Source organism: Salvia hispanica, chromosome 6, assembly GCF_029641045.1.
Source record: "Salvia hispanica isolate PSC_SH4W2 chromosome 6, Shi_PSC_v1, whole genome shotgun sequence".
Lineage (NCBI taxonomy): Eukaryota > Viridiplantae > Streptophyta > Magnoliopsida > Lamiales > Lamiaceae > Salvia > Salvia hispanica.
This window is the reverse complement of record NC_142697.1, coordinates 17,203,088-17,272,815: the sequence shown is the minus strand read 5'-3', so window position 1 is coordinate 17,272,815 and position 69,728 is coordinate 17,203,088. Positions and strand designations below refer to the sequence as shown.

General features: G+C 36.3%; 7 protein-coding genes across 18 annotated transcripts; 6 read left to right on the top strand and 1 right to left on the bottom strand.

The window, feature by feature from the left end:
* Positions 1–3,178: 3,178 nt before the first annotated feature.
* LOC125203090 (putative indole-3-pyruvate monooxygenase YUCCA9) lies at positions 3,179–4,988 on the top strand. The gene is made up of 3 exons (XM_048101373.2): positions 3,179–3,948; positions 4,035–4,406; positions 4,498–4,988. The coding sequence occupies exons 1-3, from the start codon at positions 3,298–3,300 to the stop codon at positions 4,720–4,722; spliced, it is 1,248 nt and encodes a 415-aa protein (XP_047957330.1). The 5' UTR covers positions 3,179–3,297; the 3' UTR covers positions 4,723–4,988.
* A 3,280-nt stretch (positions 4,989–8,268) lies between these two features.
* Positions 8,269–10,648, top strand: LOC125203091 (Thioredoxin superfamily protein). Of its 2 annotated transcripts, none has more exons than XM_089061832.1 (5): positions 8,269–8,613; positions 8,713–8,786; positions 9,737–9,811; positions 10,031–10,057; positions 10,190–10,648. In XM_089061832.1, exons 1-5 carry the CDS (start codon positions 8,345–8,347, stop codon positions 10,264–10,266), a joined length of 522 nt encoding a protein of 173 aa, XP_088917958.1. In that variant the 5' UTR covers positions 8,269–8,344; the 3' UTR covers positions 10,267–10,648. The 2 variants fall into 2 exon arrangements, with proteins under 2 accessions (XP_088917958.1, XP_047957331.1); XM_048101374.2 differs by having other exon boundaries at positions 8,273–8,619.
* Positions 10,649–11,782: 1,134 nt separating this feature from the next.
* On the bottom strand, positions 11,783–12,799 carry LOC125206309 (F-box protein At2g35280-like). Its single transcript, XM_048105581.1, has 3 exons — positions 12,669–12,799; positions 12,250–12,418; positions 11,783–12,154 (listed from the first exon to the last, which is right to left on the bottom strand). The coding sequence occupies exons 1-3, from the start codon at positions 12,797–12,799 to the stop codon at positions 11,783–11,785; spliced, it is 672 nt and encodes a 223-aa protein (XP_047961538.1).
* Positions 12,800–13,925: 1,126 nt separating this feature from the next.
* On the top strand, positions 13,926–17,869 carry LOC125204517 (uncharacterized). The gene is made up of 8 exons (XM_048103195.2): positions 13,926–14,105; positions 14,296–14,382; positions 14,733–14,864; positions 15,046–15,195; positions 15,275–15,398; positions 16,090–16,215; positions 16,296–16,353; positions 16,447–17,869. The coding sequence occupies exons 1-8, from the start codon at positions 14,015–14,017 to the stop codon at positions 17,782–17,784; spliced, it is 2,106 nt and encodes a 701-aa protein (XP_047959152.2). The 5' UTR covers positions 13,926–14,014; the 3' UTR covers positions 17,785–17,869.
* A 9,314-nt stretch (positions 17,870–27,183) lies between these two features.
* Positions 27,184–32,536, top strand: LOC125205055 (uncharacterized). Of its 2 annotated transcripts, XM_089061007.1 has the most exons (8): positions 27,185–27,574; positions 28,187–28,267; positions 28,366–28,515; positions 28,826–28,896; positions 28,982–30,754; positions 31,368–31,518; positions 31,612–32,165; positions 32,229–32,536. In XM_089061007.1, the coding sequence occupies exons 3-8, from the start codon at positions 28,374–28,376 to the stop codon at positions 32,313–32,315; spliced, it is 2,778 nt and encodes a 925-aa protein (XP_088917133.1). In that variant the 5' UTR covers positions 27,185–27,574; positions 28,187–28,267; positions 28,366–28,373; the 3' UTR covers positions 32,316–32,536. The 2 variants fall into 2 exon arrangements, with proteins under 2 accessions (XP_047959811.1, XP_088917133.1); XM_048103854.2 differs by having other exon boundaries at positions 27,184–27,574; positions 31,612–32,536.
* A 4,654-nt stretch (positions 32,537–37,190) lies between these two features.
* Positions 37,191–51,791, top strand: LOC125205529 (polycomb group protein EMBRYONIC FLOWER 2-like). Of its 9 annotated transcripts, none has more exons than XM_048104535.2 (22): positions 37,191–37,349; positions 37,491–37,701; positions 38,329–38,476; positions 38,940–38,995; positions 39,655–39,769; positions 39,850–40,009; positions 40,089–40,130; positions 41,752–41,867; positions 43,021–43,080; positions 43,208–43,329; positions 44,222–44,286; positions 44,822–44,874; positions 44,961–45,029; positions 45,092–45,151; positions 46,650–46,696; positions 46,787–46,908; positions 47,511–47,688; positions 48,173–48,221; positions 48,779–48,862; positions 49,581–49,660; positions 50,947–51,036; positions 51,359–51,791. In XM_048104535.2, the coding sequence occupies exons 2-22, from the start codon at positions 37,667–37,669 to the stop codon at positions 51,483–51,485; spliced, it is 1,878 nt and encodes a 625-aa protein (XP_047960492.1). In that variant the 5' UTR covers positions 37,191–37,349; positions 37,491–37,666; the 3' UTR covers positions 51,486–51,791. The 9 variants fall into 9 exon arrangements, with proteins under 9 accessions (XP_047960492.1, XP_047960487.1, XP_088916919.1 ...); XM_048104530.2 differs by having other exon boundaries at positions 38,308–38,476; XM_089060793.1 differs by having other exon boundaries at positions 37,192–37,349; positions 44,961–45,014.
* A 4,015-nt stretch (positions 51,792–55,806) lies between these two features.
* On the top strand, positions 55,807–62,986 carry LOC125204047 (RNI-like superfamily protein). Of its 2 annotated transcripts, XM_048102585.2 has the most exons (16): positions 55,807–56,019; positions 56,084–56,195; positions 56,528–56,596; positions 56,701–56,859; positions 56,956–57,029; positions 57,375–57,477; positions 57,684–57,726; positions 57,840–57,902; positions 58,686–58,915; positions 59,871–59,991; positions 60,086–60,168; positions 61,494–61,604; positions 61,687–61,857; positions 61,951–62,094; positions 62,367–62,512; positions 62,591–62,986. In XM_048102585.2, the coding sequence occupies exons 1-16, from the start codon at positions 55,965–55,967 to the stop codon at positions 62,743–62,745; spliced, it is 1,839 nt and encodes a 612-aa protein (XP_047958542.2). In that variant the 5' UTR covers positions 55,807–55,964; the 3' UTR covers positions 62,746–62,986. The 2 variants fall into 2 exon arrangements, with proteins under 2 accessions (XP_047958542.2, XP_088916076.1); XM_089059950.1 differs by lacking the exon at positions 55,807–56,019 and having other exon boundaries at positions 56,528–56,609.
* The last annotated feature ends 6,742 nt before the right edge of the window (positions 62,987–69,728 follow it).

Genomic DNA, 69,728 nt, shown 5'->3' with positions numbered 1-69,728 from the left:
GAGCTAATTATCTATTATTAAGGGTTTGGAAAACAACTAAGCAAGTAGTATTACTTTAATATTGGTTACTTGGATGTAAATGGACTTCCTAGAGAGACCTCAACTAAATTAATTGAGTTTATGACCGCTGTGCTACTGTTAACATTCTCAAATTATTTCTCTGCCAAAACAGGCAACTATAAATCTATAAATTCATTTTTATATATATGGTATATAATTACATGTGTATAATAAGCCTTGTATTGACTACTACTGCACTTCAATTGTACTACTCCCTCTGTCCCATAGTAGATGTCACACTTGAAAATGACACAGGATTTTAGGAAATGTTTTTTTGTGTGTTAAATGGTGAGGGAAAATAATACTAGTTGTAATTGATGTGAGAGGAAACTTTTTTCAAGAGAAAAAAAGTGATATCTTTTGTGGAATTTGTGGAACAAACTAAAAAGGAAAGTGTGAAATTTGTTATGAGACGGAGGGAGTACTATATAAGGTAAAATAAGCAGTACTTAGGTGAATATATCTAATATTATGATATACAAGAAATAAATTTTGTTGAATAATAAATAACATGTCAATTTCATGTAACATCAGTTCCTTTTGAAAGAGTTCTGGAATGTATACCTATAGCAATATAAGTGTGAAAGTGATATCATATGCTATAAACATATTATATTCATATATAGACTGGAATAGTATCTCCAACTAATTTAAGCCTAGTTGACATTATATATTGAATATTAGTTCAGAAAAATGGAAAAAGCAAAGTGCAAACAATTTTTTATGCAATCTCTTCTTCTCGTTGTTTTTAATAATATAAGTCTAAAGCATCACAAGTGGAGTATATCTTTCCGCATACCAATTATTTTGATTATCTGATTCTTCGCATATTTTCGTTACTTATTTTTACGTGTTTGTACGTTTATGGCCTTTTCTTCAATTGTTTAAATTATGTGTTGTCTAGAACTATTTGGTTTGTATACTCCCTATGTCCGCAAATAGGAGTTTCATTTTTTTCATTTTGGTTCGTCTGCGAATAAGGGTCCCAGTTCATTTAAAGTTAGGAGTCCCATTTTTCCATTTTGGTCCGTTTACAAATAGGAGTCCCGGTTCATTTTTACTATAAATAGTAATAGGCCTCACATCCACTAACCCATTCTACTCACTTTTCTTTATATTTTTTAAAATCTGTTTCGCCAAGAAATGGGACTCAAATTAGCGGAGGTAGGGAGTATCAAATAGACGAGGTCAACCACTGGTGGCTAGCGCTAGATAAAGTTGAATCGACGACAATGCGATACCATAAATATAGTATCAAGAGTCTCATTTAGTCTCGTTGCCGCACCTCATATATGATAATGATTGATCTTAGGCATCATTGTATTGATTGATTGAACCTTATTCGCTTTTAAATTTTCTAGGAGCGGTTAATTAGGGTAGCGTATCGTACATTTAATTTTTAAAATTTTCGAATGGTGCAACATATATACGACGCATTTAAATTATCAAAAACAACTTATTGGCGTAATTTAAGGCTCGACTGTAGTTGTTGTTTACCTCTGTGAGTTTATGTTTCTTGCTTTTGTGGTTCTTTGATCCCCTAATATACTTTCAACTTATTCGGCTTGCAACCGCTACGAATTTAGCTGATAATGCTATAATAGTACGTGTTTTTTTATTGTTTCTTGTGTTTATCTATTGCTTTTTTCTGTTATGCATCTGCATATAATGTTTGCTTTTATTTATAAGTAAATTTTCTTAGCACTCTCATGTTCCAAGATAATCGAAACACTTCTTTTGGGTACGTGATTTAAGCTTGATATTTGAAGAGTTAAAAGTAGAGAGAGTAAAGTATGAGAGAGAAAAAAAGTAGAGAAATAAAAAAAGAATAAAGTAAATGAATAATAAAGTATGAGAGTGGATTTTTTGTTAAATGAATAATAAAGCTTGATATTCTAAAAAGAATTATGACTCGCTTATCTTGGGATCGAGGGGATATTATTTTTCAGTTACGTTTTTATGCTAGGACTATTTCATCAATTTAGAGTATGAACATTTCATATTGAAGGTATTAATCTGGAGAATAATTGCCTGTTTGCCACACGGAAGTGGGGGCCAGCCGGGTGCTAAAGAACACGATGTAATGAGTTGGCCAGGATGGGCTTTGTGGGCCGAAATAGCCACATCAGTCACACTCTCAAAGTTGGGGTCCAATAACCAGTGGGTAACGTTGTTCGACCCACCCGTACCCGGTCCTCCTCTCCACGTGGCTTGCCACCTCATCACTGAAACTTCTACTGTTTCTGTGGGCCACCTCACACGTCACTTTCATTTCTCCCAAATTTTTGGCAGATCTTTACTATCGCCTTGTTAGTTATTTTTTACCTTCCATGTAAAAAACTCCGTTTTATAATTTTAATTACCAAAAAAAGATTTTTACTAGTTTTTATTTCATTTTCTTTTCTTTTCTTTTCTTTTTCTTACATAGTACTGATTAATTAAAAAATATTAGTTGGTCGTTTCTTCTTTATAATTTAAGGTATTGAATGATTAATTTTTTTAAATTATTAGTGATGATAGATCATATGACCCGCGTAATCATATGGATATAAATTATAATCATCTTGCACTTTCACATTTCTTCTCTTTCCTTTTTGCTTCGTAAGAAAAAAGTTATTCCTCAAAAAAGGAAACAATTCAATATGTTAGTCAAGTTAATCAATACTATTATTCTTCAAAAAGTTATTTCATACATAAATATATATTCATTCACACCATTACTTTATGAACATAAACTATATTACTTGGAGGATGGAAAATTCCTTCGCTTATCTCTCACCTACATATACTTTGTAAGTATTAAACATACGTACGATTCCAAAAGCCATAATATGAAAAGGCAACCTCAAATATTTAAGACCCGAAAGGGCCAACCCCAATTTGATATTTTTTTTCAATACGCCATAATCAAGTAAGACCTTAAATTTAAGAACAATCAACCCGATGATTAGAATAATCGAAAAAGAAATTTTGGCTTAATTATGATTTGAAAAAGAAATGGGCCCCACTTCCCAATGTCATTAACTATCACATGCAACTCACTTGAGCCTTGGACACATCTCTCTATTTAAACCCTCCTCTCCCCCCCTATTTCTCATCATCCATTCCCAATCAACAAGATTTCCCATCAACAAAACATACACAAAAAACAGATACTCCTCATCCCTCACTCAAACAAAAACCTTCAACTTATAACCATCAAAAAATCCATCAACATTCCCGAACACAACACGAAAAATGTTTAACTTCTCAGATAGTAGCAACACACTCTCCCGGCGGTGCGTGTGGGTGAATGGCCCAGTGATAGTAGGGGCCGGCCCTTCAGGCCTGGCCGTGGCGGCCGGCCTCAAAAAGCAAGGCGTACCGTTCGTGATCGTGGAACGGTCCGACTGCATTGCCTCCCTATGGCAAAAGCACACCTACGATCGCCTCAAGCTCCACCTCCCCAAGCAATTCTGCCAGCTCCCGGACTTCCCCTTCCCCGACCACTACCCCCGCTACCCAAACAAGCGTCAATTCGTCGAATACATGGAGTCCTACGCCGCCCACTTCGACATCAAGCCGCACTTCAACGAGTCAGTCGAGACCGCCAAGTACGACGAAGCCTGCGGCCTCTGGCGCGTCAGAACCGCCGGAATCGGCGGCGAGGTCGAGTACATCTGCCAGTGGCTCGTCGTGGCCACCGGCGAGAACGCCGAGCGCATCATCCCCGACATCCCCGGGCTTGACGAGTTCGGCGGCGAGGTCATCCACGCCTGCGATTACAAATCCGGCGACAAATTCAAGGGCCAGAGAGTCCTCGTCGTCGGCTGCGGAAACTCCGGCATGGAAGTCTCCCTCGATCTCTGCGATCACCACGCCAAGCCAGCCATGGTCGTTCGTAGCGCGGTGAGAAAATTTCCAAATCCGATCAATTTTTTTTCAAATCTACTAATTTTTTTTCAATCACTAATTTTTTTTATATATATTTTCAGGTTCATGTTCTTCCGAGAGAAATAATGGGAAAATCAACGTTCGAGCTAGCGATGCTGCTGATGAGATGGCTGCCGTTGTGGATTGTGGATAAGCTAGTGCTGTTTTTGGCGTGGATGGTGCTCGGAAACATGGAGAAGTACGGGCTGAAACGGCCCTCGACAGGGCCGTTGGAGCTGAAAAACAAGTACGGGAAGACTCCGGTACTCGACGTGGGGGCATTAGAGAAGATCAGATCCCGGGAAATCGAAGTGGTCCCCGGGATCACGAGCTTCTCTAAGGCCGGAGTCGAGCTCGTAACCGGAGAGAAAAAGATGATCGACTCTGTAATCCTAGCCACTGGTTACCGCAGCAATGTCCCTTATTGGCTACAGGTGAGAAATCACTTATACTTGATTTTAATTCTTGTATTTTAAATGGAGTTTTGAGAATTAAATGCTAAATTGTTTATATTAATTTTTTCAGGAGAATGAGATGTTTGGGAAAAATGGATTTCCTAAGAATCCATTTCCAAATGGCTGGAAGGGTGAAGGTGGGATTTATGCAGTTGGATTCACAAGGAGAGGGCTGGCTGGGGCATCAGCTGATGCAGTCAGAGTTTCACAAGATATTGCCAAAATTTGGAAGGATGATTTGAAGCAGAAAAAGCTAAAGGTTCCTACTCACAGGAGATGCATTTCTACATTTTGAGTTAATTAAATTCTTTCTTTTTTTAAACCTGAAAAAAAATTGAATTCTTTGCTTCTTTTATACACAAATTTATTCATGTAAACAAAAGTGTATACCAATGTAGCATAGATAATCAGCCCTTCTCGAAACGCCCAAAGAGATTTTAGAAATTTGGGCACTTTGTATACCGAGATGACGTGGCTCTATTTTATCTTTCAATTTTATTGTTTCAAGAGTTGTACACATGGAATATTTTCCATTACTTTCAATTGAATAACTACATTTTTTTATTACCTCTAGTCTCGTTCAAATTCATATGTTTGATGTACTATTTGATAGGGTAAATTTTTGTCTAAAACCGAATCCTGCAATAGGAATGCAATCTTAATTATTATTATTTTTATCATGAAGAAAATGACAAAACAGAACTTGGAAATTCGGTTGTATTAAACCATGAATTTTTGTATGGGCCACAAAGCAAATTTTTATATTGGGGAATTGTAAATGGAAATAATTATTGAAGGAAGATAAGATGATAATTAATTGAGAACCAACGTAATTTTAGATGAAGATAGTATGAGTCATATCTTGTGCATATAATCTTAAATTCAAGCTACCTGATATTATTGAGACTTTTATATATACATATATATATATATATATATATATCTCACATTATTATGCATAACTTCTATTGGCGTTGACTATGTTACTATTACTATATAATATGAGTGTGTTTATTTATAATGTTACATTAATAGATCGAGTAGAGTTAGTTCCATGGGGTTGACTATAGATGCCATGCGTAGATAAATTATCGCTGACAAGCACATGGATAAGATGAGGACTCTACATTCATTCTTTTCATGCAAACCAATTTAATTACAAGAAAAAGCTACTTATAATTTTATTTGCTTAATATGAGGCGTTACAATTTTATTATGTTTAGCTAATTTTGATATACCCCACTGGCTAATTTGGCCTCAAAAACTTACCCTTCGATAAAAATCAAAGGCCACTCAAAATTGCATGTAAATACGGATTGATGGCTGCAAATTTGGCTTTGTTATCAAATAAATATCCAAAAGCTGTTATTATCAATGCAAAATGTAAAATTGCAGTGGAAACAAATTTGAAATGGAATTTGTGATTCTCATGTTTAGTATGTATGTTAGTGGTCCGCCAAAAAACTTTCTACACATTTCTTATAATTAGACAACATGAACTAATTAGATCTAGTTACTTCTAGAGTTTCATTTTGATTTTGACAGTAAACTTTCTGCATACTTCTTATAATTTTGATTTTGCTAAATACAGTAAATTTTTGCTCTCCGATTGTTTCATCTAGTGTGCTTAATTATGCAGGGTCATAGATACAAAAAATTTCAGTAGGGAAATTAGAATTTTAAATATTGAGTTTGAGATCATAAGGAGCCAAAAAATTTTTATTATTGGTGATGGCTTTGACACAATAATCCACATAAAATACAGATAATTGACTATTATTTACAACAGGTTGACAAAGAGAGGATATCAATAACACAAATATTTTAATAAATCGATTAATCATAAAAAAAAATATAAATTCAGTCTACAACAGGCCGGGATGCTCAATGGATGCATGCTAACACATGTTTGTTGGCAAATGAAACAAAATATATATAATAAATATTCATATTGATGTCAAAAAACATAATTTACTACTACATTAAGTTCCTATTATCTCTATGTATACATATAATGCAAACTTATATATTGTACAAATTCAAAACTCCTCAACACAACACAGTGTAAAATTTCAAGATTTTAATGTTAACATAGTATCAATACAATATCAACACAACATCATTCATTGACTACCGTTGAAATTCTGTTGACATTTTCCTGTTGATGCTTTTTTGGTATCTGTTGACATTTTTCAATGGTCCGGATCATAGTTTTGAGTTTGTACAATATTTAGAGTTTTCATTTTATCACATTCCTATCTATATATCACTAATTGATTTAAGGATGAAATACCATAAATTTCTTCTTGAGTATTTTTTTTCTTCATGTGAAATTTAATCACTAAGTTGCTAACTAGACAAAATAATTGCAATTTGCACTAAAATTTATTTCCTCCATTCATTGTTATCTAAGTGTATGCCCACTCAAATCAATTTTGGGGTATAGATATTAGGTGAGTGAATTTATTATTGCTAATAGAAACTGAGAAATCTCAATACTAAACTGATGATTTAATGATATGATTTGGGGAAGTGATTTTTATACATATCCACGGTTCATTGCATTTGCATACAACTTCATAACTTCACGCGAAACAGAAAATTAAATATGATTGCATGGCTTTATGCAATTAATCATCACTATAGATTTGTGGTGCTTCCTTGATTACTTATTAAAACAAATTTAAAATTAAAAAGTCATAGCTTTAATAATCAATTTAATACTTATGATATAGTCTCCAACTTACTACAAAAAAAAAGGAATTTGTAGTTCATCAGCAGCATGCATATGAGCTTAAAAACTGATAATGTGATGTGCCATTCATTGTATATCAACATAAAACCAATACAAACCAGCTAAGTTATGCTTTGATTTACATGTATTGAGGCAAAAATCAAATGAAAATAGATATAAATAATAATGTCATGAGCTGGAGATGCTAAAATTCGTTTTCTTGAATGTGATTTAACCTATATCTTGAACTAACAATTCCTGACATAAAACACATTAATTATAATATGAGATGATTAATCTTGTACAGAACCATTGAACACATATATAATGTACATGGAGTTCTAGATCCATATATATAGTTGGTGGAACAAAATTTAGGTGATTAATTTTGAACTTTTAAAATGTGTTTCCGAACTATATACTTAATCTTTTGTCATATGTACATGTATGAAATTTGTTATCCACAATGTTACTTCTCTCACTTTAATTCTTAAACAAATTATTAATCCTTTTAGGTGGCGTGCGAGTCTCAACTCGGATATCGTATATGCATAACTTTCGATCCAAGGTTTACCAAATTAATGGAAAATAATTAGCCTTATTTTCATTTCATTCAATAATACTACTCTTTCTTATGAATCATTAATTATTTCATTTGTAATCATATTCAATTTCTATCCCACCATTTTATTATTACCTTAATTTCATTCCCCTTTTCTTTTCCATTATATCATGTCTTGAAACATATAATAATGTAACCAATAAATATGCATAGCCGAAGCACCCCAACTCACCACATGTCGTTAATGCTCGTTTTAATGTCAATGCACTAACAATTCATTGTATATCAATTAAAAAATGATTTCATGCAATTAATCATTTATATTCTCCAAATTATTCAAGTAGCAGTATAATTTTGCGGGCTGGGCTGCACACGCAGTGTTGGGCTTAGACGCAGACACCAAATTGACTGTAAGTTGTAACTGAATTGGATTTTTAGGTTAAAAAAGAACAATTAGAAATTGAGTGTAGTAATTAAGATCTAATTATGATTGTAAAACTGTAGTTGACTTGACTTTATTGACTCCACAAAAAATGTGACACCTTTTTTCGCAATTGGAGTAATATTTTCTCCAGTAATCACTGCAAATTTCGCAATCAGAGCGCAAATTGATTCTTGAGAATGGCGTTAATGGCTGCTGCCCCATGGAACAGAGGAGCGTTGGAACAAATTTCGATTTCCCCTCCTTCAATTTGTTCTGGAATCGCTTCTAGCTTTACCAATCATGCATTTTGTGGTGCCCAAAGCGTCCCCTTATTTACCAGGAGCGGCCCGAGAAAGAAGGGCCTCGTCGTGGTTCGGGCCATGTCCGCTACATTTGGGGCCCGAATGGAGGAAAGCGTCAGGAAGACTGTTACTGAAAACCCTGTTGTTGTCTATTCCAAGACTTGGTGCTCGTCAGTTTCCAATCAATCATCCATTTCTTTTGTTTATACATCTATCTCTCGTCTTTGCTTTTTTTCATAATTTTGTGCTTTTTTATTGTGAAGGTACTCTTCTGAGGTGAAATCTCTGTTTAAGAGGCTTGGTGTGGAGCCGCTTGTGATCGAGTTGGATCAATTAGGTATGTTATGTTTTTATTGTGTTGGTTAATTATTGGAATGTTGTTCTAGTTTATAAATTATTACCAGTGTAATATTAGTATGGACTGCATTTGATTATGATTTATGAGGGTGATCTATGTTAGAAGCAATAAATGGCTATTATCACAAAAATATTCACTTTGATCCATGAGTTTTTTTGTTGTTTTAGTTTTGTTGTTAGACTTTGCATTTCAAAACATTGCAATTTGATGATGATAGGGGCATGGCGATCTTTCAATTTTAGGATTTTCCATTGCATTGTAGTGGAAGTGTTGATAAGTGTACTCATTATAATCACGTTTGATAACAAAGCAAAAGAAACTTACATACCATTATCCCAATACATTCCTTTTCTTCAAAAGAGCTAAGAATCATCTTGTTTGGTCTCTTTTCAATGCAACCTTCGCTGAGGAGGCGCTCTTGCTTACAAGACTCTTGTCGAAGGGTTTGCTTGTTATGTTTCTTGAAGTGCGTAAGAGATGATTCCCACTTTCTAGGGAAGAAGAGACACAGAAGTGATGCATGTTTCTTACAGCTTGCAATTCTACTGATGGCCACGTTAGATGTGTCAGGCACTTGTTTCAGTTTAACCCGTGCATATTATTCTATATGTCTCTGATTTGTTTCGCTTTTGCAGTTGTACTAATAGCTTATTCTAAAAGACATTTTCTAGAAATTTCAATTCAGCGAGACACTATTTGTCTGGTTCAATTGTATGTTACTGCAGGATGCGTGATCATTTAAACCCCAATATGAAAATTGAAGTGTTTGTTCGCCATTTAACCTCTTGAATTAGTATAACCTTAGACTACCGCAACTGCTCTTATTAATTTCTCTCAGGGTCTAGTAGTACTGAGATGTGATATTTGAATTACCAGCAGGCTTAGAACTTAATAGATACGCTTTCTCATGTTACTCGTATCGCTTACAGGTCCCCAGGGACCACAACTGCAGAAGACTCTGCTAAGGCTGACTGGACAACACACTGTTCCTAATATATTCATAGGTACCAATTCACAAGCTTACTTTTGTGATGTCACGAATTTGTAACTTCAATGTTAGAATTTACTATGTCTTTGAACAATGATTAAGTAATATTGGGATTAACAAAAAGTTGTGATGATTGAATGTGGTTAGTTTCAAGCTTCATTGTTTTGCTTGCTAGTCTCTTCTTTCGGAAATCTTCTTTTTTTTGTAACAAGTCTGATATTACTTTGAACGACAGGGGGCAAACATATCGGTGGTTGTACAGGTACACACCTACAAACACATGCCGTGATGATTGTCTAGCTTGTCTTTCTTAGAAAAATATGAGTTTCATTGATATAGACATTTGAGCATCGCATATCAAGTTGCCAACAAGATGAGATGTTTTGTGTTGCAGATACCATCAAGATTCACAGAAAAGGGGAGCTCCAGCCTTTGCTATTAGAAGCTGGTGCGATGAAGTTGAAGAGTTAGTTTGTTGGATTTATTCATCAGATGAAAATCGGGCTAATTTAACAGTCAGTCGGTATGTTTACTCATCCCATCTCTTACTAGAAAGCTTGGGATATATGGCTAATTGGTTATGGGCATAAATATATTAGCATTCAAATTCGTCTAGTCTTCTTTGTACATTGTTCCTATAATTTGTGCGTGTTCTTGTTTGCCTACCATCACTTCATTCAGATGGAACAGTTTCAAGAAACTAATTATGCTGTAGATGCATACAAATGTCATTGAACCTCTTCATCTCTCTGTTATATGTAGCACCTGTTTTGATCACATTGTAGTACAAATGCTATCCTTTCGAATAATTGCGTGGTGCATTATACAACTAATGAAAATACAATTATACTTATGATGTAGTAGATCTTGATGTAAATTGTAAAGTGGTTGATATATGAGCTAGTTGTGTTGAGTGCTTGTGTAGGGAATAAAATCAATCAAAGCCATATTTATATTTCTGATCATTGTAAAATACACACGAACAGTTTAGATAAGGTAAAGAGCATTATGTGATTGATCACTTTCACTTCATCCAAAGCGTATTTGCTGTTTGAACTCGATGCCCCAACATACACATGTAATTGTAATAGACAACACCCTTCATTCCAAATTCAATATGGTAGTACTTGAATTCTACATTGTACAAAAATTTGACCATCATGCTAATATTTTCACCCATACAAAATTGCAACTTAAGTGAGATTTCCCAAGTGTTACTAATAAAGTAGATATATGAGCCGACGAAAAAGTGTCTCAATCAAGAATGGATTAAGTATAGGCCATGGGTAGATTTTTCTCTCAAATAAGGAGTATCGTGGTAAATTATACTATGTCTTAATCGATCCCTAAATGCATTATTTTGCTGTTGAATTATAAGCATTACTTAATTGTAATCCCACATGATTTGTAGCCAGCCAAAATTATGTTTACTCAATTGTAATCCCACATGCTTATAAAAAGTCTTTTTTGAATAAAAAGTTTTTGCATAGAATTTTTTGTTAATTTTTATTTGATATGTATAGTTTGATTCGGTTGATTTCACACCCAAACTTGTATGTGCATATTCGATATGTTTGAACTGAATTGACTTAATTCATACCAAAATTACCATACATAATACCATAGTTTTAATGATAATAAAAAGAAATTAAATATATAAGACGACATTTAGTTAATTAAACAATGGATACTCAGAAGTATTGATGCCTCAAAATTAATTAATCATTGATCCCGATTTAAGTTCTATTGAAAATGCTTTGTACTGATTGGTTTGTATTTTTTATTATACCATACACGACCCATTAATCCCACATGATTTGAAGCCATCCAAAAATTGTATGTTTATTTTGTCATGGATCGGGTTAGCCATAATTAACTTTCCGGTTCAATAAATTTTTGAACAAACATGAATTGATCAAGTCGTGAAACAAATATTATACATATAAGATTTGAATTGAATTGTTGGAAGAAAATATGTTGATGACAATTAAATGTGAGAACAAGCACAAATAAGCTCAATATGTCTAGCAGCAACACAGGTTGCGCAATCATCTTCGTCGTCGTCTTCGCGTGACCAGTTATTTGTTCGCCGATGGTGTTTGCTACAAAGCAACCGTGACTGACTAAGCAATGGATTCAACACCCAAATTTGTCGCAGTTCCTCTATCAATTTTTTGCAACACAATCTCACTCTTATTCCATCTTTCTTAATCTTGGCAATCATTCCAATCCCCCTCTTGTTCCCACTTAAAAGCATCAAAATGCAGCATAGGTATAGGGCTTGTACGTGCCCTGCTTCAGACGCCATGGTGAATTTTCGGAGAGCTAGTGCATAGTTTTTCTTGGTGAAAAAATCCAACTGTCACGCCAATCAATTAAACATGTTAACTTATTTTTCCTATTTCAAATTTGATTAGTATATATTTTTTGTGTAGTTTAGAAATATATACGCACCAGTGCTTCCCTATACCAGATTTCAGGATTAGAGCTTTCTTTGCATTTGTTGAGAAACTTTTGTTTCTTCTCGCATAATGGACTCCATTCAACAATTGGAAAAAATTTGTCTAAACTTGCATGTCGATAAATGTATGAATCTTCAGCAATTTCACTTAATTCTTTACAACTGCGGCTCAAAAATAAATGCATCATTAATCAAGTAAAGTTAATTACGAGTAAATAAAAAATAAATGCATCATTAATCAAGTAAATGCATCATTAATCAAGTAAATGGATTATGATCCATTCTAACTTTAAATATTAAACCACGTTGCAATTTTCATAAAATTGTAGTTAGAGATATTCAAGATAGTAAAATAAAATTAGCCAACTTTGAGAAACAAGTAAGCAAATCAGCCGTGAAAACTAAGACATACCTTTGCTTAATGCTAGAGATGTCGGCTGCGGAAGATGCTGCAACTCGAGACAGAATATGCATCGTCAAGTCGCGAGGAATGGTTTGAAGGTATGAAACTTTTTTCTTCCTTGGATATCTCCTCATCCTCATGACTGATAATTCTCTGTGTTTTGGCGTCTGCAACTTGTATAGGGACTACGTTTTTATAGATGGTTTGTATTAGTCTTAATTAGGGATTGATTCCTAATCCAACTCCAACATGGAAAATAGTTGAGTTTATTTTAGGAAATTTACCTTTCGAGTACTTATTAAAACTCATGCAGTTTGTTGTGGATTTGTACATGCATATACTATTTTATTTCCTTATTTCAGATCGTGGATGGTAATTCAACAAAGAGAAATTTCTAGAATGAATTTTTAATATAAATTCATAGACGCTTGTATTAAATTTTGATTTTGATTTTGATTTTGATTAGGGATTGATTACTAATCGAACTCATGGAAAAGTTTTGGTGGTGGGTTTATTTTAGGAAATTCAGCTTTTGTAAGATATTGTAAATTTGTAATTTTGAAAGCTCCGCACTTTAATAATTATGGAATCTGCAATAGTTTGTTTCCTTATTTGAGAACGTAATTCGACGGTGTAGACGGCAATTCAAATTCACCTCATATGTTTCTAACTCCCGACATATTTCGAGAATCCCTCCGTCCGAACTTAATTATCACTCTTGGAATGGACACGAGTGTTATTTAAGACATGTAAAGAAAAATTGATTAAAAAAAAGTTAGTGGAATGTGTGATCCGCTTTTTTATACTCCCTCCGTCCCGCTTTAGCAGTCCCATTGACTTTTCTGCACTCGTTTTGTAAAAATGATAATAAATAGTTAAAGTGGAGAAATAATAAAGTAGAAAAGAGAATAATGTAGATAAGACTCTTCTCTATATTATTCTCTTTTTTACTTTATTATTATCATTTTCACAAAATAGTGCAGAAAAGTCAATGGGACTGCTAAAGCGGGACGGAGGGAGTATTAGTTTTATTATAAAATATGAGTGCAGAGAGTAATAGGACACTTTATGAATGACACAAATTTTAATATAGAATAAATAAAATAAGATAGAAGGAAAAAAAAAGTAAAAAAGAAATAATGTTTAGTTTAATATGTAGGGTCCATATATGTGAAAGAAGTTGTTAAAAAGATTTATTGGACAACAAACAAAAAGTGACAAATGTGGCATATTTTTTTTTTTGGATGGATAGAGTAGAAATTAATATCCGTCGACCTCATTTGGCGCCTAAAAATGGGTGTCGATATATTAGGGCTTCACATTAAAAAGATGAGGATTCAAATTATTGAGGAGCAATGAGACGAAGGTTCAAACCAAAAACTGGATTTCCACTTACCAAGACTACCGGAGACATCGCTCGAAATCGTCGATTCCAGAAGCCGTCTGGTACAACCATTTCTATCCAATTACTTGTTCTTTTAGTTCATCTTTGAATTTCTCGCAGTTTTATGTAGCTTCATCCTTGATCCACATCTTCCTCGGCGTAAATACCGTAGAACAGAATTTCATTCCGCTCCCTGTTACTTGTCGTTTTCAATGAATCAGTGTTATTGATTATTTCTGTTGTGTTTTGTAGAGATTAGTAAGGCTAAGAGAGTGAGATTCGACGATGCTGAAACGGATGATTCTTCTGGAGGGAATGAAGCTGCTCAGTCTCCGAAATGTTGGTCCTCTTTGAGCACACTTCCTTCTAATTTCTGTTACTTTGTTGTTTTGGGTGAAAACTTTGATTCGAAATGAAAAGGTTCCGAATTCACCCAAATCAGTGCTGTTTTTTATATTTTTCTGATCACTACAAAGGTAGAGACTGCTGGATTCCAAATCAATCTCCATCCAAATAATCGTAACAGATTTGCCGTTTATAGTTACAAATTCATGGTCAACTTTATTGCTTTCGTGATCGTTCTCTAGAAATATGTGTTTATCCTCAGCTGTGGAGCATGCTGAGGGATTCATTACTTGTGACTGATGAACACTAAGTTCTCTTTTTCTGTGTATGTATGCATTTTGAAGGTGGTGGTCCCAAAACTTCAGAATATGCATATTTTAGGAAAGTGAAGGAAGGTGCTGTTAATGGTCAATTCCATGCACTGCATAAAGAAAATGAACGGTTGAAGAGCTACAAAATCTGCGATCTTCCTAGAGGTTAAAATATTTGGTTGTAACCTTAAAGTTAATGCTTGCCATTTGGTCCAAAGAATACTAGCATCACTTAAGTGTTGAAGATTTCTCACGTGGCATGAAACAAATTGGATCTAAATGGTGAATAAGGTTGGCTGAGATTGATCACAGCTGTTATGATGTTATTCTAAAATGTTATTTACAGTGACTAATAAGGAATCGGAAGAGCTTGATCCTGGCATTAAAGACCACAACTTGTCCATTTCTGGAGAAAGTGCAGGGCCATCTGGCCATAAGCCTTTTGTTTCATCTCCTGTCAGCAAATATGGTGAATCTAATGAGATTAGAAGTAAAGGTTTGCCATCTTTAAGTTCTGATCTAGTTTTATATGCGATATAGTTATTGCTTTCTAGTTACAGTATCAATTGATGCAGAGCTGACTCACAAGACCAAACAGAGGTCATCATTGCTTACTGAGAAGTCATCATTGCTTACTGAGACTGCTACACCTGTCAAACAATTTCTGATCTCGTCCCGGTTGAATCAAGCAACAGAGAAGTCAGGTTTTCTCTGTAATTTGGCTTCCAAAATTCTTGCATTATCATTCACTCAATATGCTGCACATTTCATCACATGAATCCTTAGTGTCAATATAGCACTGGAGCAACACTTTTTTTCAATAATCTGCTGAAATATCATTTGCTTTTTGTTGGATCTTGTTCTCTATTCATCTTTGGCCTAAGAGTCATCTTTGGATCTTGTTAGCTGCCAAGAGTTAAATTCCATGATCTTATTATTAGAACTCCCTCCGTTCCTTCATAGTCGAGTCATTTTTCCATTTCAGGAAGTTCCTTTATAGTTAAGTCATTTCCATATATGGGGAGTAATAATTAACTCACTTTTTCTTTCCTAATTCATTCTCTCTCTTACTTTATTCTCTCTACTTTATTCACTTTTCTATCTTATTCCCTCTACTTTTCCTTTCTCTTACTTTATCTACTTTGTTACCCACCCACTTAACACATTAAACATGCATCTCTTAAACTCCGTGCCCAAAAGAAGTGCCTCAACTATGAAAGAACGGAGAGAGTATTATTTTGGCCCCATCTCATCTATCAAATGTATTTCTGTTCATACATTCAACATCTCTTGTTCTAATATGATATTACATCATACAATCTGAATCCCAATTCCCATCATATAAATTTCTTCTCAATATAGTTATTCACTGTCCTCTATGATCTTGTAGTTTTGATTTGCCTTGTCCAGAGGATGAATGCAATGAGAAAGGAATTTTTTATGAAAAGAGAAAGAAATTACACCAGTGGGTTGCTCATGCTACATCTTCTGAAGATGGAAAGCTCCATGGAAAGCGGTAAGATATGTAATAACAGATGAATCTTTTGTCATCATAAAACAAATTATTTTCCTTCAACCGTCTGTGTTTTCTCTCAGGTCTGATTTGGTTTCTTCCCTCATGTCCCGGCTGATCCCTAAGGGGAATGAGAACAGTGTAAGCTTGTCTATCTTCTCTTTATAAACGGTTGTTTATCTACTTTTTTTGTGTTAAATTATTATACTCCATCTGATTAGCATTTATTTCCAGTATTCATCAAAAGAAAATGCTGATATTAGTAGTGAATCCCTCACAATTTATGAGCCTGACAACATGGTGAAGGGACTTCCTTTGTCCCATAAAAGCGACTGCCATAAGGAACTCCCGAAAGTTTCTTCTGAAAGATCAAGTGAGATTGTACGAAGAGAATGGGATAGGTTTGACAATGGATTTACTTCCAATTGTCGTGAAGAGGGTGATCTTCAATTAACCATGGATCGCTGTCGAAGATCAAGTGAGGTTGTACTCAGAGAATGGGATAGCTTTGACTCTGGATTTCCTTTCAATTATGGCAAAGAGGGTGATCATCAGAAAACCATGGATCGTTGTGGAAGATCAAGTGAGATTGTACCCAGGGAATTGGATAGGTTTCACCCTGAGTTTCCTTCCAATTACTACAAAGAGTATCTTCAAAACAAAACCATGGATCCTGATCAACATTCAAGCAGTCGTATATGCAACAGTTATGACACACGGCGTGGTTATTCTTTCTGCTTACCTTTTGAAAGCTTTAGATCATTGGGTGCCTTTCATTTCAAAGATCCTGATGAAAGTGGTCCTATAGTTGGACGTGGAAGAGAGGAACACTACAGAAACTCACTGGAATGGGATTTTGGATTGGAAAAGGGTAGATTTGACCATGGTACCAGGCAGGATGTGTGCCACAGGCTAGCCAATGATTGGAGACAGCAGGGAATAATGGATAATGTGCTTGATACCGAAGGATTTTGCCCCTCGCCCTTATTTTCAAGCTGTTGTTTAATCAAACCATTGCCAAATTATGTTTCAACTGGCTGTTTAATGCGCGAGGTCCAACCAATATTCGATGATGTGAAGTATGGAATGGTAAAACCGGGGCAATTTTCTCTCTCTTTTCCCAACAGTCCAAAACGTATCACTTTGGCGGAGGATAAAAATGCAGATAATGATCTTCCTTACAGCACCATTCTATCGTCTTACAGAGACCCAAGATTGCCTAAGAAGGTTTTGGATTGCAGGCCTCATAGCGAAAATTGGTGGAAGTACTCGTCAGCTCCAGAGTTCTTTACAGAAGATCTTCCACAGGGCATTCCTGCTTGGCAGTTTCCACAAACTAAGAATGATTCGTTTTCCCTTTCTTTGCTCAAGGAAGCCCCTGCAGAATCATATACTACCTCTTTCTCTGAAGGTGCATTCGACCACTATCCCTTTTCCTCTACTCTTCACTCACCTCTTGATACATTCATGAACTGCCCTTTGTTGCTCAATCATGCTAGCCAAGATATCCATGATCAAGAACTATGTTCTGATGATTATAGCAATGAAATGGAATACTCTAGATATATGTAGGCTGACCTCTTTTCTATAATTGTTTGTAAATGCAAACACATCTAATACTTCATATACTTAATCATATGTTAATCAATATGATCTACTCCTACTACACAAGGTAAGCACCTTTGGGATGTCAATCATGTCACTGAAGTTGTAGAGAATTTTTACATAGTGAGTGAGTTAGGCCCAACACGTGTTTGAAGAAGTTTAATTGAAAAGCCCATTCATCATGCTGATAATTATTAAAAGAAAATTATATAATTTGTGGAATGCGTCTATTTATCTTGCCACTGACTATACTATACATCCAGCTGCTCCATTGGTTTTGCATTGAATGCTGATGTCTATTATATTGTCTTATTCAGAAATAAAATGTAACGACAATAATAAATTTTGCACCGGTGAGGAAGTACTGGACCGACGTCATTGAAATAAAATCTTGGTGTTTTTTCATAATTATTCTAAAGAATAAAGAATTAATGTGTGGATGGAGCAGTCCCACTTGTGATCCAACAGCCAGTTGATCATTTTTGCCTGCAATTGATTTAATTGTTTTAAATCCTTTTACATTGTTAGTTCACAAATCCCTATTTTATCACTATTGTCACAATATTTTCTTGACACCTTGAAAAAGGACTCAGAGCCATGTAAAACTCGACTAAGCAACATTTAAGTTAACTTATTAAATACTTCATCATTTCAAATTAATTGTATTAGATGCATTTCAAAATAAAGTTAAGAGCTAAGGAAATTATTGTCTTATGGAGTAGTATTATATGACTATATCACCTCTCTCTTTTTTAAAATTACTATATCGACATAATTAAGTGCATTGTCTTTATTATACTCTTATTTAACGTTGTTGGACCCCAAATCCTTTGAATTTTCTCCAAACCCTCCGCGTTTGGCATTTGCTACCACTATGCTCTTGGAAATAATAAATTGCTAAACTTTTGAAATATATAATGATGATAGATTTAACGTTTAGATATTAAGAATAAATTAGTTTGTCTAGTTTCGTTTGTTTTGCTGTTGTTTCTTAATAAAATTGGCTATAAACATCAATCATTCCCTTAGTAAGTCCAACTGATCACAAGTTAGGAATTAAGAACTGCATGTGTCTTTTTGTAAATGGAAAAAACTTTAATGATTTTTAGTATTTTAAGATTAAAAGAATGATCTTTCTAAGCAAGAAATTTCAACTGATTTTGATTAATCACAGTAGTATATAATAATGATCATGAGAGCCGTTGTCTCTAAACTATTCCATGTTGACTTATGCAGGCATGCATGTATGAATTCTACCTGTCTTTGGTTAAGTCCATTTTCAACTTTTCATGCAGTGTTTTTATATTTTTCCCCTTTTGACATATTATTTTTATAATTGAAGAATCTCATCCATCCCCTTGTCAGCATTATCTATTTATTTATTCCGTTTTGGATAATATAGGGCATCACTATCTTGCCTCAACTTATCATCAATTTATTTACATTTATGAGTTCAAAATTCAAATAAATTATTTTCTTACTAATAATTCGAAATATTAATACATTAATAAGTTTAAGATTCGAAGTGTAACTATTAAATGAGTAAAGAAACCCATTGCCGCATCCGAGTTTAAGAAATTATGTGCTCATTTTACATGACTTAAACAATTAAAATATAAATACTATAATTGCATTGGTTGAAACTTATCAATTACTATTATTATTGCATTTGGAATCTACTGCTCTGGACAACATCAAAACGTGGAGGTTTATGGCAATTATAAAGAAATCATATTTTGCAAGAAAAGTCAGGAAAACGACGGTAAGATGATATAATTATTTAATTTTCTTGTCTCTTATAGAGTAGATTATTTATATGTCACAAACACGCAAAACCCACTTTATTATAACATTTCGCGTGTTTTGTTTGTGATATAAGTATAAATTATCTAAATGAAAGTGTTTAATTAATAAAGTTAACGTTCAAGACAAATACCAAAGGGGAGTGGTATTTAAGATTATCTAAAGCTGAAACATATACATAGGGCAGTACAAAAGTGGAAATTAACCTAACTTATTTATTTATGTATTAATCCATTTTAGTACTGTACTAAATATATAAAATAATTAATGAATTGTGTACGGTCGGACAAGAATGTTAAGATGTTTTATTTTAGGCTCGATAATTTATGATGCAAGTAATATATAACCTTGATAGGCTATGATAGAGTGAGTAAGACTAATTCAAATCTTGAATGTTTACAGTTGTAAATAATGCAAAATCATAAAGGGTGGGGATTCGTTGTCCAATTCTAAACGAGGACGAATCTTTAAGCAAAGAAAATGAAGCCAAAATCCCTCATTATACGCATTCAATTGTTTGTTTTATTAACAATTAAGAAAGCCCATCATTATTTATTATTGGGGGGGAAACATTATTTGTGGAACCACTCTTTGTAATTTTGTGTATACTACTACTACTTCTATAATTGAATGGGAAATCCCCTGCACCTAATCTTATTGTATTTTTTGGCACATTGCTCCAGCTGTCAGCTGGTGAAATCGGTACATAAATGGACAAATAGGTTTTTAATAATGGAATTGTCACATCCACAGTTTTGGTTAGCAATCTAATTTGAGGTCGAATTCTCATATTCTACTTACTTAATAATGACAATTGCGCTGCCTTAAATAATGTATTCGACCTAATTTAGGAATTATATGAATTGTAGGATACTGCATATAAAAAGTCAGATGTTATGTTTAGATTTTCATTAGTACTAGAGGAAAAGTGAAAGGGTGCCAGTTTTAGTATGGTATTGACTCGACTTATTTTTCCGGCATTGATTTTATTATTTATATTAAAAATTGAAAGTGTGATAATATAATTGATGATTTAATATGTAATGATCCTCTTCTATTGGCTTTTATTTCATATGTTGTTGGCACATTAATGATAACGTTAGTGCAATCGTTCCGTATATGATGCAATAAATAAACTAATATAAAAACTAACAATATTATAAAATTATATTCCTTTACCACAATTTCTTTGCCCCAATCAAATTGTACCTACTCTATATCTTTGAAAACGAAACAAGAAAGAAAGTGGCCGAAAAAGCATTATAGAAGCCGGAGTGGAAGTTATGGATTTTAGGTCACTTATGGAAAAAAAAATTATTTTATTTTATTTTATTTTAAGTGGACAATTGAATACACGGTTTCCATCATTATACTATTATTAGTAGTAGTAGTATTTTAATTTTGCAATTGAATTCAGGTCCCATTTAGGATGATAAGAAAATTCAGGCATTGTCTAAAAAGGGTCGAATTTGCATATAAGCGTCCATGAATCTTGTAGCTGAAAATGCTGTAAAATTAAGAACCTCTAAAAAGGTACAATTTCGTTTTTTACCATCTCCAACCATTTACATCAAATTCAAATCTATTTTTGAGTATATGTCGTATCAAATTTTATTCCAACCATTTATATCAAATTCAAAATTCACACCATTTTTGAGTTTTTATTTCACAAAAATTTTGCAGTAATACCATATTTGGTGTTGTTTCACAAAAATTACCAAAAATGAATTTGCAGTGAAACAAAATAAACTTAATTACTCTTGAAGGTAAAATACCATGCTGTCCATGCACAATAGGGAACTTATAACTGACTAGGTTGCTTGCATATTACTAGAACACATTAATTCTTAATTATTTCTTCAAAAATAAATGATATAATTTTTAAGCAATCAATTAATTAGAAGTAAGAAATAAAATGTGATCATAAATATATAGACCAATGACATACTACAACCTAGATAAGGGTTTGGTCTCCATTATTCTCAACTGGAAAAATGATGAAAAAGGAAAAATCTTAGAAATTACCTTACAAATGAGTAGACTCGCTTTTTAAAATCCACCTACTTTTTGTTTACAAATCACTTGTATCTTAACATAATAGTAACATTTTAATAACTTTAATCCTTAAATAGTTGCGATTTTATTGCGAAACAAAGTCGATCGCTGTTTTGAATCAAATAACAATTATGCCTTATATATATCAATGGATTCAAAGACCCAATGGTATGCAATACATAATAGTAACATTTTAATGACTTTAATCCTTAAATAGTTGCGATTTTATTGCGAAACAAAGTCGATCGCTGTTTTGAATCAAATAACAATTATGCCTTATATATATCAATGGATTCAAAGACCCAATGGTGTGCAATACATAATAGTAACATTTTAATGACTTTAATCCTTAAATAGTTGCGATTTTATTGCGAAACAAAGTCGATTGCTGTTTTGAATCAAATAACAATTATGCCTTATATATATCAATGGATTCAAAGACCCAATGGTGTGCAATACAGTATAAAAAAAACAATCTTTTTAGGGACACTAAAATTGAGATGCAATCACTTGCGTTGGAAAGTTTAAAAATATATATAATAATAATTTAGGATGCAAAAAAAGTTTTCCTAAATTAAGAATAAATTGACTTAATATTTTGAGTTTTTAGGATGTTTCCATTTGTGTCCTCTAATTTTAGTTGGGACACCAATAATAAGGACGTTTTTTGAAGTGTTGGTGGTATGTTTAGAGCATCTCCAACGGTGGACGTCGCAGTAGGACGTCGTGGAAGTCCGACCGGACGTCCGCCGTAGTGAAGCAAAAACTCGGACACGGACGTCCTGTGCGCCCGTCGGATGGGCTCGGATATCCGACCGACGGGCGGGCGGACGTCCGCCATTGTGGCGTGGGTCGGACGTCCGACTAAAAATTATTATTATTTTTTAAAACTCTATAAATAGGGCTCGTTGAACTTCATTTCATTCACACCACTTGTGTTGACATGGTTCATTTTTTATTATCTACTATGTAACTTTTCTTTTTTCGAATAAAATATTTTTCGATTTTTTATTATCTACTATGTAATTTTTCTTTTTTCGAATATTTTTTAATAAAATATTCGCATTTCCCCGTTCGTATTCGTGTCGAAATTTAATTCCGTATATTTTAATTTTAATTGTGAATTTAATTTTACTGCGGAAAGTCCTAGTGGGAAGTCCTAAGAGCATCCACAATGGCGGCTAGCGCACCGACTAGCCGATTCGCGTCGCTAGCCGGTCGGCTAGCCGAACCATTGGAATCGGCCAGCGCCTTTTCGGCGAGTAAATAGGCGAGCGCACGCCGATTTGCGAGCGCTGGCCGCCATTGCAAGCTCGCGATCGGCCAACGCTAGTTTTTATTATTTTTTTTGAAATTTTTTGAAACACTATATATACGCGATTTTAGTTTCATTTTCATTTGCACCACTTGTTTTAACGAGTTTTTTCTCTCTCTAAATTTTTGTACAAGAGCAATATAGAGCGATGGACAACAACAACGAGTTCAGTCCGGCGACGAGCGGATCTCAGACTCCCACGGTACCCGTGTGGTTTGGAAGGGGGCAGATGGGCGGGCAAATGGGCCAAGGGTACAACAACCCTTGGCAACAGTTGATGGGGTTGATGGCGGGCGTGCAGGGGGGATGCAGGAGGGGATGCCGGGCGGGGGGCAGGCAAAGCCGGGGTGGGGAGATATGCCTCAGATGCCGCAACAGATGCTACAATAGATGATGGGGATGATGCCGGTATGGCAAGGAGGGATGCAGCCCGGGATGCAGGGGTCACCGGGGGGGACACGGTCTATCGTCCCACTCTTGATTTTTTTACGGCTTTGTCTCACACGTCGACCCCAGTTCACTGGGGATGACCGTTTCTCATTACATGAGTTGGGGATCGATATGGGGGAGGCGGACACTACCGTTCCGGCGGGGGGAGTAGGGGGTAGTTGGGCCGCGCCGAAGAAGAAGAAGAGCAAGGGGAAGAGCAAGGTGGTCGGCGAGTCGTCGCAGCCGGCTGTTGACGACACCCCCACACGGAGGAAGTGGACGGAAGAGGAGTACGTCGCCCTGGCCAAGGCGTGGTTGTCGGTTTGCGATGATCCGCTGGTTGCGAACAACCAGCGGATCGTCAACATGTGGGCTAAGATTAGAGCAGCCTACAAGAGGTACTGTCCGCACGGAAAGGACTACAGCGGGGAGGAGTGCCGGAAGGGGTGGGAACGCATCAGGGCCGCGGTCGGCCGATTTTCGGCGTTGTACGCCAACGCCCTCCGCATGATGCGTAGTGGGCAGACTGGGGAGGACTGCCGGAGGATAGTGGAGAGTCAGTTCCCCAAGCCGGGGGTTTATAAGGAGTTCACCTTCTGGAACTGCTATATGGTGCTGAAGGACTCCGAGAAGTTTCGGGCGGGGATCGACGCTGGGTAGCCGAAGAAGCAGAAGCTGAACTATTCTGGAGATTACAGCGGCAAAAGCGGGCGGCAGTTCCCACGACCTCCCCCCGGATGTTGAGGAGTTTCCGTCCCCTCCATCGTTTGCGACCCGCACTAGCCCGATTGGCCAAAAGCAGGCGCAACGGGCAGCGAGGGGATCCTCCCCTCTATCGCCCCAGGAGGTCCAGTCGACAACCCCCGCCCCCCACCCCCGCGTACACCTTCTTCTCGCGTAAAAAAACGCGGGAGCAGATGTACATGGTCTTCCAAGATTGGAGGGCCGCCACTGACCCCACGGAGAAGAGGTTTCTTCACTCGATGCTCGAGAGCATGCAGATCGATTTGGATGCCGCGAGGGCACATATGGGGGGCTCAGATGCCACCGATGAAGAGGTCCTGGGTGGCGGCGGCGACGACGATGAGGAGTAGAGAGAGGCGGGGCTCGTGTGTGGAAGCCCGGTGTTTTTTTTTCAATTATGTACTTTTTTTTTATCTATGTACCTTTTTTTTATTTAAATGAAATGAATGAATTTTTCCGTATATGTCTCGTAAATTTAATTTCGTAATTTATCATAAATTTAATTTCGTAAATGTAGTTGTTTTTTAATTATTTTTATTGCGGCTAGCCTGTGGCTAACCTTAGGCTAGCCTATTTGATTAAAATGATGATGTGACAGGTGAATTTTTAATGCTGATGACGTGGCAGGGAGAGAGAGTGGCTGACCTATTGCCATTGTGGATGCTCTAATGCAGGGGAAGTCCTAGTAATGTGACAGTGGGATGGGAAGTCCTAGTGATAACGTGATAGGAAATTTTTGTGAAAGTCCTAGTGGAAATCTTAGTGGGAAGGGCGCCACCGGAAATGCTCTTAGAAACACAAATTAGCGTCCTTAATTGTATTAAAAATATTCGTTTTAACAGTTTTTTTTTGTTACAGTGGTGGTGTCATGTGTTAATTCAAAATATTATTTTAAAATATGAGGATAGTAATGTTATTTTTTATGTATTGTAATTTTTTTTTTTCTCGTGATGTCAATAATTAAATTTTTTACCCATTAACATGAATGTATCAACACATTTAAACTGACATTGTACATGTATTAACTTTTTATGATTTGTGTTGATATATAGATTGACATTGCACATGTATATATTGACATTTTAGGAATGTTGGCATTGATCTGATTATTAAAATAAATACTAATCATCCAAGCATATGCCATTGAGATATATAGTTAAGATTCTTATAAAATTATTATATTTTTATTAAAAATAATATAAACTGATATAGTTATATATATAAATTTAAAGTTTTGAAATTATTTTTAAAAGAGATGATATGATTTGCTATAATTAATAAAATTCAATTTCCAATCATATCTCTATTGACTTTTTTAAATCTTAACCACTTATTTTGAATTCCAATGAATTATACTGGTTGTAGTTATAAACTAAGGGATAATTATCATCCTAATAAAATCTTACATGGATATATCATATATGTAACCATATTTATGTGAATGGAATATATCATCCCTGGATATTGACTTATTTTCTTGGTTTTTTGTGTAATAAATGTGTATGTAAAAAGATGTGAGAATTATATCATCCTTTGATGTTGACTTATTTTTTTAGTTGTTTGTACAATAAATGTGTAATGTAAAAAGATGTGATAATTGCATTATTATTGTACTGCAATGTGTAAGTAAAATGCCCATTCAATATTCAGTGTGAATTTACTTAAAGTTAAATATTAAAAACATGCTTGCATGCTTAATAAACATAAAATAAATACAATTGCAAGAGGAAACTTATAAAATTTAATTCCTGATATAAAATAAAATTGTAACCTCAATTTGAAGGTAGTCGCTCAATCGAATTGTATTGACATAGATGAGCTAGGCGCATGGACATGAACATCAGTAAAAAAAATAAAATTATTTTTAATTACAGTGAATCAATTTCGTATATGAGTCTATGAATTGAATACACTCGTGATTGTGTTGTGAATTGAAGACACTCAGAGATTATGTTCACTATCTCTAGATTCTCTACTTTAACCAATGTATAATGGCCATGGTTTTGGATAATAAATTATGTACTAGTATAATACTCCCACCGTTCCATGTGTTTATTTTCAGCACGGAGATTAAGAAAAATTGTTATAGGTGAGTTAAGTAAAAGAAGAATAAAGTGGAAAATGAAAAAGATAGAGAGATGAAAAGAGAGTAAAGTAGGTGTGAAAAAATGTGTTGACTTTTACCATAAAAGGGAAATGAATATATTACTGTGGAACATACCAAAATGACAAAATGACTCTATTACTATTAAACAGAGGGAGTACTTGATATGCAAATAGGGGATGAGTAACAATGTTATTCGGGTTAGTCCAGCGGGCCCAGGACAATCCTATTTGAGTTATGTTAATCGATTTGTGATTTTTATCAGTTATAAATATTCAACTATAATCCTAAATATTGTGATTTTGGGCTAGTCAAACGAGCTAATCAGACTACTATTGATAAAATAAAAAATGTGACCTACGATACATAATAAGTAAATTAGTCATAGTCATATTTGTAGGATGTAAAACATTTGATAACATTAACGCATGACACAAGTTTGTTAGGGAGTGTTTGGTTTTCAAGATTGTATTCGGGATTAAATTTGTAGTGGGTTTGATTCAAGATATTCAATCCCACAACTCAATAATTAGTCATAGTTAACCCCTTATTACTAAAATAATCTTACAACTCAATCCTAAATTATATTTTAGTACTATTTTATCTTGAAAATAGAACACCATCTAACAGAATAACTTATCACACGACAATAACCTGGATACTACACGATGATTTTTGAACCGGATCGAACAATACCCGTCACCCGATATCCGAAGTGACTAACTCTTTTTTTTCTGCAATAAAATTAAATTAGCATCAAATCAAGATGGGTCCGAATGAATTAACCACGAAACAACAAGGACCACCCAAGAGAAATATCCGAGGAAATAAGTAATGATTTATTTAAAACTGTTTAAAGTTTTTTAGTTAAAACGGTTTCTATTTTCTGTAAATTACATTTATTTAGAAATCACATAAACAAAAGGGGCTGAGTCCGACACGGAGTCGGTGGAGCAGAAAAAAGCTAACCTCACTCCTCACAAGCAAACAAAACTCTCTCTCTCTCTCTCTCTCTCTCTCTCTCCCTTTCTCCGGCGACATTTTACCGGTGTGTAAGATTCCGGCGATTTCGACGCGTTTTTCCACTCCGACGCGTATGTGGAGCTCCCCGCCGCTGTTTGCATCTAAAACCGCTGCTGCTTCCGTTACAAGATAGATTGAGCGATTCGTTTTTTTCGCGTTCGCATTGCTGGAGCTAGGCGTTGGAAGAGTCAGTAATTTTAGCCCTTGATGTTTATTGGAGTCTCTGCGGTGCTTCATCTACGACGCTCTCGGTTTTGTACTGTGTCGGATCTCGATTTCTGGAGGTGAAGAAATGAGCCGAATCTGACTCTAGCTTTTGTGTTTTTCTTTTTGATTCGCTCTGTGCAGCTTTTTTTTCCAATGATTTATGAATAAAGTCATGAACTTTCGGGTTTTATTTCAATTAATGTTCAATTTCTTCCATATACCCCTTTCCCGTTAGCTTATTTTGCTGAATAATTAATGCTTAAGCTTCTTTAGCACTAAAGGCGGTGTTCCTCGCGTTGATTTTTGCCTTTTGACTAAATTTGCTTATGATTTAGGCTCGAATGTGAGCTTTCAAAAAAAAATTGATCGGCAAATTGTTCGTATTTGAAGTTTTTTTTGGTTACTCTTTTCTTTTTGTGTTGGTGAAAAAGTGGTGCAGCCTCTTGATGTAAACATTTCGTAAGCTTCATTTTATTTTCTTCATCACACGCGATTTGCCCCCCTTTCCTTTCTCTTTAGCATTGCCAGTTTTGGTGTTCAAGATTTGATCTTTTCAAGACAAATCTTTTAAATTTCCGTTCGATTTGCTTGCCAAATTTTCTTTTATTATGCTTTTCTTTTAATCTCTGGGTGATGTATGGGGTAGCTGCGGTGGTTAAATTTTTTCTAAAGTTGTTTTCTGTTTTCAGATTGAAAGCTGCAGATTCCTGAAGTCCTTTCCTTGCTGGACATCTGCCTTTTCTTCTGGCTATCACTTTTTCGCTTTTGAGGTATTGTGATGTAGCAGGGGAATCAACTGTTTCGGCCTTTATACTTTACCTAATTATCTAGTACTAATACTATATGGGTTTAAATATTATTTGACCAGGTATTGAGATGAATGGCACTTCAAACAATGGCAAAAGTCGCAACTTTGAAAAGACACATCCAGGGTGCTTGGGAAGAATGGTGAACTTGTTCGAGTTGAACATTGGTGTATCTGCAGATAGGCTTCTCACTGATAAACCGCATCGAGATGGTGTGCACTCGTTCTACTTTAATTTCTGTTGCATAACTATAATTTCCTTAATGAATTCTCTTTTATTGGCCCCTTAATTTGGTTTTCCTGTGACTTTTTCTTCTGGTTGATTTACGTTTATGATTATTACCTAATTGTTTTTTAAATGCCTAAATGGTTGCTGGATTTTAAATTTGTTGCTGATATGATATCTCATAATTTGAACATCGAGTTTTCTGGGCGATATGCCTCTCTTTTTTGGCCTACCTCAACTTAATTTAGTATTCCATAATGTGATCTTGCTAAATGACATATTTCAATTTTTTCACAGGTTCGCCTGTCTCAAGGAGCAGATCAGATGTATCAAGTATGAGTCCTTTTGATCAAATTGAAGAAAAAGCGGTAACTGAACTATCACTTTGTAATTAGCCACAATGTTTTCCAGATTTTGCATGGACAATGTTTAATTATGTTGTGTGGATTGCAGATTGTATCTGAATATCCAGACACATTTTCAAATAAAAAAACAAATGTGAAGCCTGTGAAGATGCTCATTGCGCAAGAGATGTGTAAAGAAGTGGACTCTAGACGTAGTCCACCAAATTTGGTTGCAAAGTTAATGGGGCTTGATTCCCTTCCACAACAGGAACCTGGCTCAGCAACTCAAAGAAACCATTCTAAAGGTCATCCTCGGCGTCATTCAGAGATACCTATGAGTAACTGGGAACAACAGAATGGATTTTTTCATTATGTAGAGCCAAATGAATTCAAAGATGTTTATGAAATATGGCAGCAATCAAAAAAATCAACACGTAAGGGGAGATATGATGAACCTACAAAGGACAAAAAGATGGCTTTTGTTCGTCAGAAATTTGTTGAAGCAAAACGCCTGTCTATGGATGAAAAACTTCGTCAATCTAAGCAATTCCAAGATGCGTTGGAAGTTTTGAATTCCAATAAAGACTTATTTCTTAAGTGTCTGCAGGAACCAAATTCTGCATTTTCACAGCAACTTTACGATCTGCAGTCCATTCCGCCTCCTTCTGAGACAAAGCGTATCACTGTTCTTAGACCTTCGAAGATGGCTGGTAGTCATGATTTTGCTGGAGCTGGGAATAGAGAAGAGAAAGAGATGGAAAAGTGTGCCTTTGTTCAGCTGAATGGCTTGGAAAGAGGCCATTTGGGAAATTCCCCTTCTGCAAATTGGAAGAATTATGAAAATCCTGCTCAACCGACTCGAATAGTTGTTCTCAAACCAAGCCTGGGAAAAATACTTGATGATAAGGTTGTGGGCTCTCCACAATCCCAGTCAGCGAGAGTACATGATGAAGAGTTTTATGGGGACGAAGAAGACAATGAAGTTCAGGAATCCAGAGAAGTTGCAAAAGCAATTACTCAGCAAATGCGTGAAAAACTTGGCAGGCACCACAGAGATGAAACCTTGATTTCGTCAGTCTTTTCTAATGGCTATGTCGCTGATGAAAGTTCATTCAATAGATCAGAAATTGAGTATCCAGCTGGTAATCTCAGTGATTCAGAAGCTGTGTCACCTGTATCTAGGCACTCGTGGGATTATGTCAATAGGCTTGGCAGTCCATTTTCATCCTCTTTTAGTAGAGCATCTTATTCTCCAGAGTCTTCAGTTTGCAAAGAAGCAAAGAAACGTCTTTCTGAAAGGTGGGCTATGATGGCATCTAGTGGGAGCTGTCAAGAACAAAGACATGTTCGGAGAAGCTCCAGTACATTGGGTGAGATGCTTGCTCTTTCTGAGACAAAGAAAGTCGCTTCATCTGGGGAAGAAGGCAGTTCCAATCAAGAAACCAAGGATGCAAATTCTCCTTTATTCAGTGAACTGAGGACAGACAGACCTGTGGATAGTTCAACAATAAATCTCACCAGGTCAAAGTCTCTGCCTGTATCATCTAATAAGTTAGGAACTGGGATACATGCTGATGTTCCAGTTTCTGGGAAGGATAAAATGGAAATTTCGAAAGAGGACAGAAAGGTAAGAAGTTCCAAATCATTCAAAGGGAAAGTTTCAAGTTTTTTCTCCTCGAGGAATAAAAAGCCCGGTAAAGAAAATTTCCTTGCATCTGACACCAAAGATGAATGCCGCTCTTGTCCTGGAGACATTGTCAGTAATAAAGCTGAAAGTCTTATTGGCAAAGGGCAGGACTATGTACCAGCTGATCTGCTCGAGACATCAATTAAAGCATCTTCTTCAAATCTTATATTCAAGCAAGGGCTGATATCTCCGGAGGTAATATCATCATGTAATATTATTGATTGCTTCAACTGTTTATCAACTTGATGCATGAAATGTGTAGTTACTGGTGCAGATTAGTTACATGAAATGTGTTACACACAGTTTTTAGCTGATGCCTAGGTGTATAAATGCTTCTTTTGACGTTTTACACCCATTTTCTATAAGAATCTCTTAAAAATCTTGAAGAAAATTCGTATGGCTTCCATCAAGATGATAATTGTGCTATTTCCCGGAGAGCATATAGAGTTTTTACAAAACTCTAACTGGCTTGGCTACTATGAAGTTTGATCACGATGGAGAAGTTAAAGGGGGGAAATTGGTTAGAGAGCCTATCAACATGGTGATTGAGCTGTAGCTAGTGAGAAAAGAAATACACAGAATCCCTCAGTAACTTGTGATGTGTGCTTATTAGATTTGCCTATAAGCTTTACCTTATTGGTTACATGTAATTTGTTGGTATCTGTCAAAAGATCTTCTGCATGATTTTTTCTTGTGTCTCGAGTACTTAGTATTACAGGGTTATACTTCTTTTTATCTTAATTTATTTATCATCTTATTTTATTCGAACTGCCAACTAGAGACTTATCATGTGTTCCAACATTTGCAGCCGGACTTGTCTATGTCAGAACCAATTGTATCTGGAAATCTCACTGAAAATCAGGAGCAGCCGAGTCCAATATCCGTCTTAGATCCACCCTTTGAGGAGTGTGGTCACATAACGAAAGTGTTTCCTCATTATGACAAGCCTGATCAACATGGTACAGTCTCTGTTGCCTGAATTTTGCAATGGCTGCATTTTTCCTTCCTGGTGGTATTGGTTGTTAATTATTTTGTCCGGGTTTCTTATTCAGGATATGAGTTGCCACACAATGCAATTAGTTTGAGCTTGATTGACAAATCACCGCCTATTGGCTCTATTGCTCGTACCCTGTCATGGGATGATTCATGTATGGACACAGCTTCATCATACACCATCAAGGAATCCTCAACTGCCCAAGGAACAGAGGAAGGAGAACGAGAATGGGTTCTTCTAGTGGAGACATTACTATCTGTAGCTGGGTTACATGGTGAGATGCAATCGAACACATTTTTGGCAAGATGGCACTCGCCTGAAAGCCCTCTGAACCCATCATTAAGAGACAACTACATTGATCTAAATGACAAGGACATAGTGCATGAGGCCAAGCGGAGGCAAAAGAGATCAATGCAAAAGCTTGTGTTTGATTGTGTGAATGCAGTGTTAATGGATGTAGCAGGATACGGAGTGGGCCCCGCCCAACGTGCCATTCCCAACAAGATGTTGGATAGTGCATCATCAAGAATGTTGGAGGAGGTGTGGGCTCGGATGAGTGCTTGGTTTTCTAGTGAGTTGAGATGCGATGGTGGGGACGACAACAGCCTGGTGGTTGAGAGGGTGGTGAGGAAGGAGGTGGTGGGCAGTGGGTGGGTGGATAATTTGAGGCTGGAGGTGGATAATTTAGGTAAGGAAATTGAAGTGAAGTTGCTGGAAGAGCTTGTGGAGGAGGCAGTGGTTGAATTGACAGGTAGAGAGTGACGAGGCATTTTTATTCTTTTAGCAATATGTATTTATACTCTCTTTTCTATTGTTTTTTTGTATTGTGTTTCACACTACAATGGTCCCCCCAATCCCATCTCCAATTGTTAAAGCGATGCAACTTGTCCCCAATATGCATATCCCATATTATGACCTCTTCTTCTGTATATTGTATGTATAACTGGTTTAATAGTGATAGCCATATGATGTGTTTGGACCTAGACTCGTTTTTATCTCTATTTTAGATGCCACATTTGTAAACGTCTGTTGAGGTCATTATGTCAGAATGCAGATTTTATAAACTATAAATATGTCAGTGGACGTGCGTTTGAAGCATCGATCGCTTACTTAGAGCCTCTCTCTAGAAGCATCGGACATGACTCGGGTTTGCGTTTATAAGAGCATCTCCAATGGCTTTAGGCCAGCCATAGGTCAGCAATAACCTAGCCAACAAACTCCTCCAGCCACATCATCTAGGACTAGAAACTGTCTGCCACATCATCAGGACAAGAAACTAGACAAGCAATAGCTTAGCCATAGGCCAACAAAATTATAAAAAACAAATAAATTTTGAACATGCAAAATACGGAATTAAATTTACGACACAGATACGGGAAAATGCGATCATTTTATTAAATTTAAAAAAAGTACAAAAAAAATTACACAACTAAAAAAAAAAAAAAAAAACCATCCTGCTTCCACATACGATCCCCGCCTCACTCCCCGTCGCCGCTGAGTCCCCCTCGTCTCCCATGGCCCTACGTACGTGGGCCAAATCAGCCCGCATACTCTGAAGGATCTCAAAAAGAAACCCCTTCTCCACAAGGTCATCTGCCGCCTTCCATTGATTTACGATTTTCCACATGTTCAGCTGCATTTGTTGACGCGCGAGATGGGAGAGCTCGGCTGACAACTTGCCAGTAGGGGGATGCCGACTGGACCTCCTGGGGGCTGGGACCCTGGCCGACTCCCCTAGAAGCCCGTTGCGCCGTCCTTTGACCAACCGGGCGAGTGCGGCGAGTAAACGATGGAGGGAACGGGAAATACTGAGCATCATCGGGGAGGTCATGGGAACCACCGCTACTGCAGTAATCACCGGCAAGGTTCAGCCGCTGCTTCTTTGGCCAGCCAACATCGATACCCGCTCGAAACTTCTCATAATCCATCAGCACCTCATAGCAGTTCTAGAATCTGAACTCCTTATAAACCCCCTTCAAGGGGAGCTACGCCGCCGCCATCCTCCTGACATCGTCGTCAGTTTGGCCGTTGGTCTTCATGCGGAGTTTGTTGGCGTACAACCCCGCAAATCGGGAGACCGCAGCCCTGATTCGGTCCCACTGCTTTCGGCACTCCTCCCCGTTGTGTAGCTTCTCGTCCGGGTAAAATCTCTTGTAGGTTGTTGCTATTTTAGCCCACAAGTTGATGATCCTCTGATTGTTCGCCTAGAGGGGATCATCGCAAACACTCACCCAAGCCTTGGACAAGGCGACATTCTCCTCGTCCGTCTACTTCCTCCGTTCCTTACCCGAACTGCCGTCATCATCCGGCTGCGACGACTCGCCGACCACCCCTTTGCCCTTGCCCTTCTTCTTCTTCGGTGCACCCCGACCCCGACCCCGACCTACTCCCCCTGTTTGAATGGGAGAGTCCTCCAGATCTATCCCCAACTCTTCTTAGGAGAAAGTTTCAACCCCAGTGTATTGCGTCTCCGCTGAGGTCGATGTGTGGGAAGAAGCAGTCAAAAAGTCAAGACTGGGGCGATAGATTGTCCCCCTCTGGCATCCCTTGCTACCCCGGCTGCATCCCCGGCTGCTACCCTGACATCATCTACATCCCCGGCATCATTTGCACCCGCTGCCCGCCCTGCCTCCCCTGCCCGCCCTGCACCCCCTGCCACTCCGGCATACTACTACCCCGGCTGCCATCCCCGGCATCATCTGCGGTCAGCCATACATATTGTAGTACCCGCTCAACGGACCCCATCCACCTCCCACAGGTACCATGGGAGTTTGCGACCCGCTCGTCACTGGAGGAGAGTCGTCGTTGTTCTCCATTTCGCGTTATTGCTCTTGTACATAAATTAAGAGAGAGAGAAACTCGTTAAAACAAGTGGTGCAAATGAAAATGGCGTTCAGATCATGTATATACAGAGTTTCGAAAATTAAAAAAAAAATGGCGTTGGTCGATCGGGCGCCTACAATGGCGACTAGTGGATCGGCTAGCCCATCGACCAGCACCCGGGAATCGGCGTGGGCTAGCCGATTGGCTCGCTGATTTGGCGCTCGCCGGTTACAATGTTCGGCTAGCGGATTGGCTAGCGCCCGGGAATCGGCTAACCGACCCGCTAGCCGCCATTGGAGAAGCTCTAAATGAATAAAAGTAGAAACACAAGGCATAAGGGCATCGGACGAAAAAATCAGTCCCAAAGTTCGCCGTAATCCATTTATCAGTTGTTAGATCTCCATTTTAAATTTCAGCCCTAAGACCTACAATAGTACCAGCCCCATAATCGATTAGAACTTTTTTCACCATTTTTCATATTTTGTTATTTAAATTTTTTAGTAGAAAGCAAATAATATCGATTAAAGTACTACTACAATTGTGGAAGAAGAATGAGGGTATTTAAAAATAGAATAATGTATTAATTTTATTTTTTTTAAATTGCAAATAAAAATGCCCGCCATTGCTCCTCAGAGCCTACTGATTGCTGGGTGGATAGCCGCAACTGCGGGTGAGTGCGGCACTTCACCATTTTTCCACCTATAACATAGCCCCAAAAAGCGCCGCCACGCGGCCGGTCAATTTTGAGGCTCTATTGTGGTCTGTGGATGCTCTAGATGCGACAATTTGCATAAACTTCAAGTTCTAGTATTGTATCTACTCATCCTTGTTATACACAAAAAAAAACCCATAGAGGAGGTTGTTAATCGAGTTGAGTCCAGGTTTGTAGGAGATTCGTGAGATATAGTCTCGTAATCTTAATTCCTCTTATTATGCGATCGTTTCACACAAGATTTTGTTGTTTAGTTTTATAATTATTTTGTTCGAGTTTGGACTTATCACAAAAGGCATTGCAGTATTTTTATAAATATAAAGAGTGAAGTACATAAATGATACGTTCTATAGTAGAATTATTTCCCTTTTTAGTAAAAATATCTCCACGTCGAAAAAAATGCCCCTACTGCTATAGAACGGCGGAAATAATGATTTTAATGTTTCTACATTTTCAAATTGTTTTAGATCCTATTTTCTTAAGGGTCTGCCCTATCTTGTAACAAAAAAGAAAATTAGATCAAAATGCCCCTCATTCGTGAAGGGAGCTTTTTCTCCAAATACAAATTATCCACTCCCTCAGTTGGTTAGAAATATTTACAAAATACATGAACTGGAAATATATTATTGGTTTGAAACGAGCCAAGTAAGGTACATTGAAAAATTGATATGCCTGGAAATAAACTACATACGTTGCACTTATGATATACTAAAACATCAGCATACTTCATTAAAACAATTGCATGCAAATTCGAAAACATACTTAAACATTACAAATTAATCAGCGTTATGTACATTGAGTTAGGATAACCATGCATAACAATGCGACGAAGAACATTAGCTATAGAAATATACAAATTAAATTTCCATGCAATTTTTTTGTCAGACCATATGCAATTTAGATTTCCATTGAATCTACGTACAACTAGGACTCCATCAGTCGTTGAAAAATAATCTCATTTCGTATTTCTGGGAGTCAACGAAATATAGTCCTATTTAAAAAATGAAAACTTTTTCCCATACTTTACCAACTCTTTTCTAATTTCTCTCTCATATTTTATCCATATTTTAATCTCATTGTCTTCTCTCTCATATTTTATCCACCTACTTTTCTAATTTCTCATTCAAACTTTTAGTACTATTTGTAATGGGAGTATATGGTATGGGAAAAGAAAATTAAAATTGAAAAAGCTATGCAATATAAAATTTAAGTTTTTAAGATTTTTTAAAGATTTTTATGAATTACCACTAATTTATCCGTATTGTAATGGGATATCGAGACCTAATATCATGGAACTTTCAAAAAGTTGGATTTTTCGCACAAACTTCGAAATTAGCAAATAATATCACAAACTTTACCCCGAGTTTGTTATTTCCCACCAATGAAAAAAATTCTGGCAAATAATATCATGATTTTCAATCTTTGAGAGTTTTAATATTTGAGATCTAAGATTTTCAATCTTTGAGAATAGTTTTTCTTGAAGCACACCCTCCAAATTTGTTCTTCAATCTATTAATATAGCTGAAATTTATCCAATGGTGGGAAATAACAAACCTAAGGCAAAGTTTGTGATATTATTTGTCAATTTTAAAGTTCGTGAGAAAAATCTAACTTTTTAAAAATTTCATGATATTGGAGCATCTCCGAAGGGAGATGTAAATGGAGAGAAAAGTTATATAACTAACATATTTACCTTTTTTTCATAAAAAACTATTTTTCAAGGGGAGAGATATTTAAGAAGATATCATACTTTTTCCATTTTGAAGAAGTATCTTATAACTACCATATTTGCCTTCTTTTCATAAAAAATCATTCTCCAAGAGGGATGTATGTGAGAAGGTATATTACACTTTATGTATTTTAATGCATTTTATACTAGTATTATTTTATTTTTTAAAAATCATTTATTTTTCTATATATCTTTCTCCTTTGAAGTGTGTTATTTTTTGACCGTGTATATTTCACTTTTTAAAAAGGTAAATAGAATATATAGCTTTTTCGTTTACTAGATGCTCTTAGTTGGCATTATCCCTTGTAAATTTTATGACCATATGGCGCAACCCTAATCTAATAGATCAACATTAATTTTGACATGAAAATGAGCTTTGGGGTTAATGCTACTGGTGGTTGTTGGTAGAGCTGGTCGAGCATTAAATCAAATCTATTTTGGCCTCTGCTTTATTTTGCTAATAAGCCCTAATTCTCAAAATCGAACTCCAATTTCTATTTCAACTAATTCCACCAATTCTTCTCCATTGAAGGTTACGACCCCATTACTTTGTAACGCTTAGATCCGAGGATTTTACTGCTCTTAGATAACCTATTTTCATTGCGAGTATGATAATGAGTAGCATATAGTCGGCGATTAGAAACTAATTGCTGTTTTGATGCAATTATTTTAGGCGCAGCTGCGATTAGCCATTATCGAGCAGTGTGCACTTGCAAGGGGCATAATCTAGGAACGTGGTTGTATTATCCCCTAAAAAGAAGAGGATTTTGATGGTTTGGTATAAACAAGCCGAACTCCAGCTTCTTCTCCGGTCCGCTTGATTCATTTATACTACAGCCCTAGCAACGGATGCCGGGCATACCTCTCGTGGCTCGTGAAACTGCGTAAGCGTTTCTTCTGATACACACACGCGGAAGCATTAATGGTGCATTGTGTGGTTGTGAGATTCTTTAATTGGAGTTTACTTTCTGTGCCCATTAAGTTGCAAATAACGCCAATCATATGGAGTACTAGCTTTTATATCTTTGATATTCCATGAAACCTTTACGGATGCTTGGCAGCTGCAAGGTCTATAGGCCACTTGCTCAATACTGCTTCTTGTAGTTTTGTTCATTTGTTGAACCATTGTTCAGTTTGCATTGTGGTTAACAAGAAGTTGTTATTTATGGTGTCCATGCTCTCATAGTATATTGGAAAATATGTTGTCTGATGATTGAATAATTATGTCCAAATACTGATCAATTGAATTGAGATCCTCAACTTATTATGTGAACAGGGAATTATGTATTCCCCTAAGTCTTTAATTTGACAAATGTCAGATAGATTCATAAATTTGGCATCTAATTTCAACCAAGTTGACTGCATTTAGAAATGCCATTGTTAGAGGCCAACTAGGATATCCTGTGCATTCTAGTTATAGTTCATGGAACATCAAAATCTAATTATTAGGGTCAGCTGGGATCATCAGTGTAATCTAATTCTTGGAACAGGAATTGTGTTTGCAATTGCAGTTACTCCCAAGGTGCGGACCATATGTGTCGTCAAGATCCCCGTGCGCATTTGTCTCCAGAAGAGCAAATTGCAGCTGAGGAAAGCCTCTCAATTTACTGCAAGCCCGTTGAATTGTACAACATTCTTCAGCGCCGTGCTGCTAGAAACGTAAGATTCTTCCATCTTGCTGCCTCCTCTTCCTCTTAGTCCTGCTCAGTTGCTCATGTTATTTCATTTTTCAAGAAATATTTTTAAAGCCTTTTTGGAAATTTGGATATGATGATGGAATTGTCTGGTGCTATTTGTTGAGGAATTACTTCATTTAGTACTGACATGTCAATACTCAATAGTGGATTTAGATGATCAGCATATGCACACATTAAGTACCTAGTTATTGATTTTTTGGCTATTTTTTAACAGCCTTTTGCCAACAATAAATTTTAATCTCTTTCATGTACTCTCTCTGGCCACGCTACTTGGACACATTGGGAAAATGATAATAATTAGTTAAAGTGGAGATAGAGTAAAGGAAGTGGGAGAATAATGTAGAGAAGCTACGGAGGGAGTATATGTTTATTGGAAAATGTATTTTGGATAGAAATTTCTAACTAGAGGCAGGTTTCTACTGCAGCCATCCTTTCTTCAGAGATGTTTACGGTACAAAATACAAGCAAAACACAAGAAAAGGTAGAACTCTTTATAATATATATATTGCGTTTTGTCAAGATTTCTTTTTCTGCAACTAATTTGGAATTTTCAGTTGCCGTGAGAAGTTAGGAACTGCTCTCACTATTTATGAAGCACTCACAAACATTTATGTTGTCCATGTTCCTACTACAGATTTAGGAAGCACTCACAACCAATTATATTGTTATGCATGAACAATAATGTTCCTTATCCCACATACACTTGCTTGGTACTTATCAACTTTTTGTAAAACCATGAAGTATTGGAATCCCTTACGAAGATAAATATTATGTTGTCGCTTTTCTCGACCTTGGTTCCTAATTCCTTAATTCTTTTATTATAAGCATTGTATGGTATTGGTATCCTTGGACTGGGTAGACCTATAAAATTGCCCTTTTTTACCAAAATACTGATTCGGTGTGAAGGTTCATCACAATGGACAATCTTGACATATTTACAAGAATGCGCTGTTTGGTCATCCCTCAAATATTACCTACCACTACCGATCCATTTTCATCCTAATTTTTTTTATTTGTTCTTTTTCAAAGTCTCTCGAGTTGATGTATGCTTTATAGTTGGAATCTGGGATGCATATGTTGTCATTCAAATTGCAATACTGATGTGGTTTACACTTTACATATGTATTGCTTTCTTTGTAGGATTCAAATGACAATCTCCCTACCGTCAACTGTAAATGATGAATCTCAAATTCGAAGTCTATTACCTTTGTGTATAATGTTGGCAAGGCCCGTTTATAGTCCTGCAGTTGTAGAGGTTGAGTTCTGCTCAACTCATTAGTTTTTGTTATGACCTTCAGTTGCTCTCTCTACCTTTCTGACTTCTTATTGATGCAGGATTCTGCAGTTTATCGATTCAGGCGAGAGTGTATATTGACTAAATGTACTGAAGATGATGCAATGAACCAAGATGAAGCAAATTTCATTCTTCCCGAGATTAATAAACTATTAGCTGAAGTCAAATCTGGCTCTCTTACAATTTTGTTAGTTAGCTGTGGTATGCTTTTTCCATATTTGGTGTCTACATTAAGGGATACAATGTTTACAAAAATTCATGGTTTGCTACTCTCTTGTAGCTGAATTGTTTAAGGAGCACACAGATGGACCATCGTTTCCAGGTGAGTTGAATATGTTGGATGGATTTGTCCCATTAGATTAGGATACTTTTTTAATACTCCACTATAGTTGTTGAAGTCAAAGAGATGGCATTAGCATTTGTATTTCATTTTGATCCTAAACATACGAGCATTTGACCATTTTGGTCCAAAACATTATGTTTCCTAGCTTTAGGTCCTAAACATTATGAACTTTGGAGGCGAAGCTAGCGCCTGAATTCGCGCATGCAATTTCGCTTCTCAAAATTTATGATACTATTAATAAACTCGTAAACATTACTATTAACTACTTCTTTTATTTAGTTTTGAAAATTCTAACCCTTCAACCGTGCCGACACTGTCATCGATAGCTGCGCCACTGCCTTATTACACCATCCTTTCATTGATAAGGTTGTCGGTGTGGCCAACTATGAGCCGTTGTCACATGCTCGAATTCAGGCGCTAGCTTTCCATTCAAAATGTGCCATCGATGTGTGATTTTATGGACGGACATCGAAGAGATTTTGAACCTTAACATCATCAAAATTGAACTACCGAGTCAACTTTTAGCAAAATATGGATAAATTTATAATGTTTAGGACCCGAACCTAGCAAACATTATGTTCTTGACCAAAAGCGCAAATGTTCATATGTTTAGAACAAAAATGTAAAATGCTCATATGTTAGGAGTACCAAAAAAGGACTTCAGTTTACTGGTTAAGGGTTTCACATAATAGTGTTTAGGTTACTAATCGGGCCAAAATTGCTTTTACCGTCAAATTTAACGGCTCCATCACTTTTAGGACAAAAAATGGACCAATTCATAATGTTAAGGACCCAAAGCTATCAAATATAATATTATGGATCAAAATCTTGAATGGCTATATGTTTAGGACCAAAAAAAAGTCTTTATCTAAATAGTGGGAGAATCTCTTTAGATTTCCTTTTAGTAAACAAGTGCTTATAAGCTGCAAGGCTTCATGTTCTAGACTTCTTATTCTTGTCATATTCATCTAAACAAGATTAAGTACACTTGAAGGGGGATGTCACATCAAACTTGGCTCTATTGTTTTCCTGTGTACTCACCTATAAATAATCACTCCCTCTTTTCCATGTTAATAGAGTCATTTTTCTATTTTGGGAAGCTTCAAGTTAATTGAGTCATTTCAATTTTTGGTAAAAAGTAATTCTACCTTTTACTTTATTCTCTCTTCATCTCTCTTACTCCATTTAACACACTATTCTTAAACTCTGTGCCGAAAAGAAATGCCTCTATTAACAAGGAACGGAGAGATAAGTATATAACCAATCTTTTAGAACTAGGTACATTGTTTGCGGCTGACAAATTTTCTTTAGCTGTTAGTCATGTTGAGCATATGCCAAATTTCCAACCATTGTTCCATGGGTATCCGTTGTATTGCAATTTCTTATTAATGTGGCGTTAAGTTTTGCCTCTCATAATATGCATTTTCTTCTTGCTTGTAATTTCTTTTCACTAGAAGCTGTCTATTTTATTTTCTTTTCATATTGCAATTTATTAATGAGGCTTTAGAATTTGTCCTGTCCTATCTTTCTCTTTCCACTTCTTGTTTCTTCTTTTTGTTTGTCTGGTCATCCTGCCTAAGTGTTTCCTTATTGATGATAGCTAATGTTGGAGGTCACTGTTTCCTGGGTAAGATTCCAATGGAATTGCTTCACTTGAGTAGTGGGGGGAGAGCTGAGATGTTGTTGCCTGTTGACTTGCATTCCTGCCTCCTGAAGGTATGCAGTAATTATAAAATAATGAAACTGAAATATGGTGATCATATACTTCCTGGTGTTTCTAAAACTTGTAAATGTGTTGTTCACTTGTTCTTATTTTTCTTTGGAATTGAATTTGCTACATTGGGGACACCTTTTCTTTATTGGGTTGCTCTTATCGTAATGAGTAGTCAAAGTTAGCCGCATTCCTGAGAAAAGATCTAAGAAAATTCATTTATTTGTCTTCTGTATATATTTTTGTAAAGCCATCATTTAAGCAAAGACATGCTCTTTTTTGTTGATACAGTAGCATGAATGGGATAATTATTATGTTCGTTCCTCATATATGTATTTTAATTTTTCTCCGTTGATGCAGTAGCTATATTTTGCGCTGTTTCTTTGAGGTGTCTAGTTGTGACATAGGTCCTGACAAGGCCTATGGTGGCCCTTGGCCATCCATATACCCTTTCACCAAAGAAAAATATTAGCCTCTTTATTGCACCTACGATGGTGCTAGGCCCTGATTTACTGCCTGCCTAACCTTAGTGCCTGTTATAACATTGGAGGTGTCTTTGTAGTCTTAAGGGACCATTTTGGTTGTGTTGATCATTCAGTGCATAGCAGTAGTTACTTTATGGGTACTCAAGGCTGTATTTGTTATTCATGTAATGCAGATGTCTTCTTGAGGCCTTAAAACCTGTAGTTTCACCCTCAATTCGTACCATATTAGTTTGTTATGACTCTTGTATTCGCTTAGTTGGATATTTCTGATCACTGTCATATGTCTCACTCCCTATTGGATTTTTTTATTACTCCCTCCGTCCCACTTCAGGAGTCCCGGTTGACATTTTTTGGGTGTCCCACTTTAGTAGTCCCACTTGAAATATTCGATATATGGTAATAGTCCCCACATTCCACTGACCTTTTTCCACTCGCATTTTATTATAAAACTAATATATAAAAGTAGGACCCACATTCCACTATCTCTTTTCACCCACTTTCCTTTACATTTCTTAAAGCCCGCACCGAACTCAAATGGGACTCCTAAAGTGGGACGGAGGGAGTAATATTTTAACTAAAGGAGTAATAAGTTTAACTTCGTAAATTAGTCATCCTCATCATTTCTCTCAGTTTCTATTTCCTTCACCTTTTCTCAACTAGTTCTTTTTCACAGACGGGCTGTTTTGGAGAAGATAAATGCCTTTCATTTCACAGTCCCCATGCTGGAGCTATGGTATGTTCCCATTTTACAGAGAACAGAATTTTTTACACCCAGAGAAACCCTGTTTTAACATTTTAGTGATCTACCATTGAATAGTGCTTTTTTGTTGATTGTTACTTGTTTGTCTGCTTTACCAAAGGATTTGTCTCAACAACTGCAAGTCCGTGTTGCAGCAGAAGAAATTGGGCTCAAGCAGAGATCTCCTTATGATTCATTCTCATATTATGACGTTCCCTCCTCCACTTTGCCTCAGATTATAAGGTGAATTATTGCATAACCACGACCCAAACATTTAATGTATTTCATGCACATTGTCTGACAAAAGTAGCCAGAGTCGCATCACTCATCTGAGTATAAAAGCAAATAAGCAATTAGGAATTTGTCTCAGTGTTACCATATACCCTGACTTCATGATGAACATCTCATGGTGTTGCTTACTCTGACTACAGTTCATCACAAGTACTACCTGGAAATAGTTACATGTCAACCTAAGGGGTGGTAGACAGATGGGTTGTTTAAGGGCCTGGATCCTACTCTCAGCGTTTGCAAATATAGTTGGGTTGTCCTACCAAAAGCTTGAAGACCGTTTTGACATATTGAGCTAACCAAAACCTTAGCAACCATACTTCTGATCTCTAAAACTGTAAACTGCTAAAAGATGGAAATGCAGCTTGTTTTATTGTAATTCATGCTACCTACTGTAAATGGTATCTCACAATAAAATCTTGTAATAAATATGGACTCTGCTAATCTTACTATGTTTCTGGATATTGCTCTACTGCTATAATGAGCCATGTCTGAAGTCTGAACCAACCTATTTCATCATGAAAATGAATTGATGATTAATAAAATATATTCTTGTTTGTTCTGCATCATGAAAAACATATTAATTGACAAAGTTAATGCTGTATGAAATGGTTGATAACAATGTGATGGACTCTTTCTCTTTACTTTGTAGTATGTGAAGTTGTGAACTGTGGTTTTATCTACCTGTAGTTGCAACCATAAGATTGAACGAGTTAAAAAAGAAACATGACTTAAACGAGTACAAATAAATATAATTACTTTCTCCTTTCTTCCTGCAGCAAATGCATCATGTCATATCCTTCTTATCTCATTGCCTCACACTATCCTATTGATTGTTGCCGTCCAGGTTGAGGACTGGAAATGTTGTTTTCAACTACAGATACTATAATAACAAGTTGCAGAGGACTGAAGGTATTAGCTTGCCATTGTTGACCATTCTTGTAGAAGAGGCCTCTAGTTTCTCTCCCTGCATGATTTGCCTTTGTTTCAAAGAAAGATTTGTTTGTTTATAAGACCCATAGCCAAACATAACTCATCTTTGGTTTTAGTTACTATTCTGAATTGCATACTCCCTCTACCCCAGAGACATGTTCATCACTTTTAATGGCACGGGTTTAAGAAATTGTTAGGTGACTGTGTGATGAGTGGAGAAAGGGTCCTACTATGTTATAGTGTTATTATAGTGATGGGCCATGGATAGTAATATTGTGAATAAGTTGGTTAAGTAATGGTAAAACATAAAGGGATTATGGTGGGGTAGTGTCCAAAAATGAAAACTGAATGTTGTTGTGGATATACCAAAATTGGAAAGAATGAATGTTTCTCTGGGATAGAGGGAGTATTATTCTTCAGAGTATTTCTGACTTGTACCTTTGTGCAAGCTGTGCATTTCATCCTTATTTGTTGCTGCACGTGAAAAGGCTGACTTGAAAATATGTATACACAGTAACGGAGGACTTTACATGCCCTTTCTGCTTGGTCAAATGTGCAAGCTTTAAGGTACTGTAAAATCTTATTTTCTTTATTTTGTTCAAGTGCAAAATGCTCTCCGGACTATGCATTGATTCCTGAAGTTTATTTATCAGGGTCTCAGATTTCACCTGCCCGCCTGCCATGACCTCTTCAACTTTGAATTTTGGGTTGGTAAACTTAATGTAGGTCACTGAGCTGACAGTATACCTAAAAAACTATACTGATTCCTGAAGAAATTGTGTAGGTAACAGAGGAATTTCAAGCTGTCAATATATCTGTAAAGACCGATACATGGAGATCTGAGGTCAGTATGCTTATTTTTCTCTGGCTTTGACTAACCATGTTTGTTAGTGTTTTTGAAGCTATAATTGTGTGCAGTAGTAATGGTAGTATTGGGATGTAATCAAATGCAAACTATAAATATCATACAAACTCCAAACTATGATCTTAACCGTTAGAAAATGTCAACATGTGACAAAATAACATCCACAGAATATTAATGGCCGACGGTCAACGCTGTGTTGACACTGGGTTGAGGAGTTTGAAGTCTGTACAATATTTAGAGTTTGCATTTGATTACATCCCAGTGTTGTTAGGGGCGTGGGGCACTCCGGGGCGATTCTATAAAATCTGTGGCGCGGGGCGAAGGGGCAAGAGACCCACGAATCAGGGCGACCGATACTTAAAAAATAGGATTAGTACCTCTGAATTATTTTTTATATATATTTTATATAGATATATAGGTGTATGATGTTTCTTATACTTCCCCTGACCCATTAAAAATGAAACGTTTCCTAAAATGGAAACATCTCTATCTCTACTTTTTCATCTCTCTTACTTTTCTCTCTCTTCATTAACTCACAAAATAACACTACATAAAAACCCGTGCTGATTCCCAAATGTTGCATATTTAATTAGACGGAGGGAGTACTAATTTGTAGTGCATGCAGCTGATTTTTTGTATAAATTTCCTAGAAGCATAATACTATAAATAAATACTCCCCTCCGTCCCAAGATAAGCGATAAGCAAGTCATATTCCTTTTTGGGATGTCCCACTACAAGTGAGGCATTTTCTTTTTTAGCAAAAAATCATCTCTCTTACTTTATTATCCACCTACTTTATTTCTCACTTCTCTCTCTCTTTCTCTCTCTCATACTTTACTCTCTCTACTTTAACTCTTTAAATATCAATTCCTTAAATCTCGTGCCCAAAAGAAGTGCTTCGCTTATCTTGGGTATTATCAGTAGGCGCCTATAAGAAGAGAGATTTCTTTACTAAATGCTTTCTCTATTAGAGAGAAACAGAGAGATGACTTATTTTATTTATTTAATTGACCTAAAAAGCTGCACCACTGGGACTAATAGTTTTCTTTAAGACACCTAAAAAGCTGTGCTTAAATTATAACGTTAAAATATGAGTGACCCCTTCATCTTCCTTATCCCTTCTTCCCTCTTTATTAAACACGCCGGAATTCTGAGCATGAAACAGCCGACTCCCCACCGTCGCCTCGCGTGCGCTTCAGCCGCCCAAACCACCCTGGCTCGCCCCAGCCCGTCCCATGAATATCGTTCGGCCCAGGGTGGCTGGGGCAACTACAGCTGCGCCCTGACCGCCCCACGCCCCAAGCGCGCCCTTAGCGCAATTTTTCACAACACTGTTACATCCCATGTATCTTTTTGGCATTGATGTTCCCAAGCCTGCGAAATAGATCTTAATGTGTAATTGATGTGCATAGAGCTATGTGATGTCTCTCAATTGCAATAAGGAATTTGACTAACATATATACTTTGTTTTGTGCAGAATGTTGCAGCTGGTGTTGATCCTAAGCAACAAACATTTTTCCTTTGGTATGCCTTGGGTGGACTAAATATTTTCAGAATAAGCTGTTTGGGATTTTAAAAAGTTAAATGTTGTGAAATAATGTGGGTGCAACACAGTTCAAAGGCACCACGGCGCAGAAAAACGAAGAGCCCAACGCAGAATCCGAAGTTTGTGCATCCTCTTGTCTTAGATTCAGAAATGCCGGGATCAATCATTGAGCTTAGAGAAAAGACTGTTGGTAATTCATGCAATATGTATCTTGGTTATTTGTGTTATTTTCTCTTTCGTGCGTATTTATAATTTATTTATATATTTAACCATAGCAAGAGATGGTTGTAGGACTATCAGCATCAACAATTTATCCAGCAGAGTAGCCTTGTTGCTGAATCATTACTAGCTACTTCTTCGTTTGCTGTCATGCTGTAGTGTAAAGCAGTTGATTTTACTCTAAACTTCATAAGTGATGAGTTTCTTGCATTTGGTCCCTGAATCTCAGATTCTCTGAACAGTAGTGTAATTGTGTAAGAATTGTGTGAAACTGACTGCATTGATTTCTGCTTAATATAATGTAAAAGAAATATTTAAATATAACCGACTGGTTTCTGCATAACGAAATATACTCACTTTTTAGGTTGCTTGCTTGGCCATTGACCTCCTTATATATGCTATAGCCTTTACATGGATGCGAAACTGTACATGGTATGAGTTTTCCCGGCAGCATTCCTTTAGCTGCCTCCAAGGGCTAATTAACTACAAAAGTTAACATGTTTAAAATACTACTCCGTGTAAATATGCTTAGCTGTCTATAAACTTGAAAAGAAAATTACATCTGACATTTAGTTGGTGTAGAAGAGAGTGCAGACCGTGATGCATCCAGTCCCAGAGCTTCATCTGCCACTGCTCATTCATATGCAGACCCTGAATGTGTCCAGTCATTACCTGGAAACATTGCGCATCCAGCATTACTACAGTTTGCAAAGACAAGGAAATTATCTGTCGAACGCTCTGATCCTAGAAAGTAAGTGAAGTCCTCAGATTTAGTTTAAAGACTCAAAGAACTCATAATTACATTTTTAACATGATATGCTACCTTAAGCTTGATTTGACTCTCTTATCTTTTTGAGCTACCTGGTTTTTTTGACATTTATATTATATTGAAGAGTGACTTGTTTTGTAGATAGTTTTTCGACATCTATATTTATACTACAATGTGGTTTCAGAGGAACTTTCGTAGAGTCATCTTGTTGAACACCTAAAAAACAACAATAATACTCTGCGCTTTTGTTACTTGGATGGTATTTTCAATGAATTGTTTTAATACGTTAAATGACATCTATTATATACTTCAGGGGTGTAGCTGATTCTCTTTTTAGCCAGCTAAACAGAGTTCATATTTCATAGTTGTATTAAGCAGCTAGATCTTTTTCCCCACTGTAATTTACCTGTCGAAGTGATATGATCACTGACTGATTATTTTATTATTTCTCTTTTTTTGGCTACAGTCGTGCACTCTTGCAGAAGCGGCAGTTCTTTCACTCTCATAGAGCTCAAGTGAGTGGTTCAATGATCATTTTTATCATATCAACTTTTGCGTTTCTACATGAATGTATGTCATATTTTTCAGTTTCAACCCACATGTAATGCAGTACAGTTCTGTTGGGTCCAATTTTAATGTGTCTAAAGTTGTTGGATAAACTGTTCAAATTTGTTTTCTACAAATAATCGGAGTTGGGGTGTGTAGCACTTAAAAATAAAACATTTTTTATTAATGTTATCTTGTCTGTGAATGTTATAGTCTTCATGCTGTCAAAAGCTTGTTGCCAAGTATAAGAAAAAAGGTGGTGAATGTATCATGTATCCTTTGTCTTTAGAATGTGTGTTGCATCACTAGTGCTGTACCTGTCTTTTGATGACTTGGCTTGATTCAGTCACTTTACGATGTTAAATTGTCCTAACTTTGAGGCTGGGTTATGCATGTCTGAGAGGTATACAGTGTTGCATTTTGAAAACAAATTAACACATTGAGAAACTAGTGTGACATGCTATGCTTAGAGAATCTCGAGATTTAATTTTATAGATCTGGAAGTAATGATTTGGTAATTTAACAGCCCATGGCCATGGAGCAAGTCTTATCAGATCGGGACAGTGAGGATGAAGTTGATGATGATGTTGCAGATCTTGAAGACCGAAGGGTATGCAGTCTCTCTGACCATTACTTGTTTATTCTGCTCCAAAATTTGCCTGTAAAGTGTTTCAGTTTGAGGTTCAATTTGCTTTGGTTTGACAGTTTGGTTGTGTGTCAATAGGCAAAAGCCCGAAGAATAACGGTAACTTATAAATTATAAGCAACATTGGCCTGAATTGCTTTTTTACCATATACTGTAGTACTATATAGGTTGAGTCGCCCATGTATTTTGTGCTAAATTTAGTGGATAGAATCATAGAAATCAAACATGCGAATATGCAATGAACACTGCAACTGTAGCTGATAGTCCCATTAACATTTGATATTTATATGGTACAATTTAATTGTGTTTATCAGGCTCACTGGGTAGCTAATTGCATTTGATGTAGTGCAAAGTCCTTTTTCGCATCAGTAGTATAGGATCTCTTGCAATACGTCAAGTAAGATGACAAACAGCCTGGTGGTTGGTTCTTCAATTCTCTGCCCTGATCTTACTAAATTGGGTTTCTGGTTAAACTGGATTTTGTTCTAGGATATGTATCCTTTAATTGATATTAGCATTTAAGTCACACTTTTTTCTTCACGGCCTTGAGCACCCGCAACCTAGGCACAGTATCACATCACATCAGTTAAACTCTTTCTGCTATCCACAGTATCACCATGTTGTTTAAGTTTTTGGAGATTCATCATATTGAGTTTGCATATGCTTTCCTGATGTGGAGCAGATGCTGGATGACTTTGTGGATGTCACAAAAGATGAGAAGCGGTTGATGCATCTTTGGAACTCTTTTGTCAGGAAGCAAAGGTCAGCAACTTATGTTTTTTAACCTCTTCCATTTTTACCATCTCATTATAATCTGCTCATAGACCATGTTATTATACATGGACGCAGACACAAATTTGTTAAGACAATTCATGGATAGAAATATAACTCATATCCAAAAAGCATATGGCGCTACATGTCTGCAACTCTGCAAGTGTTGTTTGACTCTGTATTGATTTACTGTTGCATAGCAATGATAAATTATCTTTCAAAGAAAGAGCTTTTCTATCTGTGCTGTTGCCTTGAGAAATGCATCAATCAACTTGGTAAAAAATAACTGAAAACTTTCCACCTTTTCTGCTTGCAAGCCAATTCTTTAGGTTTAGAGATGATTGCCAAGTTCTTTTAGTACCTGCTGCTACCCATGGGTGTAGATTAAGTGTTTTTTTTGGTGCCTTGTTTGTCCAACATAGGTAATCCACTCTACTGCTACCGTACAAATATGTTAAGTACATAAATTAGGAATATTACAGTACATGGTATTGAAAAGTTTTAGTTTGGATCATCTATTATTTTGCAAAGCTCGAGCTTAACTTATCGAACATATGGAAAGGGCATGTCTGAATGAGTTTATTCAAGCTTAATCGAGGCTCAGCAAGTGTTGTCAATCTATATTCATATTCAAATATTTATCCTTTCCAAGACAGACTATTTCTTTTCAAACAAATATTTTATGTACTAAAATTCATAGTTTTTTCATAATGGAACAGGTTGATTAGATCATTACACACTTGTCACTAGTATAAGTGCGAAATGTAAATGGCAGTAGCAGTTTTGTAAACTCATCCTAGCTTGTGGATATATTATCAAACTTGCTCACAAACCAATGAGCAAGTATTCTCACACTAAAGCTTGAGTAGTTTATGATAATGAGCCTCACTAAAAGAGGTAGAATTTGGTTTTAAAGAATCAATCTCCAAATAGCTCCTAAGTAACTCGATCCAAATACACGTAGTGGGTGAAATATAATTTTCTTGGTCATGAAGATGGGCTGTCAACTGCTCTCAATGCTCAGTTAGTTTTATTTTCTATAGAATGCCTCGGGCTGCTGCTGAGTGGAGCAAAGTTTTCTTGGTTGAACTGTAAACTCTTAAAAGAACTTTTTAGGATTCAGCACAACAGAACAACTGCAGCATAGTTCTCTTTCTAGCTACATTAGTATTAAACTTCTCAAGGAAAACAGCATGTAGATCAGGATTTATACATTGGCAAAAATGCATAAGCGGTCAATACTTTTTCGTATTTAATTTGTTCCATCATGATGGCAGAGTATTGGCGGATGGTCATATTCCTTGGGCGTGTGAGGCTTTCTCCAAACTGCACAAGCAGGATCTTGTTCAGATACCAGCACTACTTTGGTAACTTCTTCTACTGTGCTGAGTTTGCCTATGAAAACCGATTAGCTTTATTTGCTATATTCCCCAACTTTATTTTCTCAGAATGAATTTGTTGGTTTCACAATCCCGTTTTGGTTGATTCTGTTTCCTTGAAAAGTTATTTGTCTTTCAACCTATTTAATTCCTTCTATATATGCTACAAGCCTGACGCTTGGTCAGCAACAAGTGTTTATGCTCACTGCTGTTTAGGATTTGTAGGTTGTTACTATTGATCAATTTTGCCACATTTACACCGTGTCTTTGCCAGTCATTGTATTCAACTCTTTTCTTCCATCCTATACAGGTGCTGGAGATTATTTATGATCAAACTCTGGAATCATGGTCTTCTTGATGCTCGTACTATGAACAGTTGTAATATAATCCTCGAGCAACCACTAGAGGCAGACATGGACCAAGGCCCAGACACGTGATATACGCAGTGACAGTGTTGCTGCTGCGTCTCGAACAAGTGTCTTCCTTATCTTTAGACCGGAGAAGTATTATGCAAATTTCAGTTGTTATCCATCTCCTTTTCTCTCAACAGATATCCCTGAATTTCACTTGGTTACTGGGGACCAATTGTTCTTTCTCAATCCTAATTTTGAAGTGTTATTGAATTATTTATCTAAAATGTAAAGACTGTTGGTACTTGGTAGTTTCTTCTATGTATGACATCTCTGACCATCCAAACTTGGATTGTAGTCCATAATAAATTCATCATATGGCTTTGTTTTGCATCCATTGAAGAGTGACTATAAAGCTTATCTACGAACTTAAAAAATGCAAAACATATTTCATCGTATTTTTGTGTAAGTCTTATCTGCATTATTCTTTTTTTTATTTTAATTTTCTCCGCTTTACCTTTTTTATACTATTATTTTTCAAAAATGAGCGCAAAAAAGTAACGCTCCTCGCTTATCTTGATACAGAGGGATTAGTATTTTTGATTTAACAAATCATTCTATTTAAGTTTTGGACTTTTTTTTCAATTTTTACTTTTCAGTTTTAATGGATATTTTAGTGTTTATATTAGTACTATCTTTCTTTCACCCCTCTCTCCTTTTTACATTTTCATTATTTATATATTACTATTTATTTAATAACTTATTTATCTCTCTCATTCTTCATTTATGTTAATTTATTTTAATTTAATAATAAATATTTAATACACGCACCAAACTAAAGATGATAACCAAAACTGTGATCATGTAGTATATTAAACTAAAGTAACAAACTATAAATGCTCCTATTTTGTACATGATCATTTTGATAACATTTATTATTATGTACATAAAAATACTTTTTTTGGTTATTTTTAATAGTAAAAGTAGCTACGAACACTATTTTTAGAATGCATTTTAGATAAAAAAATATTTATTGTATAAAAATATATTTGCAAACTTATCGAATATAATCCTTTATTTTTAATTTTTTTAAATAATACTATGTATCAAATTAATTTTTTTTATTTAATTGATGTGGATTGAATTTATTATTAATAATAAAAATAAATGGACAATGAGAGAGGGAGGGTCCCATTACATGCAAATCAACTTCTTATTGCAGAACCATAAAACTAGACCAAATTAGGGTTTTTAGATCTAGTTTTTTATGGATGAAATGCAAAAATGTATAAATTATATTCGCCTTCATCACGAGTCTATTTTTTATTTCAGCCCAGGACAAATAAGTCATAACATATTAGTAGGATTTAACTTCATTCCAGTAGGTTTTTACTTCATTCCAGTACATACAGTCGGTTTCACCGTCGTATACCATTCTTTCTCTCTGCAATGTCTATCACCGTCGTCACGGCGCTGACAACAAAATGAAATGATAGCCTAATTGAATGGTGTGATAAGCACATGAAATAATGTAATAAAATATTTGAATGAAGTATGTGTAGAAGCATTTGAAGTCCTGCTGAAATGAAGTAAAAACCTTGTCCAATAAAGTAATAACGTTTTTTAATGAAGTAATTGTTAGGATTGGTATACTGAAATTCATATTTCGAGCATGTTGCACGGATATAATTGCTTGTATACAATATATTCTACAATCCACTTTTAACCCAAGGCGAGAAAAAGTAATTTTATCGCATTGGTGTTTGCATATGCATTTATAAGATGTTTCTCGAACATTTAAATGTGTAAGAAGTAAACAAGTCTATTTTTTCTACATAGTAGACTGGTCGTGAACGATGTTCGCAGAAGGTGACGTAGTCGGTCCTTTGTAGAAGAGAAATAGAATTTCATAACCTAGATAGACTTTGGCTATCTATCGTAAAAGATTGCAGTGTCATTTCGTATGTTTCCTTACCTTAGGAAATAAACGACACTGGTGTGGTATAGCGCTGAAGGATCTAACAGTTGAGATAAGTCTTTCTTGCTAATTACTGAAAAATGAGATCTCGGTGATTATTATTTCTTAATGATTGTTGATATAACATTGAGCATACGATATTAATTATGCACTACTTTGATTTATCAAATGGTGCGGATTTTTCGCAATCCAAGAATCATGATATCTTGGGTAGTGGTGATCAATGTTTAGAGGTGCTAGTTTTGTTATTGCAATTAATCGTGTGCTGGGTGAGTCCAGTTTGATAATATCCTCAAGAGGTGTTCGAAAAAGGTTATATTATTTAGAAACCAAGTCGGTTGGAATTTATTCCAGAATAATAGATAAAGATTTTGAACTAGACAACTCTTGGAAAAAAGATACTCCCTCCGTCCCGGCTAAGATGTTACATTACTTGGCCGGCACGGGATTTTAGGAGTTATTGGTTAATGTGTTTATTTGGAGAGAGAAATGTGGGTGTAAGTATTAAAATAGAGAGAGAAAGAAAGATGGATATATTAATAGGAGTGAGAAAAAGTGATTGAGTGTATTAATTAGAGAGAGAAAGTTTCCAAAAAAGGAAATGTGTCATAGTAGTTGAGACAAACTAAAAAAAACATGTCATCTTAGGTGAGACGGAGGGAGAATTAATTAATTAAAGTTAAATAGCAGACTTAAATTAATTAATGGATATTTACATCTTAAACACAGGAAATAAAAGCTCGGATTACTCGTAATTTGGGATTGGACAGACAGTTAATATTATTTTACTGTAGTGGCTGATAATAATATTCTGTCGGACTTGTATTAAATTGGGGCTCAATTTAATTAGTAAAAGTCCAACAGGTTTGACCCAAGTCCAACCTCCATGGATCCCTAGTCTGAAAAATCACTTTTTGACAAAACTGATATTCTTTCTTCTTTCTAATCAAGCCCTTTTCGATTCTCACAAGCTTTGCCCACCCAAAGGTCAGATTCTGAGTTCGGGATACAGATTAGAAGATTCTTGGTTGAGTACGAAGATCTTCATGTGGAGAAGGCGCAAACTGTTCGGTAATTCTAAATCATAGGAATTCATGAATTAGGGTTTTTATTCCTTGTTCGTGATTATATGTGTTCTAGCATGTAATTGATTGTTTAACATGTGATTAATTACTCCCATAATTGGTCAAATAGATCCATCCGTATATGTATTATTTATTTGTGAATGCATGACTTTCGCTGTGCAAGGGGCACCAATCCCCCATCAGTAATAAATCTACTAGAATAAATTGAGTGAATAATGTAAAAATCCAGTGAAATGAATTCGAATGAAGCATGTGTTGAATCATTTCAAAATGTGCTGGGAGTAAGTAAAAACATATTGGTGTTACGTACCGGAATGAAGTAATAAACTTGCTAGAATGAAGTAAAATGAGCTTGTAATGAAGACCGAAATAATTCACACTTCAACAAATTTCTTAAAAAAAAGGCTAGATCTAGTGACCCTATTATGGTTTCTAGTTCGGTCTTTAAATTTAGTTCGACATTGATCATAACTCATGAGAGCCTCGTCCCAAGGAAGTTGACTTTTTCCTTGGATGACACGAGATTTTATGCAGTATTGTTTTGTGTGTTAGGTTACAGAAAATAAAGTAGAATTAAAAGAGTTTCTATTTTTAGTAATGGGTCATCTTGGATGAGACAAACGAAAAAGGAAAGTGAGTCATTTTAATAAAATAAAGGAAGTAATAAGGAAAAAAAGTGAGAGGAAGATACTACTAATACTATATTTTTTGTTTAGTATTTAAATACTTAAAAAATAAAATTTTAAATTTTGATATTTTTTTTAACTCATGAAAATAAAGTTGTTAAAAATTATATTTCCATGATTCATTTCATAAGAATCATTTTCTCGGTCAATTTTACTTTTTTCTTTAAACAAACGTAACTATTAAATTTTTCTTGATATGAATTGAATATTATGAAATACTCTCCATGTCAATGAATAGGAGTTCCGTTTTTTTTATTTTAGTCCGTTTGCGAATAGGAGTCCGTGAATAGGAGTCTCGGTTCACCTTCCACTAACTCATTCCACTTGCATTTCATTTAAAACAAATATATACAAGTGAGATCTCTATTCCATTAACTTTTTACATTTACTTTTCTTAATATTTCTTAAAATCCATGCTGCCCATAAATAAGACTCTTAATGGCAATGGAGGGAATAGTACTATAAATCAGATTTCCTTTACATCGATCAATCAATCTTGAGGCTATTCAACATGAGTTTTAAGAAATACAATAAAAGATAAATTTAAAAAATGAGTGAAATGGGAATCATATTGGTATGTATTAATATAAAATAAAAATTAATATAAACATTAGTAGAACGTGTGTTTTGTTACACGGACTAATAAGAAAACCAGTGACAAACCAAAAACGATCGAGTTTGAGATTAAATGCCAGAAATAATTTGAATTACAGAGTTATATGTGTGAAATGGAGGGTTAGAGGGGCGCTTGTGCAGATACCTTTCCCAGCTCCATCCACTGCCGGTGTAATCGGAAAGCACCAAATTTAACTCTACAATGCCGAAATTACTTGATTTATGCATGGCCGCTATTGCCGATGAACTTCTCCAAGGTTATTTCATTAATTTACATTTATTTGCAATCTATTTGCTGAAGAATATCGTGATTGGTTGCAGGGGAGGGTAACGACGATTTCCTTTCGGTTATTTATCAACTGCCGCAAGAACTGTTTGATGCTCTGCTGCCTCAGTTGCCTCCATTAGCACTGCACAAATTGCAAGAAAAATTGTGAGTGATGCTTAGTTTCTAATGAGAAATAATGATCAGTGCTGGCTCGTGCTTATTCGCGAAAACAAAATTAGGGGGCAATTATCATTATCTTTCCTTCTAAGGTGCTATTTACTAGAAAGTTTAGCAATGGATTGAATGATTATTCCATGGCTTGTTTCTGGCAAGTTTCTCGCTTTACATTATTATCAGGAAAAACCTTATAGAAAAGTTGTTTACCCTGCCATTTAGAATGAATTAGAATTGATAAGGTCAAATGAAGGTGTAGATGGTTCTGAAGGGCTTGTGATTGCATAGAACTCATCTTAGCCCTACCCTTTGTCTTGATACAGACCAACCAACTTCATGGAAAGCAGAGAGCATGCCTATGATGATACTAGCGACTCTCGAAAACGTAGAAGGTTGGCAAGAAAGGTGCTTTTGGCATTTCAAAGTAAAATTTTTAATTTGTTACATTGTTAGGGAAAAACTAGTATAAATGATCACTGGGCTGTTGTTTGTGCAGATGCGACATTTTAGATACAGCGTGGCGTGCACTATACAAAGCTCGTTGGCCTAGTCTTGATCAGCAGAAGAAGACTGTGGCTTGGTTTGATAGAAATAAGGAAAAATGTGAAATAATAAATGATTGGCAGCAAAAGTACTGGGAGACACATTTGCAAGAGTATGTTCTATAACCAAATGTTTTGAGTCATAAAATTTTAAATAGTTGTCATCAGTTACATCATTATGGAAGAGCTGACCTTGCTATTACTTCCAGTTGTGTTGATGCTATAGCAGAAACAGCTTTGCTTCCATCTTATGATGGTTCTATAGGGGATATACAAATTCCAGGTTAGTCAAACATGTTCCTTTTGATTCTTCAAAATACCCTTGCTGGGCAGAAACTTCATTTCAGCAGAAAATAATTGGACTGATGACAGATTACAATATGAAAAACAGAAGTTAGAAGCTTAAACATGTAATTGTATTAATCTTTGTATGGGTACTTTTTTCTATCATCTTTTTATGCATTGGTGTTCTATTATAAATTTGGTACGGACTTTTCTGTTCTTGCTCTTATTTGAATTTTGTTTTGTTCTTTTATGCCTTATCTCGAGATGTTGTTTGTATTAAAGAAATGTTATCAGTTGAGAAATCTAAACCCTTAAGCAAATTGCCTGTATTTGATATATGCAGATTGTATAATGGAGCAGATTGGTTGCAAAGATTACTTGATTAAGTTGCCACTCGACTCTCTCAAATTTTCTCGTCACTGCCAGCAGTTTGGAGCTTATGTCAGGTAGCCCACGATCATGCACAAACTATGCATTACTTACGTTCGTTTTACTTTCAACCACTTTACAGTGAGGGGCTTTTCTTCCTCCCCCTACAAACTGATTATGGACAAGTATCTGTTGTTCTTTCCTGGTCCACAGTTGATCTCTTATTCTCTTGATCCAATATTAGAAGACTAGGCTTTTTGAAGTGACACTGTTTCTGTTGCAGACGGCTAAGGCTTCCAAATGCATTATGTTCTGCAGAAACATGTGTAAGTTCCCCATTCCTATTATATTACTCAAATGATCTTCCATCTGCCACATGTAAGTCAGTTTCTTCATGGTTACTAAGATATCATCTTGTATCCTTATCACTATCTTATAGGAGTTGTTTCAAAACAGTAAGTTGGGAAGTCTCGAGCTTCAGTGGATTAAATCCAATGACCATGTGAGTCTTTGTTCTCATTTTCTTGTATTCTCATGTTTTGTGTAACCACATGTCATACAAAGGAAATAATGTGATGTAAGAGGTCCATGCTAACAAGATTTCCCATGTATGCATGCATAATCATTTAGCTAACCAAAAAGGAAGATTTCCCTGCTTGTTTTGCGTACTTGTAAGTAACTGAATTAAGCTTCTTCATTATGAATGGTGTTTACTGAAATATTCCAGAGCATCACAGACAGCAGCTAACTTAGTTGATAAGATTTAAAATTGAATGACGATAATAACTGATGTGCGTCCTTTTGAGATGCTTACAGAAACTCATGGATTAGAGTCACTGTATCATGCTGGAACATGATTCAAGATGCTCCAACTACGATTATGCTATAACAAAGTTTACCTGCACACATCGAGTATATAAATTTCTTCCTCTAGGTTGGAATATGAGAAGTCAGAAGAGCAATGCAATACATCAGCAGTCAGCTTGAAAATTGTACAAATTCACTGGTTTTCACAGCATTAACAATTGCTGCAGTATGACTGTATTATTAGATCATGTTGTTACATACAATTCCAATATTTTTTCTTTCTTCATGATAAAAACTACTCCATTAGAATAGATGTTCTTCGTCATCATTATTCTTAAACCTGTATGATTATTGAATGCTATTAAATAAATTATTTGAGTACATCTTTTGGTCATCGGACATGTAAATTTTAGGAATTAAATTTTTAGTTTCTCATATTTTGGCTAGTCGTTCTGATATGCCCGACCCGACTTCTCAGGTTGAGGGATTATGTAAACTTCTGAACCAGAGTACTGAGACTTTAAAATCAATTGAATTTATCCATTGCAAGCTTTCTCCAGATTTTGTCAATGCAATATCCGATTCATTGCACATGACGGGTCTTCAAGTGCATGGAGTTCAGCATTTCTCAATCAAGAGATCAAGCTTTCTCCAGGCTGATTCATCTCCCATTCCAGCCGGACTGGCGTCATTCTTAACATCTGGGAGGTACACTTATATGTGATTTGTTATATTCAATTATAGGATGATATATTGCAACATTGAACGATTGAATACACTATCTCAACTAACAATATCAAATCCTTTAGTATATTAACACAAAGGATGAATAATAGTTTGTTTCCCCTACTTTCAACATTTTCAAAAACATGTCCCCACTTTATGTTTCATTGGAAACCATCAACTTTGGTAAAGATTGATTTATGACCTGGCTTACAAAATCCGGCAACGGAATGATGAATCACCTCTCAAATTCTTAAGTGGATTCATAGGGTTCAAGGTTACTCTGAAATTTTATGTACGTAATGTAGATTTTGGCTGGGTGACTCATTATTCTGTTGCCGAATTCTGTAAGTTGGGACATAAATGAAACTTTTTCCAAAGTTGAGGGTTTTGCGAACTGGAAACGTTAGATGGGGACATTCTTGGGAAAACCATGAAAGTTGGGGATACAAATTAGGATTAACCCTAAAAATCTAAAGAGGGCTCGTGGATTCGATATATGCTGTGAGTTATCCAAAGTCCAAACTTGTATATACTATATAGGAGACTAGAGACCATTACCAGGTCAATGTGGGACAACAAACAAGGATCAGAGAACTCCCTGCATGTGTGGGGGCTGGAATGATCATCGAACTTCCCACACATGAACCAAACAAATCCATAATCAACTTGGGTCTGCCTTGATACCATGCAGAAAGTGGCACTCTCCCCCTTAAAAGGCCTTATAAGAGGGGATTGTTGTCCAAACTTATAGTATATAGGACACAAGATCATTACCAAGTCGATGTGGGAGAACAGATAGGGATCTTAGCATTGAAACTTGCTTCTGGCATACACTAAATTCTTATACTGGATCTAGAATCTACAATCTAGAAATTTTCTTTTCTCTTTCTTGTTATCATTCATTCATCTGGACCTAAGCCAAAATTACTCTTGGCAGGTCCTTGCAATCATTAACTTTATGTGATGGCCATCTGGGCCGAAATTTTGCTAGGGGGATTTTTAATTCCCTCCTTGATGCCTCATCCAGTCTTTCCAAGCTAGACCTCTCAGAAAATAGTGTCAGTGGACCTTCACTGGTTATTAAGTATTTACCTTGCATTGATTCTTTGGTTGAGGAAAGAGCATGATTTTAGATGATTTGAATGAATGCAGATCTCGGGATTCCTTTCTCAGTTTCGGTGGAGACCATCAAGTTGCAACAAGTCATTGCAGTCAATACGAGTTCTCAACTTAAGGTGATTTAATAAGTTAACCCAAAGTACTTTGATAATTACTACTCCCTCCGTCCACAAACAATAGATCTATTGTTGTTTGGCACGGGTTTTAATGTAGAATTGGTAAAGTAAGAGAGATGAGGAGAAAAAGTAGGTAAAGTAAGAGAGATAGGGAGAAAAAGTGAGTAAAGTATGAGAGAGGGAAGAAAAAGTGGGAAAAGTATGAGAGATAAACTTTCCATTTTTAGAAAGTGATCTATTTTTTGTGGACGTCCCAAAATGGCAAAAGTGATCTATTTTTTGTGGACGGAGGGAGTACTAATTAGTAGCATTTTTTCTGGATCAATTTATTCCGCCTATCATTAACTCAGCAACATTTAAACCTTGCCTACTTTCACGAAGATGTATTTGAGCTGTTTATTCTTGTCAAACAGATCATTATCTGTATATCATAGATAATTAGAGAAGCAAGTGGCATTTACTTGAATCATAGAGTTCACTAAAATTGTTAGCAGTTTAAGTATTATACTCTGTACGAGATTGTACGTGAGAATGATCAGAGTAAATTTGTTGCATTAGTTAACAAGAGCCTGTGATATTAAGTATCAGAAATTGAATGGAAGGAGACAGTTTGAAGCAACTCCTCTGCAAGCATGCTGAAATGATTGCAAATATAATATGTCTATCTTCGGGAAATATCAGAGCTTGGAGTTGCTGAGAAAGATCCTGCTAAGACTTTGATTATTTACTTTTCTGGAAAGTACAAGATAGGAGAAAGATGAAACAGGCCCTACACTCTGCTCTCATAAATCTGATCCTGGTTTAATAAAACAAAGCTAAAAATGCCCAAAACATTTTTCATGCATTTTGTTGTTTTTGTCTTGGAAAGAGATACGATATTATTTTCCGAAACCCTTGATAATGTATAAGAGAGGTTGAAGTTCTCAGTAGTCATAAAGGTTTTGAAGAACAAAAATTTAATGATACCGATATGCCATAGTAGAGACTGGAGTAGGATGATAGTAGAATAGGTTCTCGAGGATGTTTGATAGGACTTCTTGCACCTTGGTGTAAGTCTACTCAAAAAGAACTTTCATTTATATAATTCTCCTTGACATGTATCTATGCTTGCCTGTATCCCTATTTTGTTTTGCCTTCCACTCTTCCCTTTAAAAATATCTGGACCAAGACTCATTGAGGTGATCCAAACCCCTAATTCTTCTAGATGTTCACTTACTGTATTCCAAATGAAAATGTTTTTAGCAAGATGCAGTGGGAGCTAGATTTACATCGAGTGCATTAGTTATTTTTTATATTAATTTCCCTCTCTTTTTTCTGATCTTCAGGTCATGTAACTTAGAACGGGATGATGCAGAGTCTCTCAGGCACGCACTGAACTGCATGCCTAATTTAGATAGTCTTGATTTGAGTGACAATCCAATTGAGGATGGAGTCGGGTAGGCTGGCTATCTCATGTCTCCCCTACCTTATATTAAGGGCTACTGAAAAATAATTATTGGTATTTTATTTTTTCTTCAGGAGCCTGGCCACCTATTTTACTAAGATATCTAGCAGAGATGTACCCTTTACGAATCTGAAGCTTGAGAATTGTGACGCTTCATGCGAACAAATGGTTGAACTTCTTGGAGTTCTTTCAACTTTGAATGAGCCTCTTCATGTGCTTTCGATTAAAGGCAATATGCTTGGCAGGTATGAGGTATTTTTGTCTGAAAGTTTTGCTTAAGACTCTACTGTATCTTTATGCCTTATGAGTGAAGAGCCATAATTGTTTGCTATCCCCAGTAAAATTGGGGCACCCTTGGGTAAATTTTTGTGCACAGGTGTCTTATCCCTTGATGCCGAAGACATCGCACTTGGTTCTTCTGGTTTTCTACAAGCTGCCAAGGAAATATCAGTAGAATTGAAGATTGCTTACATAAACATTAGGTACACTAAGTTGACACTTTTTTTTATTACTACTATTCTATCTACGTTATTTCTGAAGGACTTCAAGGGTGGACATGAGTTCATCTACACACTTGAATTATTAACGCTTTTCTTGTAACTGAGTCTGAAGTGATTTTGATGGATTTGAGCATTATTCCTCTTCTCAAATCAAATCATTCAATCCAAATAAACTCTTTAAGTCCTTTCTGCTTTTCATATGTTACATAGATGCGCACACATAAATACTTGACATTTTTCTGAACTTGTTGCAGCGATAACCAAGGTGCACTTGGAGCTGCAGAGTTCATAGCGAGCCTCGTTAAACATGCTAATGAAATTGCTGCAATTGATGCAAGATATAACTTAATGCCTATGCATTCTTTATCAGTAATATCCTCTGGCTTGAAAGATTCAAAAGGTGGCTATTTACGTACATTCTCACTGCTATACTTGGGAATCTTTATTCATTTATTTTACTCAGTATATCCATCTACAGGAAAACTGAAGCATCTGGACTTAGCAGGGAACACTTTCTGTCATCAAATTGCTGATGCAGATTCTGTTTCGGCTGAACTCCAAATCCATGGACAATCTGGCCTTAATGTTCTATTGTCGGTTGCCCCACATATACCATACGACAATGATCCTTAGCTGCATCACCGGTACACTTCTCGAGCCTCAAGTCTTCTTTTGTTTCAGTGGAAGCGGTTCAGGACCAATCTGGCTATGCTTTCAAGCATGTAGGCAACCTGTATGCATTCAAAAGTTGTGCTGATTACATTTTTGTGTTTAGATATATTACTCTTTTGTATTTGCAGAACTAGTAATCAGTTTGAACATTTTGCTGAGTGCTGCCTATCAGTTTTAAATATATTCAGTGTTTGTTATTTTACTATCTGTTTCTTTTCATTATTGAATCTCAGCGCTTATTTTCTGACATGCAAAAGTGTTTAGTATGTAGGATTGAATCATAATACTTTAGTTATCATAAACCAATATATTCAAATCCAACCTGTAAAGATCAACCAACCATCTCTATTAAATTTGTTTAGAGGACAAACTAACATAATGAAGTGAGACGAAGTTGACAACAATGCTTATTTTACTTAGGTTATGTCCAAAAATAAGTGGTTGGTGGGGTGGGTTAGTCATGATAGTTGATTTCATTTTGTGTATTATTGCAATCATATCTATATGTCCTTGCAATAAGAGCTTATCCTGATTCAACAAACATGCCTAAGAGTGGCTATTATTTCTTGGTGTGACTAATCATCCTTGTAGTTGAGTGGATCTTGTCAACATTGTTGCTCAGAAATCAAGCTCATACATACACAAATTTACACTTAGTTTGTGGGGTTATGTTTTCTTTAAACCTTAAAGTTTCGAGTAACCGACATAAGCCGGGACAAATTTTTGCCGCTAATATTTGAAAGGATTTGTTCACTAAACGATGAGAGATCTGCATACGAATTTTAACACGGAGAAAATAAAAACGTTTGCCGAATTTAACTCCGGGTTCTTTTAACTTGGACAAAAAAGTTTGCACGCCACTCCAAATTTTGCGTTTTTTATACATTTTCATTTGTTGATCAATAGTGTGAAGGGGTAAACTTGAAAACTTGGCTTATGCAATTGTGAAGTAAAAAAGAATGACTACCTCGAAAGATAAAAATGCATATATCGAAGTATAGATTTTTTAGAGTGGAGTTGAGGCAAATATACCATTCTAAGCTTTCAAAATGAAAAAAAAAGAAAAAGATATAGACCAAATAAAGAAGGTAGCAATCATGCTTACATAATTATCAAAATTCGAATTTATTAAATTGGATATCATCAAAATATATATTCGTCCAAAAGTCTTGTGGAGAAATTTCTTACGGATGATAAAGTTGGTTAAAGTGCAAAAAGGTGATTAAAGTAACGTGCAACTACGAAAGTAAGCTTAAAAATTTTGAGATTCTCTCATTGATTAAAATTAGTATGAGGATCAATATTCGGATTATAATTTGGATTTACTGACATATTTATAATTTTATAAAAAAATGTGTAAGGTCGTTTTTTGGTAAGACGGGTCAAGATTTTGATCTAAACTCATATTTTGAATAGCATGTTTTAAATATATTTCAAAATATAAATATATTATACGATTGAGTCACATTTGGACTAGACCATCTCACAATAGTAAAATTGTTGGTGTAACGTTGCACTTATATTCGAATCTTGGCTTATTTTATAGATTTGACCGGTAAAGTAGTCAAAACAGTTATCCCTCCTAAATTTACTTTAGGTTGCATCTTTTAAGCTAATAATGACTGGCATAGATTAAAGCCATAAATCATACTTAAGTTATTAATTACTTATTTTACACTCTAGAACTAATTATCCAGGTTTATAGATATTCAATGGTCGGTCCCCAACTTCAATCATTGTTTTCTCTAACTTTTGTTTTTTATGTACTAAGTACTATCTCAATAAAATGTAATAATGCGTTTGTTTGCAATTGTTTTATTTAAATCATGATTTTATGTTGACTTTTAATTAATCCTAAAATATATGAAATTGGGATATAAATTATAAATTTTCAATTTTTTACAATTGTGTCACGATATCATAAATCAAATATGATGTGGAAATAAAAACATATCGTTTCAAATAGTATACCTGTGTTGTTTTAATTAAAAATCATAAATAAATGTCGTGTTGTCCAAAACAACGTCATTTTTGTTGTCGCAACATATTTGAAAATTTCATATTAATTTCACTTTTGACGATTATGTTGTTGGTTTCTGGATTACAAGAGATGACCGAGCGTAATACAATCCAAAGAAGGAATACAGAAAGTAAAGAACTGAAACAAAATTACAACGGAAATTGAAACAATAAACCTTGAACAAAATTAGCCGAGTCGAGGAGGCCTCTTTCTGCAAGACGAGATACGCCTCGGTAGTGCTCTTCGAATTGACATTTCGTCCCCAAAGATAAAACGGTTACGTCTCTGATGAAGCAGCACCGCTATCAGCAGAGCTCCGGCGAACTGGAGCAAAGCTTTCGACAGAAAAACAATGCAGAGAGAGGAGAGAGCGTATGATGCAAATGCTATGTGAATTCTAGTTTCTGGTGTATAGAATGCTAGAATGACTAGCCTATTATAGGCTTAGTCCACCTGCAGGGGTCAATCGTTATGATGGCTGTCATCATTGCAAGACCGTAACTGCCGACCGTTACAAGGCGTTACGAGAGCTGGAGCTGAGAGGACACGTGTCAGCCACGTTGGCTTTACCGCGTCATACTGACGAGGTGTCATCCCGCTTGGCTCGCTGACGTGGAAACGGTGGTGGTCTAAAAAGAACTAGACCCGCTAGCCTTGGGTCGAACCCAAGCACCAAGCCCACGACCAGGCCCAAAGAACAACCCAAAGACCAATTGCCAAGATCCAAGGACAAGGGCACGAGCACGGGCTCGAGGCTCGCGGCGGTGCGGGCGGCGGCGGGCGCGCGTGTGCGCGCGTGTGGGCTCTACAGCCCATCTTAGTCCACTATAATTATTACATGTGATAATCCTTCTTATTAAGTACTTGATTAATAAGGTTGTAACTTCCAATGTTGGATAATTAACTCTCTTAATTATTCTTATATCTTCTCTCATAGCTCATTTAATTAGTTTGCAATTTTGCACAACTTTAATCCATTATTTGTCACTCAACGGGAATCGGATTTGAGAAAGTGAATATACCACGGCCATCTACTCTGAACACAGATCGACGCTATATCATTTAATTTCACAAAATTAAATGTCACGTTGAAATTATAATTGACCGGGCATAGATTCCAACAATCCCCCACATGAGTGGAAATAGCCAAATGCATATGCATGCAGACACAAGCTCAACCCTCGAGAGGTATATAAGCATAAGGATAAGTAGTTTTTAGCTTTGAACCTTCCATAGTCAACGCCATCGGATACACAGGCGGCCTAGTAGCGCGATGCTTTGAACTAGTCCCCCACGGCGTGCACTGAGACAATGGTGTTAACACTTAAACACCTCAACCTCATCCGTTCTCACGTTTTGTGTCCTTTGCGGCCTTGGACACCACTTTGGATTCATAAGTGTATAATTTGAAGCGGTCACACTTCACACTTACATAGGTGATTCCTACTCGAGTATCTTGCCCTACTCGGTCTCTTTGAGAACTCAATCTCCTTGAGATCCTTAGGAATCATTAAAAGCCATAGATTTATCCTCACCACAAGGCAAGTTTTCAAACACTCTATTGCTCTCTAGGGAATAGATGTAGATGAGTGTTTCACACGAACTCTCATAGCTTAGTTTCCCGTTAAACCAAGTTCTTGGGATCTCCAGTCATCATGGTTGGGTTACCACTATGACAATTCTTTAGTTTGTGGATTTCAAACTCATTCCCCCTAGCAACTTATTCATTTGATCACGGTTTAACCCTTTGGTTAGCGGATCCGCTAGATTATCTATTGACTTCACATAGTCAATTGTAATCACGCATATTGTGATCAAATGTCTCATGGTATTATGTCTTCGACGAATATTCGAGACTTACTGTTATAGAAGCCATTGTTCGCCCTCCCGATAGTGGCTTGACTATCACAATGAATCAACACTGGTGGCACTGACTTAGACCAACCTGGAATATCTTCAAGGAAGTTCTTAAGCCATTCGGCTTCTTCCCCTGCTTTATGTAAAGCTATGAATTCTGATTCCATGGTTGAACGGGCTATACATGTCTGTTCGTGGATTTCCACGAGACAGCACCACCCCCAATTGTAAAGACGTATCCACTTGTTGAAAGTGAGTCTTTATTGTCGGATATCCAATTGGCATCACAGTACCTTTCAAGTACCTGGGGGTATCTCGAAAAATGTAGCCCATGATTTTGAGTATGCTTTAGATATCTCAAAACCCTTACAAGAGCTCTCCAATGCTCTTTGTTTAGATTACTCGTGTAACGACTCAACTTGTTCACGGCACAAACAATGTCTGGCCGAGTGCAATTAGTCAAGTACATAATGCACCAATGACCTGTGCATATTCTTCGTGTGCAACGGGTTCGCCCTTGTTTTTTCTCAAGTGAACATCGAGTTCAATTGGAGTCTTAACCGGCGCGCCATCATAGGCAATGAATTTCTTCAATATCTTCTCAACATAATGAGATTGGGTTAAGATGATTCCATCGGATGTTCTTAGAATTTTCATTCCAAGAATTACATCGGCTAGACCCATGTCTTTCATGTCAAAGTTTCTCTTTAACATGGCCTTTGTCTCGTTAATCACTTGAGTGTTACTACCCATGATTAACATGTCATCAACGTAAAGACACACTATAACGTACTCGTTATCAGTGCTCTTAATATAGACACATTTTTCACACTCGTTGATTTTAAACCCATTTGATAACATCACATTATCAAATTTCAAGTGCCATTACAATGACGCTTGTTTCAATCCATATAGGGACTTTACGAGTTTGCACACCTTTTTATCTTGTCCAGGTACTACAAACCCTTCGGGTTGTTCCATATAGATTTCATCCTCTAGTTCACCATTTAAAAACACAGTCTTAACATCTATTTGATGAATCTCAAGATTGTGCAATGCAGCAATCGTGAGAAGCACTCGGATAGATGTAATCCTCGTTACAGGTGAATAGGTATCGAAGAAGTCATGTCCTTCCTTTTGTTTAAACCCCTTCACAATCAGTCGGGCTTTAGATTTATCCACTATTCCATCGGTCTTAAATTTTCTTTTAAGCACCCATTTGCACCCAAAAGGTTTCGCACCTTTGGGCAAATCAACCAACACCCAAGTGTGGTTTAGCAAAATTGAATCAATTTCGCTTTGAACAGCTTCTCTCCAATGTAACCCGTCTGGATCATCGAAGGCTACTTTTATTGAAGTTGGCTCTTCATCCAACATTAAAGCAATGTAGTCAGGACCAAATGTTTTTGGTGTTCTGACCCTACTACCATGTCTTAGTACTGCATCACTTGGTTCAGGCCTCACTCGCTTGCGCGATTTAGGCTCTTCATCCGCTGATGTAGAACTAGTGGCTTCATCCACTGTTTTGGGACTAGTGGCCTCGTCTTCAATTCTCCTCTCAGAATTGATTGGGACTTCTTCTTTGTTCTTGCAAGGAAATGTATTTTCGAGAAATACGGCATTCCTTGACTCGATTGTTGTTCCTACTATAATAGTCGATATTTCAGACTTGTGAACAACAAATCTATATGCACTACTGTTAAGTGCATATCCAATGAAGATACAATCAACCGTTTTAGGTCCAATTGTGACTTCTTTGGGCGGGGAACCATCACCTTCACCAAACACCCCTACACTTTGAGGTATTTGTAGGATGGTTTCCTTCCTTTCCATAACTCATAAGGAGTGATGTCTTTTCCTTTGAGTGGAATTTTGTTTAGGACATAGTTGGATGTCAAGATAGCCCCCCCACATGTTATGTGGTAATCCTGAACTCAGTAGCAACGTATTCATCATCTCTTTTAGAGTTTGATTTTTGCGTTCTGCTACACCATTAGATTGTGGTGAATATGGAGTTGTTGTTTGATGAATTATACCACTTGCGTTGAATAACTCCTCAAACAGGGGTACATACTCACCTCCTCTATCACTTCGAATCGCTTTGATTTTACAACCAAGTTGATTCTCAACCTTGTTCTTATAATTTTTGAACGCTTCAATTGCTTCATCTTTACTTCTTAAAAGATAAATGTAGCAATATCTTGTGTAATCATCTATAAAAGTGATAAAGTACTTTTTACCACCTCTAGTTTGCATCATCCTTAAATCATATACATCAGTGTGAATTAATTCAAGGGGTTTTCGTTTTCCGTTCAACCAGCCGAAACGGTAACTTAGTCATTTTAGCTTCAAGTCATATTTCACATTTGTCTTGGGTATCCATTTCAATTGCCTTTAGCAAATCTAAATTGACTAATCTTTTCACGGCTTTTGAATTTACATGTCCCAATCTACAATGCCACAAATTTGAAGACTCGGTCAAATAAGATGAAGTAGATGCTTTACTATTATTAGCCAATGGCTTCGTGGCACTTCTAGTTGCCACACTAAGCTTGAAAAGTCCATCGGTTACATAACCTTTTCCGAGGGACTTCCCAAACTTATACAATGCAAACCTATCGGACTCAAATACAAGTTTAAACCCCTTATTCACTAGTATTGATCCTGACACTAGGTTCTTGCGGATGTCCGGGACATGCAGCACATCCTTCAAAGTAATTATGACGTCAGACGTCATCATGAGAATCACATTTCCAATCCCGAGGACTTCGGAGGATGCTTGATTCCCCATGTTGATCTTCATTCCTTCAACAGCAGGAGGCAAACTTGCTCCTATCTGAGCAGACATGAGCAGTAGCGCCGGTGTCGATGTACCAGCCCCCTTGTTATCAACAAGGTTCACTTCTTCGGTGACCATGGCAACGAGGTCTTCTTCATCCCAGTCCTTGAATTCCTTCTCAGCGACGTGGGCTGTCGGCTTCTTCTTCTTGCTGCGGCAGTCTTAGGCAAAGTGACCAATTTTGCCACACTTGTAGCACTCGCCTTCAAATTTCTTTGCAGGCTGTTT

What these genes read in the sequence shown, in the direction of transcription:
- LOC125206309 (XM_048105581.1), bottom strand. Translation starts at nt 12,799, where the DNA reads ATGAGGATGAGGAGATATCCAAGGAAGAAAAAAGTTTCATACCTTCAA. An exon ending in ATCTCTAGCATTAAGCAAAG is followed by an intron (nt 12,419 to 12,668) that starts GTATGTCTTAGT and finishes TTTGAGCCGCAG; the next exon opens with TTGTAAAGAATTAAGTGAAA. An exon ending in TCTGGTATAGGGAAGCACTG is followed by an intron (nt 12,155 to 12,249) that starts GTGCGTATATAT and finishes TTGGCGTGACAG; the next exon opens with TTGGATTTTTTCACCAAGAA.
- LOC125204517 (XM_048103195.2), top strand. Translation starts at nt 14,015, where the DNA reads ATGAGACGAAGGTTCAAACCAAAAACTGGATTTCCACTTACCAAGACT. An exon ending in AGCTGCTCAGTCTCCGAAAT is followed by an intron (nt 14,383 to 14,732) that starts GTTGGTCCTCTT and finishes TGCATTTTGAAG; the next exon opens with GTGGTGGTCCCAAAACTTCA. An exon ending in AATCTGCGATCTTCCTAGAG is followed by an intron (nt 14,865 to 15,045) that starts GTTAAAATATTT and finishes TGTTATTTACAG; the next exon opens with TGACTAATAAGGAATCGGAA.
- LOC125203090 (XM_048101373.2), top strand. Translation starts at nt 3,298, where the DNA reads ATGTTTAACTTCTCAGATAGTAGCAACACACTCTCCCGGCGGTGCGTG. An exon ending in CCATGGTCGTTCGTAGCGCG is followed by an intron (nt 3,949 to 4,034) that starts GTGAGAAAATTT and finishes ATATATTTTCAG; the next exon opens with GTTCATGTTCTTCCGAGAGA. An exon ending in ATGTCCCTTATTGGCTACAG is followed by an intron (nt 4,407 to 4,497) that starts GTGAGAAATCAC and finishes TAATTTTTTCAG; the next exon opens with GAGAATGAGATGTTTGGGAA.
- LOC125205055 (XM_048103854.2), top strand. Translation starts at nt 28,374, where the DNA reads ATGAATGGCACTTCAAACAATGGCAAAAGTCGCAACTTTGAAAAGACA. An exon ending in TGATAAACCGCATCGAGATG is followed by an intron (nt 28,516 to 28,825) that starts GTGTGCACTCGT and finishes ATTTTTTCACAG; the next exon opens with GTTCGCCTGTCTCAAGGAGC. An exon ending in ATCAAATTGAAGAAAAAGCG is followed by an intron (nt 28,897 to 28,981) that starts GTAACTGAACTA and finishes TGTGGATTGCAG; the next exon opens with ATTGTATCTGAATATCCAGA.
- LOC125205529 (XM_048104530.2), top strand. Translation starts at nt 37,667, where the DNA reads ATGCCGGGCATACCTCTCGTGGCTCGTGAAACTGC. An exon ending in CCGATACATGGAGATCTGAG is followed by an intron (nt 45,152 to 46,649) that starts GTCAGTATGCTT and finishes TGTTTTGTGCAG; the next exon opens with AATGTTGCAGCTGGTGTTGA. An exon ending in CAACAAACATTTTTCCTTTG is followed by an intron (nt 46,697 to 46,786) that starts GTATGCCTTGGG and finishes GGTGCAACACAG; the next exon opens with TTCAAAGGCACCACGGCGCA.
- LOC125204047 (XM_048102585.2), top strand. Translation starts at nt 55,965, where the DNA reads ATGCCGAAATTACTTGATTTATGCATGGCCGCTATTGCCGATGAACTT. An exon ending in AGGGGATATACAAATTCCAG is followed by an intron (nt 57,030 to 57,374) that starts GTTAGTCAAACA and finishes TGATATATGCAG; the next exon opens with ATTGTATAATGGAGCAGATT. An exon ending in ATACGAGTTCTCAACTTAAG is followed by an intron (nt 60,169 to 61,493) that starts GTGATTTAATAA and finishes TCTGATCTTCAG; the next exon opens with GTCATGTAACTTAGAACGGG.
- LOC125203091 (XM_048101374.2), top strand. Translation starts at nt 8,345, where the DNA reads ATGGCGTTAATGGCTGCTGCCCCATGGAACAGAGGAGCGTTGGAACAA. An exon ending in TGTTCCTAATATATTCATAG is followed by an intron (nt 9,812 to 10,030) that starts GTACCAATTCAC and finishes TTTGAACGACAG; the next exon opens with GGGGCAAACATATCGGTGGT. An exon ending in ACATATCGGTGGTTGTACAG is followed by an intron (nt 10,058 to 10,189) that starts GTACACACCTAC and finishes TTTGTGTTGCAG; the next exon opens with ATACCATCAAGATTCACAGA.